Source organism: Bubalus kerabau, chromosome 15 (genome assembly GCF_029407905.1).
Source record: "Bubalus kerabau isolate K-KA32 ecotype Philippines breed swamp buffalo chromosome 15, PCC_UOA_SB_1v2, whole genome shotgun sequence".
In the NCBI taxonomy this organism is placed as follows: Eukaryota; Metazoa; Chordata; class Mammalia; order Artiodactyla; family Bovidae; genus Bubalus; species Bubalus kerabau.
In genome coordinates, this window is record NC_073638.1 from 54,933,085 (window position 1) to 54,994,032 (window position 60,948).

Consider the following 60,948-nt stretch of genomic DNA (forward strand, 5'->3'; position numbering starts at 1 on the left):
CCCTGAAACTAGAGATTATCCAAGAAAATCTACTGAGAATAAAAAAAGTACCTAGTCCTTAACTTTTCTGGTGGTCATTATTTTGTTTTAAGCAGATGTCTTCTTAATGATACCTATGCATTTGTATATAATACATATATGTTATTTATATTCTTTGTAAAAGAAGAGTTTGAGACAGCTTTATAAATCGAAGACAATGTAAAATAGAACAAAATACAAAAAGTAATCTAGAGGGAGGGAGAAAAGCAATAGATATTTTCAGGCACTTGAACAAGAGAGGGACAGAAGATGAGAAAGAGGCTCTGAGTTCCTGTCTGGCAAGGCAAAAAAGAATCTGGGTAGGTAGGATTTCATTGCCTGGTAAAAGAAAAGAAAAGAGTTGACTTTTAACGAAGCATTTTTTTCTCACACTGCATTTAAGGAGAAAGTTATAGGGCAGTGCTGAATGTTGTAATGGGCACTGTTATCAACTTGTTGGTTTTGCAAGACGGTATTTTAAAACCTCATGCTTACTGAGTGCCTTCTGTGTGCCTACTGTGTTGGAAATGCATGTTCTTGAGCCCCACTTAGAACAAACTGAATTTTAAAAATCTGAGCAGGAGGCCAAACAACCTCCTTGCTGTGAACAAGTCCTCACTGTGATTTCAACCCACACAAAAGTTTGGAACCTACTGGTACAGAGATGAGAACAATGGAAGGAGCAGCTCGGGATTCTGTGTCAGGTCCTTTGACCCTCTCAAAGAAAACTGACCTTTGCCTCTGGTTTTACACCTTGACTAGAGAATTACAGGAGAAGGCAATGACACCCCACTCCAGTACTCTTGCCTGGAAAATCCCGTGGATGGAGGAGCCTGGTAGGCTGCAGTCCATGGGGTCGTAAAGAGTCAGACTCGACTGAGCGACTTCATTTTCCCTTTTCACTTTCATGCATTGGAGAAGGAAATGGTGACCCACTCCAGTGTTCTTGCCTGGAGAACCCCAGGGACGGGGGAGCCTGATGGGCTGCCGTCTATGGGGTCGCACAGAGTTGGACATGACTGAAGCGACTTAGCAGCAGCAGCAGCAGAGAATCTGCCATCTGTTCTTCCCATGAGATTAAGACAAGGGGCATTTAATCAGCAGAGACAGCTTGAAATGAAATGGATCTCAGCCAGAAGACCTGGGCTTTGACTCCAGCTTTTTCTTTAATTTACGCTGAGTCCATGGGAAACACATCTTCTCTCTGGGTGTGAGTATATCCATCTATAAAACGCATGGTCTGATATGGTTTTGTTCAGAAAATGGGAGGAAACGAACATCGAATGACCCCATGTGCCGAGGACTGAGTTCTTTATTAAGCAACGGCTATGTGCCAGGCTCTACGAAAGATGCCGGGCATATAGAGATGGAAAAGGCAGAGGCAGTGCCTGTCCTCACATAGCTTGGCATCTAATGGAGAATAAATACAGGCAATAGGAAGGGAATTATAATTCAGTGTGATAAGAGTTGTGACTGGGGAACTCTGTATTAGCTACAAATAGGTATTTTTCTGGCATAACAACTAGAAAAAAATTTTTTAACTTTTTATTTTAGAGTATAGCCAATTAACAACATTGTGATAGTTTCAAGCAGACAGCAAAGGGACTCAGCCATATACTGTATCCATTCTATCCCAAACTCCCCTCCCATCCAGGCTGCGATAACTAGAAAAAAATTTTTTAATGCTTTTTACAATAGTAACACAAATGATGAAGTTTGTACTATCAAAAATGATAACCATGATGGTTGAAAAGTTTAAAATAAAGACAAAAAAGATTTTAATAAACGGGGAGCTGTATTAAATAAGTGGGAGTGGTAGCTTAATGAAGTCTCAAAAAATTTTCACTGTATTTTTGAGGGAGTTTACAACCTTCCAAAATTTACAGGTAAGTCAACTTCAAACAGGTAAGTCAACTTAAAAAAATATGAAAGGTGAGAAGGGGCTTCCTGAATCGGATATGTAAAAAGACATACTACAAAGCTATAATAGTATCATAACATGGTACTGACATTCCAGGAGGCAAGTAGACAATAGAACAAAATAAATAACTTAGAAGTACACAAGGTGTATGGGAACTTGATAAACATAGGGCTATAAAACAATGAGGAGAGACAAGATTTTCAAGAGCAATTGGTGGGACTTCCCTGGCAGGCCAGTGATTAAGACTTTGTGGTTCCACTGCAGGGGGCAAAAGTTTCATCTGTGGTTGGGGAAATAAGATCCCACCCCAAGGCGTGGCCAAAAAAGAGAGAGAGAGAGAAAGAGACTGATGGAAAATATGATTTCAAATATGAAGAAAAATAAAGCAGAATTCCTACCTTACAACTTAAGAATTCCACATGAATTCAAGGTAAAAGTATAAAAAAAAAAGACTAGGAAACTAATAAAAGAAAATATTAAGGAATGGCTGTGATATTGTGGTAAGGAAAGGCTAAAACCCCACATATTAAAAGGTAAAAAATGTGATGGATTTAAGTATATCAAAATGAAGAATTTCTGCTCAATGCAGGCAGGGCACATTACAAACTTGAAAAGCATACTTGTAATATTTAAAGTTGACAAGGAGCAAACATACAGAAGTCTTGAAAGCAATGAAATAATACAGGAAATCCAAAGAAAATAAGCAGTTTTTCCATAAGTAATATGGGAAAATGCTAGTTGTTACCAAGGAGATGCTTCATTAGTAATCAGAGAGATGCAAATGAAACAGAATGAGGCACCACTTTAGCCTGATAAAGAAGGAAAAAATTAGAGAGTTGGAAGAGGATGTTGGTGAGGATGTGGGGGGCATGGGAGCTATAGTCTATAGTCCATTACCGCTGGGAGTATAAAAGGCACAGCCATTCAAGGAAACAATATTGAAGTATGTTCAGTACAGTCAATTCTCATTATTTGTGGTAGCTGTGTTCTATTGAGTTTCTGTGAATACACTTAGTCATTCTTCTAGGAGGAGTACAAGATTAGTTTCCTGTGAGCCTCTGGTCACAACATTTTCGTCAACTGATGTGATCAAATATATAACCTTGTTTTATGGGCATTTCTGATTGACATATACACACTATTATATATATAATAGTAACTAGTAAGTTTCTGGAGAAGGCAATGGCACCCCACTCCAGTACTCTTGCCTGGAAAATCCCATGGATGGAGGAGCCTGGTGGGCTGCAGTCCATGGGGTCGCTAAGAGTCGGACATGACTGAGCAACTTCACTTTCACTTTTCACTTTCATGCATTGGAGAAGGAAATGGCAACCCACTCCAGTGTTCTTGCCTGGAGAATCCCAGGGACGGGGGAGCCTGGTGGGCTGCCCTCTATGGGGTTGCACAGAGTCGGACATGACTGAAGCAAATTAGCAGCAGCAGCACTAAGGTTCTACTGTATAGCACAGGGAACTCTACTCAATACTCTCTATAATGACCTATATGGGAAAATAACCTGAAAAAGAGTGGATATATGTATATGTATATATGGTCATCCGGTCCTATCACTTCCTGGCAAATAAAAGGGGGAAAAAGTGGAATCAGTGGCAGATTTTATTTTCTTTGGCTCCAAAATCACTGCGGGTGGTGTGACTGCAGCCACAGAATTAAAAGATGCTTGCTCCTTGGAAGGAAAGCTATGACAAAGCTAGACAGCATATTAAAAAGCAGAGACATCTCTTTGCCCACAAAGATCTGTATAGTCAAAGTTATGGTTTTTCCAGTAGTCACGTACAGATGTGAAAGTTGGACCATAAAGAGGGCTGAATGCTGAAGAATTGATGCACTCGAATTGTGGTGCTAGAGAAGACTCTTGAGAGTCCACTGGACTGCAACAAGATCAAACCAGTCAATCCTAAAGGAAATCAACCCTGAATATTCACTGGAAGGACTTATGCTGAAGCTGAAGCTCCAATAACTTTAGCCATCTGATACAAAGACCCTGATGCTGGGAAAGATGGAAGGCAAAAAGAGAAGGGGGTGGCAGAGGATGAGATGATTAGACAGCAACACCAACTCAGTAGACATGAGTTGGAGCAAACTTCAGGAGATAGTGAAGGACAGGGAAGCCTGGCATGCTGCAGTCCATGGGATTGCAAAGAGTTGACACAACTTACCAATTGAACAACAGCAACAACATGTATATATATAACTGATTCATTTTGCTGTACAGTGGAAGCTAACACAATATTGTAAATCAATTATACTCCAATAAAAATTAATTTAAAAATCCTCATTTAGTATATACACTATTGATTTATTAACCTTGAACTCATGGCCAATAGCACTCTAACCCATGCCTGAATGAAGCTTAATAACACATGTATTTTCTCCATAAGGCACATCACAGACTTTTCATGCTTAGGAGTCTTAGACACCACTTGAACACCATGCTTGGGTACCAATTTAAAAAGGGAAATTACCAAAAGAGCACAAAAATGCTAAAAGCATGGCAAAAAATAGACCATGGGAAGGACACTTGATCATGATATGAGTTGAAACAAGAGGGTCGAGTATTTTCTTGTTAGACCTCAACTGGGGACGTGCACATGATGGCTCAGATATTTTGCTGCTCTGGGTGTGTCCCTGAGTGACCCTGAAAGTTCCATAAGTCCTGGTTTTAGTTTCAGTAGATAAATGAATTTACAAACACAGAATCTACAAATAATGAAGAGGGACTATGTTTAGCTAAAGTTTGTGCACACCATGACTAATGTGTTTGACTCTGTTCTATCTTTCAGGGAGAATCTTCCATGGATTCATACAAGGACATACACAAGGGCATTTATCAAGACACACTGATAGCAAAGAGTTAGAGGTAATTTAGGTGGCCTCCACTAGAAAAGTAAAATGTGATGAAATTATATCATGGAAATCAATAAGAACCAATTAAACTAGATCTATAAATAGCAACAGAGACACTAAATGAAAATGTAAGAAATAAATGGAGATGTGTAACATAATTCTTTTTATGTGAATTCAACAGGTATATACATGCACATAACAACACTACATACTTTTCAAAGATATGCTTATATTTATGGACATACATAATGTGAGAAGGGGGAGTGGAGTGCGAATTGGGGGCTTGGAGGTAAAGGGGAAGATAAAACAAGCAAGGAGCCTACAAAGACTAGTAGGTATCATGAGCTCAGAGCTCTTTTCTCCTAAGGTTCAAAAATTAAAAAGTGCCATGATGAGGCTTCCCTGGTGGCTCAGGTGGTAAAGAATCTGCCTGCAATGCAGAAGACCTGGGTTTGATCCCTCTGTTGGGAAGATCCCCTGGAGAAGGAAATGGCAACCCACGCCAGTATTCTTGCCTGGAGAATTCCATGGACAGTCGAGTCTGGTGAGCTACAGTCCACGGGATTGCAAGGAGTCAGACACAACTGAGAAACTAACATGACACTATGATGGGGGAGTAATAAAGTGTGAAGGGGGCACACACAAAGGGTATCTACCTCACTTTTCAGGGCAAGGTGCCAGGGCAGGCTCCTCTGAGAATGTGATGTTTCAGGAGAAGCCTAAGATTTCAGTTGAAATAGACAAAGAGGAAGAGAGAAGGGTGACTAATTGGTGAGAATGAGAATGAATTGGCATGTTTGGCAAACTGAAAGAAATTCAGAATTGCCATGAGAGAGGCAATGGTGAGATGTGAGGTCAAAGAAGTCACTTAAGGGGAGCCAGAGCAGAGAGTGGCTCAGATGGTAAAGCATCTGTCTACAATGTGGGAGAGCTGGAAGATCCCCTGGAGAAGGAAATGGCAATTCACTCCAGTACTATTGCCTGGAAAAGCCCATGGACAGAGGAGCCTGGTAGGCTACAGTCCATGGGGTCACAAAGAGTCTGACATGACTGAGTGACTTCACTTTTTCCTTTAGAGCAGAGAGAGCCTTTAAGTTCTATTGAGGGTGGTAAGGTGACCAGATTTGTCAGCCAGAAAGCCCATTCTGGTCACGTATGAAGTGGAGGGTGGGCATAGAGGCAGAGAGATGATTGGAGAGATGATTGTGCTCCTTCAGGAGAGAGAAACACCTGTACCAGAGTGAATGAAGTGGGATGGAGAGGAGTAAAGGCAGGCTAGAGATATTTGAGAGATGAAATTTCCCAGTCTCCCCCAAATCTTCACAACAACCTCCCAACACCCGCCTGACACTGATAGGGCAATGACTCCCCTAAATGTACCAGGTTTCAAATGACTTCCCACCCCACTTTTTAAGGCAAACTGCTCCATGAATTCTTGTGTTCATGTCAAACCATGTGATGAACTCCATATATCTTCCTCTGACCACAGCTGATCAGTGGGTCTAGAGGTGGACATCTGATAAAATGGCAGCCAGCCCCTGGGCTACTCAAGGACTTGTGACCCGCGGTCTGATTTGAAACTATTTGTTAAAATATCTTTTATTGTGGTACACATATGTAACATAAAACTTACCATTTGGACCATCTTTAAATGTACGTGAAGTAGTATTGAGTCCATTCACAACCTTGTGCAACCATCACCGCTCTACATTTCCAGAACTCTTTCATCATCCCAGACAGAACTCCATATGCAGAAAACAGTAACTCTCCCTTCCCCACTCACCCCTAGCTCCCAGTAACCACTGTTTCACTTTCTGTTTCTATGATTTGACTATGACAAGTGCCTCATGTAAATGGAATCACACAATATTTATCCCTTTGTACTTAGCTTATTTCACTTACAATGTCGTTAAGGTTTGTCCATGTTGTTGCATGTATCAGAATTTCATTCATTTTAAGGCTCAATTATATTCCACTGGGTATATATGTTTATCTGTTCACCTGCTGATGGACATTTGGGTTGTTTCCATCTTTTGGCTACTGTGAATAATGTTGCTATGAACACAGGTGAACAAATGTCTCTTAGGACTCTGCTTTCAATTCTTTTGGGTATATACCCAGAAGTGGAGCTGTTGGATCATTCATTAATTCTATATTTAATTTCTTGAGGAACTATCATATTGTTTTCCACAGTGGCTGCATCATTTTTTTTTTTCAAGCTTTCCAATTGCTCCACATTCTCTCTAACACTTGCTATTTTCCATTTTTGGATAATATCCATCCTAATAGGTAGTAAGTGCTATATCATTATGGTTTTGACTTGCCAGATGGATGGTAATGTCAAGCATCTTTTCATGGGCTTATTTGACATTTGTATGTCTTCTTCAGAGAAATGTCTATTCAAATCTTTTGCCCATTTTCTAAATTAAGTGTTGCTGTTGTTGTTTTGAGTGGTAGGAGTTCTTAATATATTTTGGGTATTAATTCCTTAATTTATGAATATTTTTCCCCATTGTGGATTGTCTTTTTATTCTCCTGATAGTGTCATTTGATGCACAAAAGTTGAAAATACTTTTATTAAATGGGAGATACAGAGAGACTGTGCCAGTTAGCAGGTGAGGTGATAGGTGGAAAATATTCTTCAAGAGGAAATTTGGCATAGGGAAAAGGAATAAAGAGATAGGGCTGGCTTCTAGGGCCAGGAAGAATACCTATGGCTGTATTGTGAGCAAGAGTGCAGGTCCTGGACACCGCATGCTGCTAGTAAGAGAAAACGACTTAGCTCTCATTGTTATGGATGAAAAAGCTATTGCATGGCTTAAAATTAAAAGAATTGCAATGTTTTGCCTGTACAGGTTTGCTAAGGAATACTTCTTGCCTAACCATAAGCTCAAGGAAAGGTATGCTCTAGTTTCAGGACACTACGAAGGCCTAGACACTAGTGGTAAATTTCCTGCATGGCTGGTATTGACACATTGGTAGTGGCAATGTATTTTCAGGCAAAAGAATTGAGATGGTAGGAGTTTCAGACGTTTTTCTTGAAGAGGATTTCTAAGTTACTACTCCAGCCAAAAGGGCAAGGCTGATTCATATCTATGTGTCCGCCATCCTGGGTGCATTTAGAAATATTAGAAGCTCTACAAGGGAAAAAAACTGAATTTCTTTCTAGTCAAATATTTAAGTCTCTGAGAATCAAAATTGTTTGAATTAGTGGAAATGTGAACACAAATCTTGTGAAATTTGGGAGTCACAGCTTAAAAATTGAAAAGCCCAATCCATTTTGTCTGTGCATTAAGGAAAGAAAATCATTATTTTGTTACAATGGAAGAATACCTAGGACTGTATTTTAAGAATTATTATTCTAACTATTTGGCTATCTGAATTGTCCAATTTTACCTCTATTGTTATTGGTGTTTGTGAGAAAATAAAGTTCACTATCAATCAGGGTTTTGCAGAGTTATTTGGATTCCAGGGACATGCCATTTTGGTGATGGTTGCTTTGACATCCTTGTTCCTCAGTGTGTAGATGAGAGGGTTGAGGACAGGTGTGAGAATAGCATACACCACATTGCCCACGATGTGGAAGTCGAGGGGCAGGTCAGCCCTGTAGGCCATGTAGGCTATGGCAATGGATGAGTAGTAGGTGCCAACCACCAGGAGGTGCGAGCTGCAGGTAGAAAAGGCTTTGGAGCGTCCTTCTCGGGAGCTGATGCGAAGCACTGAGGCCAGGATGTGAGCATAGGAGAGAAGCACCAGGAGAAGGGGCAGGAAGGACACCACCATGGCGATGCAGAAACCCATGAGGGTCTGGGGGGTGGTGTCAGAGCAGGAGGCCTGGACCACAGCTAAGTGGTCACAGAAGCAGTGATAGATGTGAGCAATGTTTTCAAAAGCCATGTGGGAGGTCTGCACCACTGCTGGGATGGGCAGAAGGAGGGCGGTGAGCCAGGCACTGGCTGCCAGGGCAGCATTGGTCTGCGGGGTCATGAGCACAGGGTAATGCAGCGGGCGGCAGATAGCCACATAGCGGTCATAGGCCATGACCACCAGGATGAAGGCTTCAGAGCAGGAGAAGCTGTGGAAGAGGTACATCTGCAGGAAGCAGGCAGAGAAGCTGAGGTAGCAATCCCCACGCAAGAATAAGGACAGCATCTTGGGGACAGTGGTTGTGGTAAAGAGGATGTCCAGGGCTGAGAGGTTGATCAAGAAGAAGTACATGGGCTTGTGAAGGCTGGCCTCTATCACCACGGCCACCAGGATCAGGGCATTTCCCACCAGGATGAGTAGGTAGAGGAGGAGAAAGATGAAGAAGATAGGAAGGAAGAGGGATTTTGGCAGAGAAGGGATGCCCATAAGGTAGAAGATGGTCCATGACTCCTCTGATTCATTACAGGCTATAGTCTCCATGATGGTTTAAGCTGGATGCCCAGGAAGTGGGCGGTGGGAGCACCTAGAAACCAGAACAATCAGTGATTCTGGAATATGAATTACAGAGCAATCACTGTATAATGTAACCACATTTATTTACAACCAACACTAGAAGAGAAATGATGGGTTCTGTCTTCATCCTCTCTCAGAATTCCCTTTTTCCTTTAAAAAAAATTATGTGGCAAAATTATCTTTACAATATACCAAACCAAGTGTTACATGCTGAGTATATAACAAGTTGAACAAAACAAAGAAGGTCTCTTACTTAATGGAGCTGAACTTTCAGTGGTAGAGAAAGACATTAAGCAAAGAATCGCGTAATTATTTAATTTCAGTTGTGCTAAGTGTTGTGGAAGAACTCTGTTGGTCCCCTTGTCCATGTCCCATATGATCCTTTCAGGGATATCGGGTCTCTTAAACCATGTCCTTGCGCTCCTTTCTCATTTGGCATTGCTTTAAGTTTTTCAAAAAGTGACATCTTTGTCACCACATTGCTAGAGAGGCCTGATTTCTCTAACGTTTACAGCAACGTGCTATCTTCTCATAATTATTGACCAGGAATGGCTCCTTCTCCCTTGTTTGCTTGGTGCAGTGGTTCTGCCTGTCTCTAAGTTGAGTACTCTCTTTTCTGTCTCTGGGTGTGGGGCTCTTTGTCACATTGCAGTGACGGGAGTGATACTGAAAATGCCTTTGGCGAAAAGAGCCATTCCTGATTGGAGTCGGAACTGAGCATGGATTCTCCTGCAACTGGGCAGCAACAGAGAATCCAGGGAGTATATCTGTGTTACTCTTGAACTTGCCTCTCTGCTGGCATGCAGCTCAGGTCAAACTCCTGTTTGGCACACCCACTGTCCACCAGGCTTCTCTGTCCCTCGTCATTGCTTGAGAAGCATTTTAGATGGAGAGGAACTAGAGGTTTGCTTGCAATGGCTGCTCCAAGGCCAAAGAACTGCCCCCCTGCCCCGACCAAGAAGGAATCAGGAGGAAGTGTTTTCATAGATCTGGGGGGATTCAATTAAGAGAAATACTGATTTGCCATCTACTTAATACTCGCCCCTTGGGCTAAGCAATCCCTGTTCCCATTGCAAGCAAGTCCATGTTACTCCTGATGTTTCTGTGAGCAGGGCCTCACACTTTTCCTAGAGTCACCTCTAATTTCTCTCTCTTCTCGAAACACATCTTATACATAAAACCATCAATGTAAAAGCTGGAAAAAACTTTTAATTTTCAGATCTAACCAGTTTTCCTCCTGAAGGCAAGAGGCTGAGCACAAAAAGGGTGGGAACTTTCCCAGATCCCAATGGCACTGGATGCAGAATCATCCCCAGAACTCAGGTCTTTGATTCCTGGGACAGGACTCTCTCTTCTACTCCCCATGTCTCTTGGGGAATCCAGAAGTTCAGCTTTACAGGGGAGAACATATTAAGACCAAGGTTTTCTGTTTCCCTTTCCATTTTTTCATTGATTATATCAGACAAATTTATAACTCAAGTTTTTATCTTGAGTCGCTATAGGATAAGCATTAAGAACTAGTATCTGGCAATACAAATCTTCCTTTAAAATAATGTTCCAAAAATCAGACCCCAGGACCTAGCAAAAAAAGTGAAACTGCTTTGCACTGCCATGGACATTTTTGCTCTCAGACAGGCAGTTGTGTCTGCAGTCCCGGGTGAGGCAGAGCAGGGGATCTGAGGGGCAGAAAGGCTGAGGGGGGAGGCCAGTGGGGCCCTAAAAGGCCATCAGCTTTGCTACCCCTCTTATCCTGCCTCTGTCCCACTGCTTAGACGATGAAGGAGGGATGCTGAGACCTCAGTGGAGGGGTGGGACATGGCTTTTTATTGCCAGGTGGTACTGGACCATCCAATAGGCATATTGGGACACCAGCCAAACAGGGACACCAAAAGTACTTTATGAAAGAACTTTGCATTTTATCTTTCAAAGCACCATTCAACTAGCCCATCATAGGGAATATCCAAATTTGGTTGAACTTTCTTACATTTATTTTACAGGTTAGGGCTCTTATTTTGCTTTAGATTATACACTACATCTTAGTGATGCCATCCTGTGCTTTAGGGACTAATGGGTACTCTTTCCCAGGGCACAGAATTTGCCCCAGAAGGTCCTCCCTGGTGGGACTGTCTACGAGAGAGTTACAGTGCAGGTGGGGACAGGGAAGGACAGAAAGCCCAATCATTGAGTGTCCAACCTGATGCTGCACTTGATGGACATCATCTCCTCCTTCATCCAGCCCTTTCAGGGAGTGGTTACACCCCTCAGCAACAGGATTGGAGAAGGACAGGCCCTAGTTCAAGGTCACAACTGGCGAGGGGTGAGAGCAGAGGTAGTTAGGAGGCAGACTGCTGTTAAAGAACTCCACCTTGCAACCAAGAGTCCTGGCTCCTGGACCAGCTCTGTTACTTGCTTGCTGTGACTCTGGGTCCCTGAGACTTGGTTTTCTCATCTGTGTAGTGAGAGGTTTAGAGGAGAATATCTCTAAGGGGTTTCCAATCCAATTGGAATTCAGAACCCTTTCCTGAGTGTCCACTCTGTGTCTGGCAGAGTCATGTCACATGGTCCACACCCCAAAGCAAGAGGGTGAGGGCTCTCCCACCTCTCCTGTGCACCTGCTACCAGCCAGGGGCTCTACCTTCATTCTGTCCTGTGGGCCTTAGTGGTCAAGAGTATGCACTTATGAGTCAGAAAGGACTGGAGTCCCATCCCAGCTCGTACCTGCAGTTGTGTGACCTTGGGCAAGTCACTTTTCTCTGTCTGAACTCGTTTCCCTCATTTGTGACCTTCTGGGATTGTTGTGTCCTTGTGGAGAGAATGCGAAGAGAACGTTTAGACAACGCTACATGAGAGCCTGGAACAGGTAAGCACTCAGAGTGCCCTCGTGTTTCCAATGGTTACTGCTCCATCAGCCTTGATTTCCTGTGGGAGGAAATGATTTGATGAGGATGTGGTTTGAATCCCACATGTAAGAGTCCTCCTTTGCCTGGACCTGTCGGAACGTGTGGCCCAAGGTCTCACAACCCACGTGTGCACAGCCAACCTGGATTCTGGGCTCCTGCCTCTTGTTCGCACCCAACCAGTCTCCCTGATCCCTGGCCCAAGTTCATACATCCTGGCTTCTCCACCCCTGTCTCCTTGACCAAGTTTTCTCTGCCTGTCTCTGGATGCTCCATCCTTGGTTCTGCTTACCTATTAAGCCGGTCCATACTGGTGTATCCTGTGGTGTCTCCATGTGAAGACTTGTTAGAGGCTGAGCCATGATCTATTAAACCCTCGGTTCCCTGCTTTCAGGTAGGCCTCCTGGGGTTATTTTCTTCAAGATGGTGCTCCCTTGAGGACCCATCTTCCCTCAGGAATAAACTCCCTGGCATCACCTGGAGCATACATGAAGAGCGAGGTAGGATTTGTCTCTAGGCTTTGCTGGTAATGATGAGAACGTTATTAACAGCTCTCAGGGGCCTCACACTTTATGCCAATGGTGTAACCTTCATTCTCATTATGAGTCTGATTGATACGAATGGGTCATCTTATGTATCTGATTTTACCTATTTTTGCTGGTTTTAGAGAGTTTTTTCACCATGAGTTCCCTTTGGTAAATTGTCAAATGGGCCAAAAATATCTTCACCGTTTGGGGCCTTTCTCAGAAGTCTATTGCCTTAAATCTCTCCAGATCTTCTCTTCGCCAAACCTGTTACTTTGCTCTAAGTTACTTCATATCCCAGCAAAGATGTAGCCATTGCTCATAAACTTGTATAGATCCAAACCTCTTTCCATTTTACCTCCCAGGTGAGATGAACCTACCAGGTGAAAGATAAGAGGCCATGGCAAAGGTTCTGCCCACTGACAGGATTTATCTTCCTGTTGATCCTTCAGGGCCTTCCTGAATGGGCTGTAATGTAGCAGCAGTCCATGTTTGAGTAGTCTGAGCACATTGTGAAGAACTGTTTGTGAATCAAGCCTGATTTCTTTCTTCTTGGGAGAGTTGATCATAGGGAATTTCCCATGAGGCCCTATGTCAGAGCTGATGGGAAGGTCTCAATATTGCAAGATGGTGCATCTTGGAAGTCTGAGCCACCCACTCATACAACTGTGCCTTCAAGATCTGCTTGAGCTAATATAATATTTATTACCTGACTTCCCACTTGACAGTGGATGTTTTTGTACATATACAATTTTATATTTTGTTTGTTCAAATTAATACCCAGTTTGTAAGGGTCAGCTTGGGACCCATAGTCCTTTAGTGTTTCTCGTCGGGCTTTCAGCTGCACTAGGGCGAGGAACTGTTTCTCAAAAGGAGAATAGTTATCAGCAGAAAAAAACCCCACATAGTTGACTCTAAAGTCCTAGGGTCTGCACTGTGTTTCTCCTACCAATAGTGCAAAAACTCAAAAATCAAAGAGGACTTCTAAGTATTGCCTATGACAGAGTGCCTTCTTTGGAACTAAACCTCATGCAAAAAACAACCATAAAAGCTGGATAAAATATGTAAAACAATTGTTTGAAGGCTTCAGAGACCTTGAAGGACTGTGATCCCTGAGAATAGGAAAGCTCATGAAGTAATTTCCACATGATCCCAGATTTTTACCTGAGGGCGTTTCCCAATTTGCAGGACTGGAGAATAGAGCTCAGTTAGAAAAATAAAGTCCTAATAAACTGAGGCAAGGCAAGTTGGAATTTGGATTACCAAAAGGGCTGGAAATTAAAAGGCAAAATACTGGGGAGGATAGTACTGCAGGGAAGGAACTTCAAAATCTGTACAAATTCCCTTCAAGTCAGGGACCAACTCCTCAGGTGTGCATGTATAAGGAAAGACTTTGAGAAACCAGAAGAAGACAGCAGCTGGGAGGTTACAGAGCCGCAGAAAGATTTTAGCAGCCACATGATGCTGGTGAGGCAGAGGTTGGAATCAAGCCCTATTCAAGTGGATGGGCCTGAGGAAGTGCTCCAGAATTTAAGAAGTCTCAAGGGAAATTAAAAACACATTCTGAGTTGAAAAGAAAAAAAAGAGAAGTACAATATTTCAAAATTGTAGGGAATTATGAAAGCAGTAGCTAGAGGGAAATTTATAGAGTTTAATACTTATATTGGAAAAGAATAAAAGGCTCATATCAACAATCTAATCTTTCACTTTAAGAAACTAGAAAAAGAATATAAACTTAAACCCAAAGTACTTAAAAGAAAGAAAATTATAAATATTATAGCAAGAATCAATACAACTGAAAACAGAAAAACAGCTGAGCAAAATCAATAAAACTAAAGGCTGATTCTTTTTTTTTTATTGGAGTATAATTGCTTTACAATATTGTATTAGTTTCTGCTCTACCACAAAGTGAATCAGCTATATTTATACATATATCACCTCCCTCTTGAGCCTCCCTCCCACACCTCCATCCCACTCCTCTAGGTCATCATAGAGCACTGAGTTCCCTGAGCTTCCCTAGCTATTTTATGATGGACATTTAGGTTTAAAATTTGATTCTTTGAAAAGTTGATAAAATTGATACATCTATAGCCAGATTGACCAAGAAGAAGAACTGAAGACACAAATTAGCAACATTCAGAATGAAAGAAGAGACATCACAGACTTTAAAAGGATAATGAAAGACTACTACAAACAACTGTATGCCTATAAATTCTATAATGTGGATAAAATGGACAAATTCCTCGAGAGGTACAAACTACCAAAACCCATTCAAGAATAAATAGATAATTTTAAAACTTCTATATCTAGGACTTCCCTGGTGGTGCAGTGGATAAGAATCCGCCTGCGAAGGCGGGGAACTTGATTCTATCCCTGGTCTGGGAAGATTCCACATGCCTTGAACAATTAAGCCTGAGTGCCTAGAGCCTGTGCTCTGCAACAAGAGAAGCCACCACAGCGAGAAACCCATGCTCCACAATTAGAGAAAGCCCATGCAAAGCAACAAAGATTCAGCTAAAAATAAATAAATACAAAAACCCCACACTTCTATATCTAGTAAAGAAATTGATTTTGTAGAAAAAAAATTTCCTAAAAGGAAATTCCAGACACAGGTCATTTCATAGGAAAATACTACTAAATATTTAAGGAAAAAAATAATACCAATTCTACATAATGTTTTCCAGATTATAGAAGAGGAGAGAAAACTTTCCAACTCATTTTATAAGGCCAGCCAATATTAACCTAATATCAAACTAGGCAAAGACATTAATAGAAAACTGCAGATCAGTATCCCTCATGCAGAAATCCCAAACAAAATATTTTTAAAAAATCACTTTCATTTTTCACTTTCATGCATTGGAGAAGGAAATGGAAACCCACTCCAGTGTTCTTGCCTGGAGAATCCCAGGGACGGGGGAGCCTGGTGGGCTGCCGTCTATGGGGTTGCATAGAGTCGGACACGACTGAAGCGACTTAGCAGCAGCAGCAATATTTATAGAGGACAATATATCATAACCAAGTAGAGTTCATTCCAGGAATAAAGAATCTGTTCAACATTCAAAACCAATCAATGAAAAGCCCACCATATTAGCAGACTAACCAAAAAGTGCACTTAAATATAAACCCAACAAGACATGTGGGGCTTCCCTCGTAGCTCAGTTGGTAAAGAATGTGCCTGCAATGCAAGAGATCCTGGTTTGATTCCTGGATTGGGAAGATCTGCTGGAGAAGGGATAGGCTACCCACTCCAGTATTCTTGGACTTCCTTGGTAGCTCAGCTGGTAAAGAATCCGCCTGCAATGCGGGAGACCTGGGTTTGATCCCTGGATAGGGAAGATCCCCTGGCGAAGGGAAAGGCTACCCCTTCAGTATTCTGGCCTAGAGAATTCCATGAACTGTATAGTCCATGGGATCCCAAAGAGTGGGACACAGTTGAGCAAGCTTCACTTTCTTTCTTCCACAAAATATGTGCACAATCCATAGGCTAAAAACTACAAAACACTGATGAATAAAATCAAAGAAAATCTAGATAATGAAGAGCTATCCAAGTTGTTAAATTGGAAAACTCAATATTGGTAAAATGTCAAGTATCCCAAATTTAATACATAGATTCAGATTCAGCACAATCCCAATCAAAACCCAGCAAGATAGTTCCAAAATTTATATCAAAAAGCAAAGAAACTGAAGTAGTCAAAACAATTCTAAAAGAGAAAAACAAAGATGGGGGATTCACATTACCCAATTTCAACACTAAGTATAAAGTTATAGTAATCAAGATGATGTGGTATTGGTAAAAGGACAGATAAATGTACCAATGGAACAGAAGAGAGAGCCCAGAAATAGACACAACTATAGTTCGGTATTTGACAAAAGTTCAAAGACAATTTAATGATGAAGAATAGGCTTTAAAAAATGGTGCTGGCGATACTGGATGCTTGGGGCTGGTGCACTGGGACGACCCAGAGGGATGGAATGGGGAGGGAGGAGGGAGGAGGGTTCAGGATGGGGAACACATGTATACCCGTGGCGGATTCATTTTGATATTTGGCAAAACTAATACAATTATGTAAAGTTTAAAAATAAAATAAAATTAAATTAAAACAAACAAACAAACAAACAAAAAAAACTCAACATTAAAAAAACTAAAAAAAAAAAAAATAAATAAATAAATAAAAGTTATCAGTACTGGCCCAATTCCCAAACTACCCAGAAAAACCTTCATAGCCAATGCAGTAGTTGGGATATAATAAAAATTAGCTTGTTGCCAACTCAAAAAAAAAAAAAAAAGAGTATGTATATGTATGTATGACTGCACAATATATGTCTCTGTGCATATCATAATAAAACACGATAATTGATTATAACATTAAAAAAAATGGTGCTGGAACAACTGGATGTCTATACAAAAAATAAAATAATATATAATACTAAGAGTGGGCTCTATGGACTTTGAGTGATAATGTGTTATATAGATTCATGTTAGTTTCTTAGTTTTGATAAATGCAGAATGGTTACATAAGATGTTAAAATTAGAGGAAGCTGGATGAAAGGTTAACTAGAAGCTCTATATTATCTTTGTAACTTTTTGTAAGTATAAAATAATTTCAAAATGAAATATTTTAAATGATTATAGAATGATTTAATTTCAATCTAATCTCTTAAGTAAAACTGTAACATATTTTTTAAAAGACTTCTCAATGTAATTTAAACTGTTATGATTTTTCTTATTTTTAAATTATATCCCTCTTAAGATGTATAGTCAAAGCACTGTTTCGATGACTCTTAGACAGTAATTTTCCTAATGATCATTCCATTAATTTGATAGACATCTAAGGTCAAGTGTTTCTGTTTATTTTAAAAAGGAGGGAATCGTGTTTTTTCTTTTTTATTTCTTTTAATTATATAAAAATTATATATACATCTAAAGTCAGATTGTACATTTGTCTTGTTTCTGTTCCTGTCCCCTCCACTCTGTTCCCTCTCTCTCCTTGTAGGTAACCGTCTTTATTAATTCAGAGGTTTCATCCTTCTGTGTGCATGTGTGCAAAGTCACTCCAGTTGTGTCCAACTCTGTGTGACCCTATGGACCATAGCCCTCCAGGCTCCTCTGTCCATGGGATTCGCTAGGTAAGAATACTGCAGTGGGTTATCATGCCCTTCTCTAGGGGATCTTCCCAACCCAGGGTCTCCTGCATTCCAGGCAGATTCTTTACCATTTGAGCCACCAGGGAAGTCCATTAGCATATCCTAGATCAGTATACAGCTTTATCACTTCCTTTTTATAGATGCATTATACTTAAAAAAATTTTTTTCAACCTGTTCCCTAATGATGAATGAGTAGCCTAGTGAATTATTGCCAATGTATCTTTGAGATTGATTCCTAGAAATGAGATTTCTGGGTCAAAGGGTAAATGCATATTTACTTTTGGTGGGTATCACAATAATGCTCTATCAATTTGCATTCTCACAAGTAATTTACAAGAGTTCTGATTTTCTACATGCATATTGCCAAAATATTGTTTTGCTAATCTGATTATGTGGAAAATGGCATTTCAGGGTACTTTAAAATTTTTTTATTTACTATTTATATTTATTTTTGGCCGTGCCAGGCTTTCTCTAGTTGTGGTGAGCAGTGAGGAGATACTCTCTAGTTGCAGTGCAGAAATTTCTTATTGCAGTGGCTTTCTTGTTGCGGAGCATGGACTCTAGAACTCAGGGGTTCAGTGGTTGCAGCACATGGACTCCATAGTTGCAGCGCATGGGTTTAGTTGCCCTGCAGTATGTGAAATCTTCCCAGACCAGTGTTCAAACCCATGTCCCGTGCACTGGCAGGCAGATTCCTAACCAGTGGACCACTAGGGGAATTCACACTGTAGTTTTAATTTGTATTCTTTTTACACAGTATTTTAACACAGTAGACTAAATACTTTTTCATTGTTTAAGATCAGATCAGATCAGTCGCTCAGTCGTGTCCGACTCTTTGCGACCCCATGAATCGCAGCACACCAGGCCTCCCTGTCCATCACCAACTCCTGCAGTTCACTCAGACTCACGTCCATCGAGTCAGTGATGCCATCCAGCCATCTCATCCTCTGTCGTCCCCTTCTCCTCTTGCCCCCAGTCCCTCCCAGCATCAGAGTCTTTTCCAATGAGTCAACTCTTCACATGAGGTGGCCAAAGTACTGGAGTTTCAGCTTTAGCATCATTCCTTCCAGAGAAATCCCAGGGCTGATCTCCTTCAGAATGGACTGGTTGGATCTCCTTGCAGTCCAAGGGACTCTCAAGAGTCTTCTCCAACACCACACTTCAAAAGCATCAATTCTTTGGCGCTCAGCCTTCTTCATAGTCCAACTCTCACATCCATACATGACCACAGGAAAAACCATAGCCTTGACTAGACAAACCTTTGTTGGCAAAGTAATGTCTCTGCTTTTGAATATTCTATCTAGATTGGCCACAACTTTCCTTCCAAGGAGTAAGCGTCTTTTAATTTCATGGCTGCAGTCACCATCTGCAGTGATTTTGGAGCCCCCAAAAATAAAGTCTGACACTGTTTCCACTGTTTCCCCATCTATTTCCAATGAAGTGATGGGACTGGATGCCATGATCTTCGTTTTCTGAATGTTGAGCTTTAAGCCAACTTTTTCACTCTCCACTTTCACTTTCATCAAGAGGCTTTTGAGTTCCTCTTCACTTTCTGCCATAAGGGTGGTGTCATCTGCATCTCTGAGGTTATTGATATTTCTCCCGGCAATCTTGATTCCAGCTTGTGTTTTTTCCAGTCGAGCGTTTCTCATGATGTACTCTGCATATAAGTTAAATAAACAGGGTGACAATATATAGCCTTGATGTACTCCTTTTCCTATTTGGAACCAGTCTGTTGTTCCATGTCCAGTTCTAACTGTTGCTTCCTGACCTGCATACAAATTTCTTAAGAGGCAGATCAGGTGGTCTGGTATTCCCATCTCTTTCAGAATTTTCCACAGTTTATTGTGATCCACACAGGCTTTGGCATAGTCAATAAAGCAGAAATAGATGTTTTTCTGGAACTCTCTTGCTTTTTCCATGATCCAGTGGATGTTGGCAATTTGATCTCTGGTTCCTCTGCCTTTTCTAAAACCAGCTTGAACATCAGGAAGTTCACGGTTCACATATTGCTGAAGCCTGGCTTGGAGACTTTTGAGTATTACTTTACTAGCATGTGAGATGAGTGCAATTGTGCGGTGGTTTGAGCATTCTTTGGCATTGCTTTTCTTTGGGATTAGAATGAAAACTGACCTTTTCCAGTCCTGTGGCCACTGCTGAGTTTTCCAAATTTGCTGGCATATTGAGTGCAGCACTTTCACAGCATCATCTTTCAGGATTTGGGATAGCTCAACTGGAATTCCATCACCTCCACTAGCTTTGTTCGTAGTGATGCTTTCTAAGGCCCACTTGACTTCACATTCCAGGATGTCTGGCTCTAGGTCAGTGATCACACCATCGTGATTATCTGGGTCGTGAAGATCTTTTTTGTACAGTTCTTTTGTGTATTCTTGTCACCTCTTCTTAATATCTTCTGCTTCTGTTAGGTCCATACCATTTCTGTCTTTTATCGAGCCCATCTTTGCATGAAATTTTCCTTTGGTATCTCTGATTTTCTTGAAGAGATCTCTAGTCTTTCCCATTCTGTTGTTTTCCTCTATTTCTTTGCATTGATTGCTGAGGAAAGCTTTCTTATCTCTTCTTGCTATTCTTTGGAACTCTGCATTCAGATGTTTATATCTTTCCTTTTCTCCTTTGCTTTTTGCTTCTCTTCTTTTCACAGCTATTTGTAAGGCCTCCCCAGACAGCCATTTTGCTTTTTTGCATTTCTTTTCTATGGGGATGGTCTTGATCCCTGTCTCCTGTACAGTGTCACTAACCTCATTCCATAATTCATTAGGCACTCTATCTATCAGATCTAGGCCCTTAAATCTATTTCTCACTTCCACTGTATAATCATAAGGGATTTGATTTAGGTCATACCTGAATGGTCTAGTGATTTTCCCTACTTCCTTCAATTTAAGTCTGAATTTGGCAATAAGGAGTTCATGGTCTGAGCCACAGTCAGCTCCTGGTCTTGTTTTTGCTGACTGTATAGAGCTTCTCCATCTTTGGCTGCAAAGAATATAATCAATCTGATTTCGGTGTTGACCATCTAGTGATGTCTATGCATAGTCTTCTCTTGTGTTGTTGGAAGAGGGTGTTTGTTATGACCAGTGCATTTTCTTGGCAAAATTCTATTAGTCTTTGCCCTGCTTCATTCCGTATTCCCAGGCCAGATTTGCCTGTTACTCCAGGTGTTTCTTGACTTCCTACTTGTGCATTCCAGTCCCCTATAATGAAAAGGACATCTTTTTTGGGTGTTAGTTCTAAAAGGTCTTGTAGGTCTTCATAGAACTGTTCAACTTCAGCTTCTTCAGCGTTACTGGTTGGGGCATAGACTTGGATTACTGTGATATTGAATGGTTTGCCTTGGAAACAAACAGAGATCATTCTGTCATTTTTGAGATTGCATCCAAGTACTGCATTTCAGACTCTTTTGTTGACCATGATGGCTACTCCATTTCTTCTGAGGGATTCCTGCCCGCAGTAGTAGATATAATGGCCATCTGAGTTAAATTCACCCATTCCAGTCCATTTCAGTTTGCTGATTCCTAGAATGTCAACATTCACTCTTGCCATCTCTTGTTTGATCACTTCCAATTTGCCTTGATTCATGGACCTGACATTCCAGGTTCCTATGCAATATTGCTCTTTACAGCATCGGACCTTGCTTCTATCACCAGTCACATCCACAGCTGGGTATTGTTTTTGCTTTGGCTCCATCCCTTCATTCTTTCTGGAGTTATTTCTCCACTGATCTCCAGTAGCATATTGGGCACTTACTGACCTGGGGAGTTTCTCTTTCAGTATCCTATCATTTTGCCTTTTCATACTGTTCATGGGGTTCTCAAGGCAAGAATACTGAAGTGGTTTGCCATTCCTTTCTCCAGTGGACCACATTCTGTCATTGTTTAAAGACCACTGCATTTTTCTGGTAACTTATCTTTTCATATATTTTGCCCATTTTTATATTTGTATGTTAGATTTTTCTTCTAAAAATTCAGGAAGTATGTAAATATGTTATCACTCAGTCATGTCCAACTCTTTGTGACCCCGCCATGGACTGTAGCTCACCAGGCTCCTCTGTCCATGGGATTCTCCAGGCAAGAATACTGGAGTGGATTGCCAGTTCCTTCTCCAGAACTCTTAATCTATTTTGGATATTTGCCCTTTCCCTGTGATGTAAGTCTTTTGTTTTTTGCCTTTGCTTTTAAAGATTTTTTTGTCATGCAGGTTTTTTTTTTTTTTTTTAAAGAAAAAGCTTCTTAGGAAGAAGTGAAATTCTTATACAGTGCAAGATATCATATAAAGATGAACATTATTCCATTGCACTAGGTGGAAAGCCCTGGACCAAAATATGGCAACCACTGTTGAAGCTGACTGCTCAACAGAATTTTCTTTTACCATTCTATATTTACTGATTTATTTACTCAAAAATATTTATAGAGTTCCTAATCTGTGCTGGGGTCTTCCCTGGTGGCTCAGAAGTAAAGAATTCGCCTGCCAATGCAGGAGACGCAGATTTGATCCCTGTGTTGGGAAGATCCCTCGGAGAAGGAAATGGCAACCCACTCCACTATTCTTGTCTGGGAAACCCCATGGACAGAGGAGCCTGGCAGGCTACAGTCCATAGTGTTGCAGAGTCGGACACGACTTAGCAATTAAACAACAACAACAACAGTCTGTGCTAGGCACTATTATTTGGTATCCTGAGAGCAGAATTGAAAGAGTCGCTCAGTCGTGTCCGACTCTTTGCGACCCCATGGACTGTAGCCTACCAGGGTCCTCCGTCCGTGGGATTCTCCGGGCAAAAGCACTGGAGTGGGTTGCCGTTTCCTTCCCCAGAGATCAGAATTAGCTGCATCTAAAGGTCAAGGGCCCCTATTCCAGCCGGAGTCTTAAGATGTGTGATTTTGGTAATGGCTGCTTTGACATCCTTGTTTCTTAGAGTGTAAATGAGGGGATTGAGGATTGGTGTGAGAATAGCGTATGCTACATTGCCCATAATGTGGAAGTCGAGGGGCAGGTCAGCCCTGTAGGCCACATAGGCTATGGCAATGGATGAGTAGTAGGTGCCAACCACCAGGAGGTGGGAGCTGCAGGTGGAGAAGGCTTTGGAGCGTCCTTCTTGGGAGCCGATGCGAAGCACTGAGGCCAGGATGTGGGCATAGGAGAGAAGCACCAGGAGAAGGGGCAGGAAGGACACCACCATGGCGATGCAGAAGCCCATGAGGGTCTGGGGGGTGGTGTCAGAGCAGGAGGCTTGAACTAGAGCCAGATGATCACAGAAGCAGTGGTAGATTCTAGCAATGTTGTCATATGCCATGTGGGAGGTCTGCACCACTGCTGGGACGGGCAGAAGGAGGGCGATGAGCCAGGCACTGGCTGCCAGGGCAGCATTGGTCTGCGGGGTCATGAGCGCAGTGTAGTGCAGCGGGCGGCAGATAGCCACATAGCGGTCATAGGCCATGACCACCAGGATGAAGGCTTCAGAGCATGTAAAGCTTTGGAAGAGGTACATCTGCAATAAGCAGGAAGTAAAGCTGAGAAAATTGTCCCCAAACAGGAATAGGGACAGCATCTTGGGGACAGTGGTTGTGGTGAAGAGGATGTCCAGGGCTGAGAGGTTGATCAGGAAGAAGTACATGGGCTTGTGGAGGCTGGGCTCTGCCACCACAGCCACCAGGATCAGGGCATTACCCGTGAGGATGAGAAGGTAGAAAAGGAGAAAAATTAAAAACACAGGGAGGAAGAGGGACTCTGGCAGAGAGGGGATGCCCACCAGGTAGAAGACTGGTGAGCCACCCACTGATCCGTTACAGGTTGTGGCCTCCATAGTGAGCCAGAGCTGGATTTCTGGGAGATGGGTAGCTGGAACATCTGGACACTGGAATATCTGGAAACAATAGAATCAAAGGATCCTGGAATGAGAAATCTACAATATTTACACTCTAGTCAAAATATAAAGGTAATATTACAACCAGCTCTTGAAGACTTATTAGTAGGTTGCAGTATTAACTCCTACAGTATGAACCCAAAACTTCTACCTCCTTTCTTTTGTCAAGCTAATTATTAATTAACTAATAACCTACCAAATGAAAGACTTGCTATGTTCAGCTGACACAGTGATGAAAATGGAGAAGGCAGGCAAAGTCCCTATTTTCTTAGACTTTACATTTAACTAGGATAATCAGATGTAAACAGTTGATTGTTGAATTATGATTGTGAAAAACTCTCTGGAAAGATTTCTGCTAGTCTTCATCTTAGATTTTATGTATCTAGTTTGGGATGTCAGGTCTCTTAAATCAAGTCCTTGAACTCATGCCTCTTCTTTTGCACTCAAAGTTCCACCATGTTGCTTTGGAAGGACTGCTTTCTCCAAAGTTCTTTGCAACATGCTATTGCTCACATAGTTATCAAGCTTATTCTTCTCTTGTAAGCCTTGAATAGTAGTTCTTCCTGACTCCTTCTAATCTAGATGTCAGTACTTCCATTTCTGTGTAGACTATAATAGATCACGCTAGCCCAACACTTTCACTGCAGCAATTAGGCAAACCTGAGTGAATTACACAAATCATATTTTTCTGTAATTTGGAGAAACATGGGTGTAAGAAGGATTCAATGAGTTGGATTTCCAGGTAGGAGGGGTCTTCCAAAGTGAACCTACAATCACCAGCTCTTTTCTTCTCTGGGAATATGACTCTGAGATTACTCCATCCCTGATGTTGTTTCTAATAAAATATCTCTCATGCCATTGAATTATAAAAATGCCAAATCTAGACATGTCCAGCCAGGTTTTTTTTTCTTTGTAGACAGAAGGGGCAAGAGCTTGCCCAAGATTACACAGCAGAGCTAGGGCCAGAACCCAGACCTCTGACTGCCAGACTAAGTCTATTTATTCTATGTTATGTCTTCTGGAGAATCTAGAACTTAAGTTTTCATGTGGAGAGAGATTGGGCAACAATTGTCTCTTTCCATCTCCTTTTCTAAGATGATATTGTCAACAACAACCCTAAATTCCAAATTGTCCTTAAGTTTCTTAAGTGTGGAGGGCGGCATGATTCCCTGTAAGTGGGTGAAGGCTGGTAAAATGTCTTTGTAAAAGACACCTGAAATAAGCCACTCCATTGCAAAGTCTTCCTTGAAAGAAAAAAAAAAAATGTTCTAGAGGTTGGCCCCCATTATCCAAGCAGAAAAGCAAAACTCCTGCACCTTGCCTTAAAAGAGTGAACCCTCAGCTGACCAGCCCCAGTCTCCCAAAGCTAATCACCAGGTTTCTCTCACACCCAAGTTGATGCAAATCACCTTTATTTTCTTGCATGTTGTAAGAGCTCAGAGAAGTCAATTTTGGATTGAATGTCCCTGAGTTAAACTGATTTGGGGTTTTAGGGGCAAAAATTCAGAGCCATCAAGTCCAACTCCTTCTCCCTCCTCTGGCTCATTTCTATTAAGTGGGGGAGACAGATACTGAGTCTGAAGTCTGGAAACTGTTTTCTTAAGGTCAACTGACAATTCATAGTAGAGATGGGTCTTAAACCCAGTGTCCAAGCTCCCATCCAGTATTCATTAAGGATTTTTCATGAGAGATGATCCCTTAGCCTCCATTTAAAGCTTATCTTCTTATAGCCTTATTTCTCCTGACTATCATCAAATGGCAACTCCTTGCTCTTGCTTCATTCTTTTTTCACACTAAGTTTCAGCGTTCCCTCCTCCAAGAGGTCTTTGTTGATCTCAGCTGGCTTGGAGGTCTCTTTCCTGGTTTTCACTGTTCACGTGCTTTTTTCAGTCATCGCTATGATCACGCTGGATTGTCTCTTCTCTGTTTATGTGTTTGTGGCTCCATCAGACTGGAAGCCCAGGGTTGTAACTAGGCCTGATTTTCTATTTAATGAAGCACCAGCACCTTTCTTAGGAACTTGGGGTTCCAGAGGCAGGGGCCAGAATGCAGTTTCCCACCTGGCTTTGTTTTGCTACTCACTCATAAAATTAGAACGAAAGGATCATTAGCAATATATAGTCTTAGTCTAACCCTTTTCTTATATAGCAGGGAACACAAAAGGTGGGGGGTGGGGCTCAGAAGCAGGCTGTCATTTGCCCATGGTCACACAGTAAGTGAATGACAGAACCAGAATTAGACCATCAACAGGGCTGGGTTATCACTTTGAGTCCAGGATAACTAAGCAATGAGCCCAGGCTGCCTCATCTACTTGGGGCCACAAGACAGATCAATAAGTTGATGTTTATTTGCTCATCCTAAAGGCACTGACACACTTTCCTTCCCTAAACTTCTGCTTGGCAGAGTGGGCCTATGCAACAAACCAACAAAACATGTGTTTAGGGTGCTAGCTAGATAATAACATGAAAAAATGTTAGTGTTCGATATTTTAAAAAAGCATCATTTGATGTAAAAACACAGCAAAAATTGGAAAATTTTTGGACTCCTTTACATTTATTTTGTGGTTTAGATTAAATAATTTTATTTTGAATACATATTTCAGGCGGTGTTTTCAGGACTTAAGAACACTAAACATTGTTAGAAGACCATTTCTTTGGTCAAGATTATCTATGAGCCAGTTACAGTGCTGGAGGGGACAGAGAACAGAAAAACCAGTCACTGAATGTCCAACCTCACACCATGCATTTCTCCTCCCATCATGAAATCTTGCCAGGGAGTGGTTATGCCCCTTCAACAAAGGAGAAACTGAGGGTTGAAGAAGAACAGATATTTGTTCAAGGCTGGTGAGGGGTGAGAGCAGAGGATGTTCTGGAGCCAACCTGCTGGCAAAAGACTGAGCCCTGCCTGGCAGCCCAGAGTCCTGGCCCCTTGCTTGCTGTGACTTTGGGCCTCGAGGCCTCAGTCTTCCCATCTGCAAAATGAACACCTTGGGAGAGATAATCTCCTTCAACTCAATACACACTTTTTAGTGTCCCCTCTGGATTTGGCTCCACAAAGGGTCTGAGCTGAATGCCTCCTGGTCTAAGACTCTAGAAGAGAGAGTAACGTTCTCCCATTTATTAAGGTCCTGGTGCATGCTTCATTCTTTATAGTCATTGTGTCATTGTACAGCTCTACAACTCCCAAATCCATGCCCTTCTCTCATATTTCCCCTACCCTGTGGTATTCCCACAGAAAAGGAGAATAGATGTGAATTATAGAGTTTGGGTTTATTACCTGGAATTAGAAAGACCTGGGCTTCCATTCTCACTCTGCCTCTTTCACTTTCCCTCTCAAACTGCAGTTCTCTCCTCTGTGACTCACAGTGTTGATGGACACCTTGTTGAATATTCCCATTTCTTTTACCATCCTCAGCCTTGCTTCCTTGTGAGAATCTCTTACAAGATCATTGGCCTCTTGATTGTGACTGCACATCCCTGTCTGTCCTGCCAAGGTGGCTGACCTGGGGTCACATAGCCAGACTGTGTGTGCACACGGGGATCTGGATGCTAGCACAGCACGTGTGTATGCCTGGGCTCCTGGCCTCCTGGCCTCCCTGAACTTGCCTGCCCATCCACCCCAGACTTTTCTCCCTTCTGAACACTCCCTCCCCAGCCCAGCTCACCTGCTGTGCCTGATCCACCTTGGTGTCTTCTGTGGAATCATCACACTTGGCCCTGGGGAAAGGGCCAGGTTGGAGCCGAGCCACAGCCCATTAAAGCCCAAAGCCAGGCCCTGTGGGGGTGCTCTCCTTCAAGTTGGCTCCCCTATGGCACCCCACATCTGCCCACTGGGAACACTTCCTAGGGTGGAGTGGGGGACTTGGCCCTTGGCTTTGCAGAAAATGAAAACAGTGTCATTAACCATCCTCATGGGTCCCAGAACTTTATCACTAACAAAGCAGTTTGATTCCTGTTTTCCTAGCTGGTCTCACAATAGCCAGTAGGATGATTCCTACTATATGGCATTTGAGGAAACTGAGATCTGGAGAAGTAGAGTGACTTGACCTAGGTCACATGGGTTGCTGGTGGCAGAGCTGGGATTTGGACCCCAAATCTGGTTCAGCAGTGCATCATCTCGTGGCTGAGACCTGAGTTCTTTCCAATGATGTCACCATAACCTCACTGAGCCTTCCTTCCCTTATCTTGTAAGAGTGTAAGTGGCTACTGGGAAGATTTCATGCTTAGCCCAGTGTCTATCACATGATAAACATTCAGTTAAGTGAGAGCTATTATTTTTTTTTCTGATTAAACAAATAGACTGCAACATTGACTTTAAACACTTTGCTTGATGAACGGAAGGTGAATATTTTGCTAATAGTCAAGCTTTATTTATTTGGCTGTGTTGGGCCTTAGTTGCCTCATGCAGGACCTTCTGTTGTGGCTTGTAGGCTTAATTGCACCATGGCATGTGGGATTTTATTTTCCGGGCCAGAGATTGAACTTGAGTGCCCTGCACTGCAAAGTAGATTCTTAACCACTGGACCACTAGGGAAGTCTCCAGAACTATTATTTTAATGAACTTAACTAGGCAACGCTGTCCCATGATTAGAATATAATCAGTGCTGCTGTATGTGAGGTGGGGGTCTGTGCTCCACCCCCAGGCATGCCACAGCCCATTCCTGCCTCAGGCTTCCTGATTCTCTCCTTTGGCTCCACAGCTCTCTTTCCATTATTCTTTCACTCATGTGTATAAAATGTTAAAAAAAAAACAAACAGTTTTTTAAAAATTTTGCAAGTAACAAATAGATCCCATTGTTAAGTATTTTCATCAATTCAGAGCTTTTTTGAATAAAAAAATGGAAATTTTCTTCACATCAGCCCTTCCGCACAGTTCCCCTTCCCTCCTCACAAGTCATCACTATGACCGATCTGGCGTGTTCCTTTCAGACCTTTTCTAAACATTTGTGTGTGCATAGCTGTGTTTTGCTTTTAGCATAAATGGAATCATTTTGTACTTATTGTGTCACTTTTATTCTAACTTAATAAGTCTTGGAATCTTTCTATGTCTGATCTACTTCATTTTTTTATCTGATATTTGGTATTTGATGGTATGGGTATTATATACTTTATCTAATAATTATCCTGCTAGTGGATATTTGAGCTATATCCAATTATTGATATTATGAACAATGTTATAATTAACATACTTTTTAAAAAAATTTACTTTTAATTGGAGGCTAATTGCTTTACAATGGTGTATTGGTTTCTGTCATACGACAATGGTAATCAGCCATAAGTATACATGTGTCCTCTCCCTCTTGAACCTTCCTCCCACCCCCCACCCCATCCCACTCCTCTGGGTTGTCACAGAGCACCAGACTGAGCTGTCTGTGTTATAGAGCAACTTCCCACGAACTATTTCACATATGGTAATGTATATGTTTCACTGTTACTCTCTCACTTTGGCCCACCCTCTCCTTCCCCTTGTTCACAAATCTGTTCTCTATGACTGCATCTCTATTCCTGCCCTGAAAATAGGTTCATCAGTACAATTTTTCTAGATTTCATATATATGCATAGGATATTTGTATTTCTCTTTCTGGCTTACTTCACTCTGTATAACAGGGTCTAAGTTCATCCACCTCACTACAACTGGCTCAGATTTGTTCCTTTTTATGGCTGAGTAATATTTCATTGTAAAAACATACCACATATTCTTTATCCATTCATCTGTTGATGAACGTCTAGGTTGCTTCCATGTCTTGACTATTGTAAATAATACTGCAATGAACATTGGGGTACAGGTGTCTTTTTGAATTATGATTTTCTCAGGGTATATGCCCAATAGTGGAATTGCTGGTTCATCTGATAGATTGATTCATAATTTTTAAAATAATCTCCATACTGTTCTCTGTAGTAGCTGTATCACTTTACATTCCCACGTGCAGTGAAAGAAGGTACCCTTCTCTCCACATCCTCTCCAGATTTATTGTTTGTAGATTTTTTTGTTGATGATCATTCTAACTGGTGTGAGGTGATCGGTTCAGTTCAGTTCAGTCACTCAGTAGTGTCCGACTCTTTGTGACCCCATGGACCACAGCACGCCAGGCCTCCCTGTCTATCACCAACTCCTGGAGTTTACCCAAACTCATATCCATCATGTCTGTGATGCCATCCAACCATTTCATCCTCTGTTGTCCCCCTCTCTTCGTGCCCTCAATCTTTCCCAGCATCAGGGTCTTTTCAAATGAGTCAGCTCTTCGCATCAGGTGGCCGAAGTTTTGGAGTTTCAGCTTCAATATCAATCCTTCCAATGAACACCCAGGACTGATCTCCTTTAGGATGGACTGGTTGGATCTCCTTGCAGTCCAAGGGACTCTCAAGAGTCTTCTCCAACACCACAGTTCAAAAGCATCAATTCTTTGGTGCTCAGCTTTCTTTATAGTCCAACTCTCACATCAATACATGACCACTGGAAAAACCATAGCCTTGACTAGACGGACCTTTGTTGGCAAAGTAATGTCTCTGCTTTTAAATATGCTGTCTAGTTTGGTCATAACTTTCCTTCCAAGGAGTATGTGTCTTTTAATTTCATGGCTGCAGTCACCATCTGCAGTGATTTTGGAGACCCAAAAATAAAGTCAGCCACTGTTTCAACTGTTTCCCCATCTATTTGCCATGAAGTGATGGAAATGGATGCCATGATCTTAGTTTTACCTCATTGTAATTTTGTATTTCTCTATTAATGAGCAATGTTGAGCACTTTCTCATGTGTTTATTGGCTATCTGTATGTCCTCTTTAGAGAAATGTCTGTTCAGGTCTTCCACCCATTTTTTGATTGGGTTGTTTGTTTTTCTTGTGTTGAGCTCCATTAGCTGCTTGTATACTTTGGAGATTAATCTTTTGCTGGTGGTTTCATTTGCAGTTCTTTTCTCCCATTCTGTAACATACATTTGAGGGGCACATATGCCCAAATATATCTCTGAGATAGACTCTTAGAAGTAGGAATTCTGGGGCGAGCAGTAAGTAGATTTTGTTTTATTTTATTTATTTCTTAAAATTCATTTTTATTGGAGTACAGATGTTTTGCACTGTTGTATTAGTTTCTACTGTATGAATAGATTTTATTTTATTTTATTTTATTTTTTTATTTTATGGATTTTAAAATCTGCATGTGTTCATGGACAGGGATGGTCCCAGCTTCAAACCCACAAAGTCTGAGAACACTTAGAAGAGACTTCCATAGTTAATATCTACTCACTATAGATTTATAACTGCAGGATGCAAGGTTACTAAGCCTTGGCAGCTGAGTACAAATCTTCATGGAAACCAAAACCTGGTACCGCATCCCCTCCTGATCTAATGAACTTCACGATGGAGCTGAAGATGGCTTTGGAAGTTTCTTTGAATAACAAATGAGAACTATATATGTCATCTCTTCCTCTCCAGATCTACTCTTTTTGATCCAAGAGAGAAATTTGAGTTGGGGATAAATTTATACATGTGGATCACTGCTTCTGGATGGTAAAGGTAAATGCTGAAAGTGTTTCTGGGGGAGATAATCTAACCATTCTTAGGTAAAAGGCAAAGAATTTTATAGAATAACCAGATTGTTAGGTGGACTCTTTTGTTCAGTTTTCTGTTTCTCAGACACTACAGAACTCCTTAATAAACAACCAGAGCCAGCTTTTGACAGCATGAAGATGACTAAAGGCTTTCTGGGATGTTATTGATGAAACTAATTGAAAGACTTGAAAACTTGGGCCAGAGGAACCTACATGGATCACAACAGTTAAGTCAGAGAAAACAAGCACAAACCAAGATTTAGATTCCTTTTAGGTTTCTAACTTTATTTTGTTTTACTAAAGAAAATGAACCTAAATAGAAGAGCTAAACAGTTGGCTGAGATTTCCATGTAAAAAGCCATTATTCTAAGACTTACTGTTATCACATTATAGAATAAAATATGATTTATTTCTTTACCTCTGAGAATAAAAATGTTCTCAAACTTCTAGGAAATTACTGGTTCTTCTATAACTATGGTGACAAATAGTCATCAGAACTTTTTTAAACCTGTTTTCGTCACTCAATGACAGTTCTGCATCAGTACACATATTGCTGAAAGCCAGCCAATCAATCAGTCACCCAGCAACTACTTCACTCCCGTAACCACACTTCCACCGCTAAAGGCAAACCAGTCCCTAGATACTCCTACTCCTGAAAGTCCACCAACCCCTAATCTCCACATTTTCCACAACTCTATTTAAGATCAGCTCCCTGTGTTGCTCAAAAACAAACCATGCCAGAAACTATAGCTTTCCTGTGCTTAAGCTAGTGATGAACTCAGCTTTTCGTTTCAGATGTTGTATGGTGGTCTCTTTTAACATTTCTTATTTATGTCTCTGTAGATGGTATTAATGTCTTTCTTTTCATTTTTATTTTAGTAATTAGCTCTTCTTTCTTTTTTCATGGTCAGTCCAGATAAAGTTCTGTCAAGTTTGTTGATACATTTAAAGAATCAGTGTTGGTTTTGTTTATCTTCTCTGCAGCTTTTCTATTCTCTTTTCATTTATTTTCAGTCTAATCTTTATCATTATTTCATGCCTACTGCTTGCTTTGAATTTAGTTTGCTTTCCTTTTCTAATATCTTAAAGTTATAAATTAGGTTATGAATTTTGAGGTTCCCCCTTTTTAATATAAATATTAATATAAGTATTTACAGCTATAAATTTTCCTCTAAGCACTGTTTTGGGCTTCCCTGGTAGCTCAGCTGGTAAAGAATCCACCTGCAATGCAGGAGAACCCAGTTCTATTCCTGAGTTGGGACAATACCCTGCAGAAGGGTTAGGCTACCCACTTCAGTATTCTTGAGATTCCCTGGTGGCTCAGACAGTGAAGAATCTGCCTGCAACATGGGAGACCTGGGTTTGATCCCTGGGTTGGGAAGATCCCCTGGAGGAGGGCATGGCAACCCACTCCGGTATTCTTGCCTAGAGAATCCCCATGGACAGAGGAGCCAGGCGGGCTACAGTCCATGGGGTTGCAAAGAGTCTGGCACTACTGAGCGACTAAGCACAGCACAGCACAAGCACTGTTTTAGCTGCATCTCATAAGTTTTATATATTATGTTTTCATTTTCATTCATTTCAAAATATTTTCTGATTCCCATTGTGATATCTTTTTTTGACCCATTGGTTATTTAGGAGTGTGCTGTTTAATTTCTAAATATTGTGAAACTAGTATTCAGTAACGGGCTTCTCTGGTGTCTCAGACAGTAAAGCATCTCCCTGCAATGTGGGAGACCTGGGTTCGATTCCCCAGTTGGGAAGATCCCCTGGAGGAGAGTATGGCAACCCACTCCAGTATTCTTGCCTGGAGAATCCCCAGGACCAGAGGGGCATGGTGGACTACAGTCCACAGGGTTGCAAAGAGTCAGACACGATGGAGTGACTAAGCACAGCACAGCACAGCATTCAGTGACAGCCTTTATTATTTTAAAGAAAGCATAGAAAAAGTGTGCATATTATTTTTTAAATGTATTGCTTAGAACCAAAAAAAGTTAGTGTAGAAATAATGAAGTCAAAGGTGAAACTAGACAAGGTTAGTGTGAACAATTCTGGCAATATACTTGAAAAAACATAAGAAGATAAAAGAAATTAAAGTGAACCATGTTATTAGGAATACAAACAGAAAGAACAAAATAAGAATTTGGTATACTATAACAACTTCATTTACCATAAAGAATATAAACAATCAATGCATAAAAATAGTATTACAGAGACCTCCCTGTCAGTCCAGTGGTTAAGAATCCGCACTTTCACTGTGTGGGAGCGTGAGTCTCATCGCTGGTCAGGGAACTAAGATCCCGCATACCATGAAGTGTGGCCAAAAAAGAGTGTTACATAAATATGCTTCCCTGGTAGCTCAGCTGGTAAAGAATCCACCCCAATTTGATTCCTGGGTCGGGAAGATCCCGTGGAGAAGGGATGGGCTACCCACTCCAGTATTCTTGGGCGTTCCTGGTGGCTCAGATGGTAAAGAATCTGCCAGTAATTCAGGAGACCTGGATTCTATTTCTGGGTTGGGAAAATCCCCTGGATAAGGGAACAGCTACCCACTCCAGTTTTCTGGCCTGGAGAATTCCACAGACAAAGGAGCCTGGCAGGCTACAGTCCATAGAGTCGCAAAGAGTCAGACATGACTGAGCAACTTTAACTTTCAAGAAAGAATTTTCACTTTGCATAAGTGATAAGTAAAGTCAGCTTTAGCATTCAACATTCTAATTAAATTTAAACGTATTTTAAACTAGTTTTTGAAATCTTAGAATCATTTTTTAAATTATTTTTTAATATTTCTTCTTCCCTCATCTCCAAGTAACATTGAGTAGCATTGAGATATGAAATATAATACATCATAGGCTCATGATATACATACTTAATACATGACAGCTTGTGTCATTTAGCTGACAGATTTGATTTTTCTGACAAGAAGCTTAGGTAACCATTTGTGAGGACAGATTACTTTTAAAAAATCCGATCATCTCTGCCTGTAATACAGCTTGGCTTATGTGATTACTCCAATGCTTAGTTTTTTTTTTGAAAGTCTCCACTGGGAAAAATCATTAGGACTATTAGTTGTGCACCCTATGACTCAGGATGAGCACTACACTTTTAAATTAAAGTGAAATTGATTTTCAGGAAATATTTTCCTAATGTAAGTACACCTTATCTGAGTTTAATGTAAGAAGGTTCTGTAGGCTATAAACCTAACTCAGATAGGACCTTAACACTGGCAGGCAGTCATCCTATATGTCCCTGCTTTGTTCCCTTGTCTTCTCTTCTACATGTCTTTTTCATTCCTTCTCTTTTCAGTCCACAGATACCTATTCCCATTGTCACTACAGCGAGTGAGGAGAGAAGTCCCTCAGAGTTCCATCCCATCTTCACTCACCTACCAGCATCTGTGCTCACACCCTGCCTAGGAAGTTGGTCTGTTCCCATGAACTTTTCATGCTCCTATCTGAAGCCAGTCCTTTCAATAATGTTCCCTTCTGCCTCGTATCACCAATTTTTTTACTCTCTCCTGGATTATTTCCATCAGTGTACAAATATGCTGTTTTTACTCCCATCTTAAACTACTGATTAAATTTTTATTTTTTAGGATTCAAAAAGTTTAAAATACAGATAGACTGTGATTTTAGGGGGTAAGAAAAGGACAGTATATGACAAAATATGTTCATTAAGAAGAAAAAAATGTTCAGTATTTATAAGACGTAACAGTGGAAACAGTGGCTGACTTTATTTTTCTGGGCTCAAAAATCACTTCAGATGATGATTGCAGCCATAAAATTAAAAGACACTTACTCCTTGGAAGGAAAGTTATGACCAACCTAGATAGCATATTCAAAAGCAGAGACATTACTTTGCCAACAAAGATCTGTCTAGTCAAGGCTATGGTTTTTCCACTAGTCATGTATGGATGTGAGAGTTGGATTATAAAGAAAGCTGAGCACCAAAGATTTGACGCTTTTGAACTGTGGTGTTGGAGAAGACTCTTGAGAGTCCCTTGGACTGCAAGGAGATCCAACCAGTCCATCCTAAAGGAGATCAGTCCTGGGTGTTCATTGGAAGGACTGATGTTGAAGCTGAAACTCCAATACTTCGGCCACCTGATGAGAAGAGCTGACTCATTGGAAAAGACCCTGATGCTGGGAAAGTTTGAGGGCAGGAGGAGAAAGGGATGACAGAGGATGAGACGGTTGGATGGCATCACCGACTCGATGGACATGGATCTGTGTGGACTCCGGGAGTTGGTGATGGACAGGGAGGCCTCGTGTGCTGCGGTTCATGGCATTGCAAAGAGTCGGACACAACTGAGCGACTGAATTGAACTGAATATTTCTTTAAAGAGTGAAAGCAAATTCAGTAGATAATAGTAAATACAAAATACAAAATAATTCAGTGTATTAGATCAAGGTATTTTTAATTTACATTAGTATGTTACTCTCTAAATATTTAATCTGTAATAACAGTGTTCTTTGAATGAATACTATGCATAAAATCATTTATAACAAAACTTGCAGCAATATACAAATAATTTTATACATACTTTTTAAAAAATATTCTTTTCCCTTCAATATCTCAAGATATTGAATACAGTTCCCTGTGCTATACTTTAGGACCTTGTTTATCTATTCCAAACATAATAGTTTGCATCCACCAACCCCAAACTCCCAGTGTATCCCTCTCCTCCCCTCTCCCTTGGCAACCACAAGTTTGATTAAATTTTTAAAATCAGGGTCCTGAATAGTACTATAATATGCTACCATTCCTCTAAGACAGAGTGGAAACATGGCCAAAATTGCCATATTTTAAAATAATATAGTCATGTTATTTATTATGCATATATTTGTAAATATATGGTTTTGCTTATGTTAAAAATGGAAAAGAAAAAAACAAAAAATGAATAAAAATTGTTTCTTTAAGGGGATGCAACAGGTGAAGGGAGCAGAAATGGAGGCTAGAATTCACTAAAAAATGACTTGTTTCATCATTTTGACTTAGAATTGTTGTATTTGTGACTTTAGAATCAGGTATGGGGACTTCCCTGGCAATCTAGAGACTAGGACTCCTTGCTTCCACTGTGAGGGGGCATGGGTTCAATCCCAGGTTAGGGAACAAAGATTCCACATCTCATGCGGTATGGCCAAAAACTGATATAATTTTTTTTAATCAGGTATAAAGACACTCATTATTATTTACTGGAATTCTCACTCTCTGCTAATGCCCTTGCTTTAAGTTCCACTTAAGTGCGCATCTTTATCACATTTTGTTAAGGAAAATGTTCTTCCCTTTAACCCATGCCATGAAGATGTCATTGCCTGCTCCATTCACTATTCTGAGAATGGTTTTCCCTTCCTGCCTGTTTGGGTGGGGGTTGGGGGGAGCCTAACAGTGTAGAGAGCTACATCCTGATCCCTTTTTGACTTGTGTTATTCCTGAAAGGGATTGGGTGTTAAAATCCTTTGGGTTTAATTGAGTGTTAAATTATTAACACTCTCTTATTTGGCTGTGCTGGGTCTTTGTTGTTTTGTACTCCTGGCTTTCTCTAGGTGCAGAGAGCAGGAGCTACTCTTGGTTATGGTGCCCAGGCTTCTCCTTGTCGTGGCTTCTCTTGTTGCGGAGCACTGGGTCCAGGCTCATGGGCTTCAGTAGTTGCATGTTTGCTCCGGGGCATGTGGGATCTTCCTGGACCAGGGATGGAAGCCATGTTCCCTGGTCAGCACTAGAGTGAAATTTCTCCTTCTCCAACTGGAGCAGTAGGGCTTCTATTCAATCAGTTCACATCCATCATGGTGTTAACTCCATAAGGACTCCCAGACAAACAGAAACAAGTGCATAGGTTAACAGTATTTATGGAAGACATTTTTATTGATATCTTGGATTAGATATTACCCTGGGTTCCTGCTGCCCCTTGTGCTTCCCTCTGAAACATCATCTTCCTCACTACACTTTTCCCACCCATGTCTGTCTTCCTCACCAGACTGCGAGTGAACTGAAGGCGGTGATGGTCCCGAATTACCTCTGTCTCTTAGCCTTGACAGTATAGATTATGTGGGTGTGCATGCATGCTAAGTCGCTTCAGTTGTGTCTAACTGTTTGTGACCTTATGGACTGTAGCCCGCCAGGTTCCTCTGTCCATGGGATTCTTCAGGCAAGAATACTTGAGTGGGTTGCCATGCCCTGCTTCAAGGGATCCTGTTGGCCCAAGGATTGAACCCGTGTCTCTTATGTCTCCTGCATTGGCAGGCAGATTCTTTACCACTAGCACCACCTGGGAAGCCCACTATATAGATTAATACTTCCCGGATGCTCAGTAAAGACTTCTTAAATGAATGGACAAATGAAAAAAATGATATTCAGCAGCTTGATGCTTACCATGGATGTGGAAACCACCACCATCCATTGCACCCCTGGGAAGACTTGGACCAAACCTTGAGAACTACTATCAGAAACTCTGCCCAATGGAATGATGCCTTGTCAGAGGTTATAATGAGATACAATATTCATACAGAGCAGAACTGTATAAAGCCTAAATATATAGTTTAATTGTAAAGAAAATACTCATGTCACCATCACTCAGGAGAGAATGAAACATTGACAACACCTCATAAGCCCCCCGGCAGCCCTCTCTGAGAACAACCCTCTCCCTCTCTTGCAGAAATAACCATGATTTTGATGTTTGCAATAAATATACCTTCTCTTTTCTTCATAGTTAATGACATCTGTGTGCATTGGTAAAAAATGTATTTAGCTTTGCCTGTCTTTAAGCTTTATACAACTGAAATCATATCCCATGTGTCCTTTTGAGTTGTGATTCTTTCAATACTGTGAGATTCTTCTAGGTTGTTGCATGTATACATAATTCCTTCATGTTTTATTGGCATATAGTATTACATTTTAGGAACATTTCACAAACTGGGGAAATGCTGCTGTTGCTAGATCATAGAATATGTGTGTCTTCAACATCATAAGAGAATGATAAAGTGTTTTCCAAAATGGCTGTACCAGTTAGCATTCCCACTCTCCATGTATGAGAGCTCCATCCATCCACATCCTAGCCAACCCGGGTATCATCAGACTTTGGCATTTTAGCCAGTCTGATTGGTTTCTAGTGGCAACTATTTGCTATTGTAATTTACACTTCTATTACTAAAGAGCTTGAGCACATTTTCTTATTTTTATTGGACATTTGTTTATTCCCTTTAGTGCAGTTTTTTGCTCTAGCAGTATTTTTTTTTATGGCTTGACTACCTGTTTTAAAAATTGATTTGATTTTCTGTATATCCTGGCTATGAATCTTGAGTCTTTTTGTTGGTAATATACATAAGAAATAACTTCTTTTGTTCTGTAGCCTGGCTTTCCAGTCTGTTTGTGGTGCCTTTGGATGAATAGAAATTTTACATTTTAAAGTCAAATTTATGTTTTTTTTTTCTACATTTAGAGTTTTAAAAATCTTACTTAAGAAATACTTTCCTTCTCCAAGATCAGGACTATAGTCTCCTACACAGTTGTATAGTTCTGCCTTTCTTATTTAGGTTGAGATTGATTTTTGTGTGTGTTTGAGGTAAGAGACAAATTTCATCTTTTGACATGTGGATATCTGATAGTTCTAATACTATCATACACTGATCTACAGTGTTATTTATGTATCAATTGCCCATATATTCAAGGGTCTGTTTCTGGGCTCTCTGCTGTTTTTCATTGATCTACGTGTCTATCTATGTCTTAATAACTACTTTGTGTGCATTGCTGTCTTTATTCTTACTTTAGACCTATTATGCTAAAAAAATCTAATTGATACTTTTCAGAAGATGCTTTACATACTGTATCTGACATTCTTATTTCTTTCCACAAAAGGATTGATTTCATTACTTAGCTTTTCATTAATTTTGGAAAGGGAAGCTCCAATACTGCATTTTTGGTCCTGCTATAAGTCATTCTTTCCTTCAAAAAAGATTTTTTATGGCATTCTCTCTTCTTAACACACAGGTATCTTGGATGCAGGATTAACTATATCTACGGATCAAAGGTCCTCAGAATACCCTAGGTCTTGAGGACATGATATTTTGGTGATGGTTGCTTTGACATCCTTGTTCCTTAGCGTGTAGATGAGAGGGTTGAGGACAGGTGTGAGAATAGCAAACACCACGTTGCCCACGATGTGGAAGTCGAGGGGCAGGTCAGCCCTGTAGGCCACGTAGGCTATGGCAATGGATGAGTAGTAGGTGCCAACCACCAGGAGGTGGGAGCTGCAGGTGGAGAAGGCTTTGGAGCATCCTTCTCGGGAGCCGATGCGAAGCACTGAGGCCAGGATGTGAGCTTAGGAGAGAAGCACCAGGAGAAGGGGCAGGAAGGACACCACCATGGCGATGCAGAAGCCCATGAGGGTCTGGGGGGTGGTGTCAGAGCAGGAGGCCTGGACCACAGCTAAATGGTCACAGAAGCAGCTGTATATGTAAACAGTGCTGTCAAAAGCCATGTGGGAGGTCTGCACCACTGCTGGGATGGGCAGAAGGAGGGCGGTGAGCCAGGCACTGGCTGCCAGGGCAGCATTTGTCTGCGGGGTCATGAGCACAGGGTAATGCAGTGGGGCAGCAGATAGCCACATAGCGGTCATAGGCCATGACCACCAGGATGAAGGCTTCAGAGCAGGAGAAGCTGTGGAAGAGGTACATCTGCAGGAAGCAGGCAGAGAAGCTGAGGTAGTGGTCTCCAAGTAAGAGGAGGGATAGCATCTTGGGGACAGTGGTTGTGGTGAAGAGGATGTCCAGGGCTGAGAGGTTGATCAGGAAGAAGCACATGGGCTTATGGAGTCTGGGCTCTATCACCACGGCCACCAAGATCAGGGCATTACCCACCAGGATAAGCAGGTAGAAGGACAAGAAGATGAAGAAGACAGGGAGGAAGAAGACATCCTGTAGAGAGGGGATGCCCACCAGGTAGAAGATGGGTGAAGAGTCTTTTGATCCATTACAGGCTGTGGATACATGGTGGGAGAGAGCTATATGCCAGGGAGACAGGCAGTCAGAGCATCTGGAAACTAGATAAAACAGAAGTTTGGAAGGAGAATTCTGTATAGTTCACTCTACGATTGCAATCCAAATCATTTATGACTGAGTTTAGAGGACTGGGGCTATCATTCTTCCATCTTAACTCACAATTTTCTCCTTCCTTCTTCCATAATGTATTTAGTAAGTACCTACAGTGCACAAGGCTGTGAGAAGGTAAATAAGGTGCATAAGGGCCCTGCCTTTACAAGGCTTAAATTCTAGTAGAAGGATGGTAGGTTTAAAAGCAAACCACATAGGCGTTCCCTGCTGGTCCAGTGGTTAAGACTCTGTACTCCCAATGCAGAGAGCCTGAATTTAATCCCTGGTCAGGGGACTAGATCCCACATACTGCAACGAAGATTCCCTATGTGGCAACTGAGACCCAGAAGAGACAAATTAATAAATAAATAGTTTTTAAAAGCCAATCACATGGTTAATTACTAGTTACAGCTATGATAAGTGCCTTGAAAGAGCTTCTGTTCCTTCTCTGCTCCACGTCCCACAGTATCTTTTGAGCATCAGGTCTTAGATGATCGCATAAGATTTCCTACGTCATTGCTTCTTCTTTTGCTCTTGTTTCAAGTTCTACTAAGTGACATCACTCTACCACATCACTAGAAAGAGCTGATTTTTCCAATATTTTTTGCAGCATGCTGCTTGCCTAGGCTACTCATTACCCAGGGAAGGGCTCCCCTTTCATTTTCCGGGTTCAGAAACTCTGCCAGTTTCTCGCCCTGCCAAGTTCTCTGGGTGCTCTCTCTCTCATGTTTCAGTGATGGGAAGGACCCATGCCTTCAGAGGGACTGCCCTCTTCCTGATGGAGCCCAAGCTGACGGTGTGTCTTCTCCTCCTTCAGGGTCTGTCAGCATCCTTCCTCCTGGCTGCCGCTGCCCAGCCAGTGTTGTATTTAGCTCTTTGATGCCAACTGTGGCGTGGGCTCCTCCAAATATCAGCTGAGAAGACACAAGGAGCTGTCATGAGAGCTAGAAAGGACCCAGAGAACTGAAAACTGTAGCTGCCCAAATAGAAAAACCTCATACTGTAGGTTGTTCATTAAATGTGCGCTGAGGTCAATTCAGGGACTGCTGAGGCAATTTTGGCTCATCCCTACTTCAGGATGAGCCTCTAATGAGCAGTCCAGGTAGTTTTATGTTTACAACTCCATCACTGCTGTTTGAACTCTATTGATGTCATCAAGCAACTGTCCTTGAAATTCTTAGGAACAACAGCTACTTTCTTTCTTTTCTAAAACAAATGCAAATCAGACTAGCTACAAACACCCTTCATGTCCTATAATCATAGAGTGTCAGACTGGAACAAAAAGTTTTTTAAATCTTCATTTCCAACCCATTTCCCCTACCCCACACTTCTTGCCCACCTTTAAAAAATTCACTAGTTTGCTCTGTGATGGATTTGGATTGTACAGTCTGGCTTCTAGATTTGGAAGTGGGGACTGGCAACTACTTTGTCTAAAATGAGCATGGGAAGGACAACTGTCCTGTGTGTGTGCTCCTGGAAAGAGAATCTCAGAGGTCACACCAAGGACCTGGCAAGAGACTGACCCGATTGTCTCCATGTTAAAGGGTTCACTCTCAGTTAACCAGAACCCTGGTCCAACAAGAAGGGTCACCAGGTTTTTTTCACAACTGAAGAACTGCAGACTGCACTGCCCTGGACATTTCTGCCCTCGGGGAAGCATCTGTGGCTGCTGGTCCTGGGTGAGGCAGAGCAGGGGATTGGAGGGGCAGAAAGGCAGGGAGCCGAAGCCAGAGGGGCCCTAAGGGAGCCATAAAGTCAAGTTCCCTTCCCCCTTGCAGATGGAGAGAGGGATGCTGAGACCCCAAAGGAGAGGTGGCATGCGGTTTTTCACACCAACTGGTGCTGGACTGTCCAACAGGCAGACTAGGCATATGCTGCGCCACCAGCCAAGCAGGGGCATCAAGAATACTTTTGAAAAGAATTTAACATTTAATCTTTCAAAGCACAATTCAGCTGGCGATCTTAGGAAATATCTAATTAGCTGGACTTTCTTACACTATTTTGCAAGTTAGGGTTCTCATTTTGTTTTGGATTTCGCACTACATCTGAGTGATGCAGTCCTGTGCTTAGGATCTTTTGTTGCTGTTCTTAATCACTCAGTCCTGTCCGACTCTGCAACTCCGTGGTCTGTAGCCCGCCAGGTTCCTCTGTTCATGGGATTTCCAAGGCAAGAATACTGGAGTGGCTTGCCATTTCCTTCTCTAGGAGATCTTCCTGATCTAGGAATCGAACCTGCATCTTCTGCATTGCAGGCGAATTCTTTACTGCGGAGCCACTAGGACCTAATAGGTACTATTTCCCAGGGCACAGAACTTGCCCTAGCAGGTCCTCCCTGTTGGGATTGTCTAGGAGAATGTTACAGTGCAGGTGGGGACAGGGAAGGATAGAGAATCACCAAGGATCCAACCTTATGCTTTGCTTCATGTGCCTCATCTTCTCCCATCATCCAACCCTGCCGGGGAGTAGTTGTTCCCTTCAGCATATGAGAAACTGAGGGTTGGAACAAGACCCTTGTTTAAGGCAATGGTTGGTGAGGGGTAAGAGCACAGGTAATTCTGGAGCCAGCCTGCTGTAGAAGAACCCTGCCTTTAGCAACCAGAAGTCCTGGCTCCTGGACCAGCTCTGCCACTCACTTCTTGTGACTCTGGTGTATGGCTGTTAGCATAACCGATGCCATCTTGGCCCCTTTCAGTGTCTCCTGTCCTTCCACTGACCCTAACCAGGATTGTACTATGCAGTAAACCACTTCTCTGTCATCAAGGGCTTTGTAGTTAACAGATATTGTTTAATAATGAGGATCATGTGGCCTCTATGCTGTTAGTCCCCAAACAATGCTGAAAATCTTCTGTGATGTACTCCCGGCACTCACAAGACCAGTCATCCATTCATTAATCTTGATTTAGGAATGCATATCCTGTCTCCAAGCACTTACCCCCATGCCCTAGATTAACTATAAAATTGTCCCAGTGGCCCCTCCATGGTGCATAGTGCAGCTATGAATGCTTCCAGATTGTTGTCTGCTTGATCCTGATAAGTTACCCTATAATAAAACCATCTTGTAAGTTACCCTATAATAAAAAGATCCATTGATCATATGGAGCTGCCTGCCTCATTTTACAGTCTCAGAATGCCTTCTCAATTTGGCAGGTACTTTTCATTCCCTCCATCCTCCAACACTTGGTTTTCTCATCTGTGTAGTGATGGGTTTGGAGGAAAAGAACTCTGAGGGGTTTCTAATCTGATGAACCCTTTTCCAAGTGTCCGCTCTGTGTCTGGCAGACCGCATGTCACATGGTCCATGACCCAAAGGGAGAGGGCGAGGGAGAGGGCTCTCCCAGCTAGTGAGCACCTGCTGCCAGACAGAGGCTTTATCTGCAGCATGTCCTGAGGGCCTTAGTGGTCAAGTGTGTGCACTGTGAGTCAGAAAGGACCGGATTCCCATCCCAGCTCCTAACTGCAACTCATTTCCTTCATCTGTGACCCCTGGGGTTGCTGAGTCCTGCAGAGAGAATGCTTAAGCAATGCTACACAAGAACCTGGAACCACTATAAACTCCAAGTGGGCTAGTGTCTCTAATGTTACTGCTGCCATCAGCCTTGCTTTCCCATGGAAGGCCTTGACCAGGACGATTTGAATCCCACCTCTGAGCACACAGACCAGACAGGGTATGTGGTCCAAGGCCCCACAGCCCACATACACCCAGCGAACCTGGCTCCTGGGTGACTGCCTGTTGTGCACGTCCAGCTAGTCTTCCGGATCCCTGGTCCCAGTTCTATCCCTCCCTCCCACATCCTTGCCCTGTCTCCACACTCTGGTCTTTGCTGAGCTCTGGCACGTCACCCCCAGCTCACTCACCTGCCAAATCCTGTCTACCTTGATGCCTCTCGTGGTATCCCCTATGTGTCTTCCAACCTGGCTGGCAGAGAAGAGCCTGGTAGCAGATGGGCTGTGGCTAATTAAACCCCTAACTCTCCCTTTCAGCCAGGCCTGCGGGAGTACTCTCCCTCGAGGCAGGGCTCCTTTGGGGCACTGAGCCTCCTACTCACCCAGGATTGGCTTCTTTATGTTGGGATGGGATTTACCTCTGAGATTTGCTGATAACGAGAACAACATTGTTAATAGCCCTCATGGGTTCCAGAACTTTACAACCAATGGGACAGCTTTTACTGACATTATTCCATTTGGTCCCCAGAACAGCCAAGGGAGACAGGCAGGTCAAGAGGAGGAAACTGAGGTCCAGAGAAGTGAAATGACTTACTGATGCTTATGCTAATGTTTAGTATTAAAGCTACATGGCAGACCCCGGACTTCATCCCCAGAACTGTACTCTGCATATGGGTCAGGGCAGAGGGTCTAAATAGGGTCCTGGGTTTGAATACCAGTTCTAATATATTTTGGCTATGGTTGGGAAGATATCCTAGAGAAGGGATAGGCTACCCACTGCAGTATTCTTGGGCTTCCCTGGTGGCTCAGACAGTAAAAATCTGCCTGCAATGCGGGAGACCTGGGTTCAATCTCTGGGTTGGGAAGATCCCCTGGAGGAGGGCATGGCAACCCACCCCAGGATTCCTGCCTGGAGAATCCCCATGGATGGAAGAGCCCAAAGGGCTAATCCACAGGGTCACAAAGAGTCAGACACAACTGAGTGACTAAGCACAGCATGTCACTTTAGGCAAGTTACTTGAACTCTGAGTCTGAGTTTCTCCGTCTATAAAATGGAACATAACAATATTACCCATCTCATCGGGTTTTTGAGAGGATTTAAAGAAATAATTTAAATTGAAGAAAGTAGGGGAAACCACTAGACCATTCAGGTATGACCTAAATCAAATCCCTTATGATTATACAGTGGAAGTAAGAAATAGATCTGATAGACAGAGTGCCTGATAAACTATGGGCAAAGGTTCATGACATTGTACAGAACACAGGAATCAAGACCATCCCAAAGGAAAAGAAATGCAAAAAAGCAAAATGGCTGTCTAAGGAGACCTTACAAATAGCTGTGAAAAGAAGAGCAGTGAAAAGCAAAAGAGAAAAGGAAAGATAAACCCATTTGAATGCAGAGTTCCAAACAATAGCAAGGAGAGATATTAAAGCCTTCCTCAGTGATCAGTGCAAAGAAATAGAGGAAAACAATAGAATGGGAAAGACTACAGATCTCTTCAAGAAAATTAGAGATATCAAGGGAACATTTCATGCAAAGATGAGCAGAATAAAGGACAGAAATGGTATGGATCTAACAGAAGCAGAAGATATTAAGAAGAGGTGACAAGAATACACAGAAGAACTGTACAAAAAAGATCTTCACGACCCAGATAATCACGATGGTGTGATCACTGACCTAGAGCCAGACATCCTGGAATGTGAAGTCAAGTGGACCTTAGAAAGCATCACTACGAATAAAGCTGGTGGAGGTGATGGAATTCCTGTTGAGCTATTTCAAATCCTAAAAGATGATGCTGTGAAAATGCTGCACTCAATATGCCAGCAAATTTGGAAAACTCAGCAGTGGCCACAGGACTGGAAAGGTCAGTTTTCATTCTAATCCCAAAGAAAGGCAATGCCAAAGAATGCTCAAACTACCACACAATTGCACTCATCTCTCACGCTAGTAAAGTAATACTGAAAATTCTCCAAGCCAGGCTTCAGCAATACGTGAACTGTGAACTTCCAGATGTTCAAGCTGGTCTTAGAAAAGGCAGAGGAAGGGGCAGTCCTAAGATGGTGGAGGAATAGGATGGGAGACCACTTTTTCACCCACAAATTCATCAAAAGAACATTTAAACGCTGAGTAAATTCCACAAAACAACTTCTGAATGCCAGCAGAGGACATTAGACACCCAGAAAAGCAGCCCAATGTCTTCGAAAAGAGGTAGGAAAAAATATAAAAGACAAAAAAAGAGACAAAAGAGGGAGGGACGGAGCTCCATCCTGGGAAGGGAGTCTTAAAAAGAGAGAAGTTTCCAAACATTAGGAAACACTCTCACTGCTGAGTCTGTGGCGAGCCTTGGAAGCACAGAGGGCAAAATAACAGGGAGGAAAAATAAATAATTAAAATCCACAGATTATGAGCCCAACGGTAACTCCCTCAGAGGAGAAGCAGCGCAGACGCATGCACGCACCACTAGCAAGCAGGGGCTGGGCAGGGAGGTGCAAATGCCCCGAGGGCAATCTGAGGGAACTAACTTGGGCTAGCAAACCAGACTGTGGGATAGCTACCACGTGCAAAGCCAGCCCTAACCTAAGACACTGCCAGGGCCACGCACTGAACAAAGGACTGGACAGAGATAGCTGCCTGCATATCATCCCCCTCCGGTGACAGGCAGCCAGAGCCAGAAGGGGGCAATCGCAGCCCCAGAGAGACATTATCTACCAAACTGCAAGCAGGCTTCTTTGCTAACTAAGACTTCTTGGGGTTCTGAACAGTCAATATCCGCCTGAGGAGGTGCGCCAGTTGTACACCCAGAAAACCATGCAGCAGGGACAGGGAAGGCGATAAGTCGCAGTGACCATGCTCGCCAAACACCTCATCACCTGAGCTGCTCGGACCTGGGAAGGGCACAAAACGCAGGCCCAACCAAGTCTGCACCTCTGAGGACTACCCAGGTGCCTGAACCTGAGCAGCTTAGACCTGGGAGGTGCATGCAGCCCAGGGCCGGCCTCTGACGGTTCCTGGTGGAGCAACCTAGAGCCTAAGCAGTGTGGGCAGGGAGGGTACATGCGCAGTGAGCAGGGGCAGGCCCAGTGTGGCTGAGGCACTGAGAGCACATGCCAGAGTTATTTGTTTGCAGTGTCCTCCCTCCCCACAGCACGACTGAACAAGTGAGCCTAAAAGAAAGTGTCCACCCCCACCCCATTTGTGTCAGGGAAGAAATCAGACACTGAAGAGACCAGCAAACAGAAGAAGCTAAAACAGAGGGAACCGCCTTGGAAGTGACAGATGCAATAGATTAAAACCCTGTCGTTAGTACTGACTACATGGGAAGGGTCCTATAGATCTTGAGAAATATAAGCTGAACCAAGGAACTATCTGAAAATGAACCGACCCCACAATACCCACAACAACACCAGAGAAAGTCCTGCTACTGCTACTGCTACTGCTAAGTCACTTCAGTCGTGTCCGACTCTGTGCGATCCCATAGATGGCAGCCCACCAGGCTCCCCTGTCCCTGGGATTCTCCAGGCAAGAACACTGGAGTGGGTTGCCATTTCCTTCTCCAATGCATGAAAGTGAAAAGTGAAAGTGAAGTAGCTCAGTCGTGTCTGACCCTCAGCGACCCCATGGACTGCAGCCTTCCAGGCTCCTCTATCCATGGGATTTTCCAGGCAGGAGTACTGGAGTGGGTGCCATTGCCTTCTCTGTCACAAAACCTAGCCAGGCCTAATACCACGGCCCTAGCCCTTGCCCTCGGCAATGGTTCACACCCTGAAGAGTGGCTTCTCTCTGAATCCTAACAAACAGAAAGTCCTAGATATATTTTTGCTACTTTTTACTATCATTCTTTTTTTTTTTTACAGTTTTTTAAATTTTTAAGTCCTCTATTACTCCTTGAATTTTCACTTTTATAACCTACTATTACTTTGCAAAAAAAAAGACCCTATCTTTTAAAAGCAAACTTCATATATATATATATTTTTGTTTAATAATTTTTGTGACTTTTTTTCTCTTTCTTTTTTTTCCCTTCTTTTCTTTAATATTGTATTTTAGAAATTCCAAACTCTACTCTAGATTTTTAATTTGTGCTTTTTGGTATTTGTTATCAATTTTATACCTTTAAGAACCCAATCTTCAGTACCCATTTTTACTTGGGAGCGAGATTACTGGGTTGACTGTTCTCTCCCCCTTTGGACTCTCCTTTTTCTCCACCAGGTCGCCTCTGTCCCCTCCCTACCCCCTCTCTTCTCTACCCAACTCTGTGAATCTCTGTGTGTTCCAGACAGAGAACACTTAGGGAACTGATTACTGGCTGGATCTGTCTCTCTCCTTTTGATCCCCCCCCTGTTATCCTCCTGATCACCTCTGTCTCCTTCCTCCCTCTTCTCTTCTCTGTATAACTCCATGAACATCTCTGAGCGGTCCAGTTGTGGAGTGCACATAAGGAAGTGATTACTGGCTAGCTTGCTCTCTCCTCTATTGATTCCACCTCATCTCATTCAGGTCACCTCTAACTCCCTCTTCCCTCTTCTCTTCTCCATGTAACTCTGTGAACCTCTCTGGGTGTCCCTCACTGTGAAGAAACTTTTCATCTTTAACCTAGATGTTTTATCAACAGTGCTGTATAGGAGAAGTCTTGAGACTACTGTAAAAATAAGACTGAAAACTAGAAGTAGGAGGCTTAAGTCCAAACCCTGAGAACACCAGAGAACTCCTGACTCCAGGGAAAATTAATTGACAGGAGCTCATCAAACGCCTCCATACCTACACGGAACCAAGCACCACCCAAGGACCAACAAGTTCCAGAGCAAGACATACTATGCAAATTCTCCAGCAACACAAGAACACAGCCCTGAGCTCCAATATACAGGTTGCCCAAAGTTACTCCAAAACCATTGACATCTCATAACTCATTACTGGACACTTCATTGCACTCTAGAGAGAAGAAATCCAGCTCCACCCACCAAAACACCGACACAAGCTTCCCTAACCAAGAAACCTTGACAAGCCACCTGTACAACCCCACCCACAGCAAGGAAACTCCACAATAAAGAGAACTCCACAAACCGCCAGAAAACAGAAAGGCCACCCCAAACTCAGCAATATAAACAAGATGAAGAGACAGAGGAATACCCAGCAGGTAAAGGAACAGGATAAATGCTCACCAAACCAAACAAAAGAGGAAGAGATAGGGAATCTACATGATAAAGAATTCCGAATAATGATAGTGAAAATGATCCAAAATCTTGAAATCAAAATGGAATCACAGATAAATAGCCTGGAGACAAGGATTGAGAAGATGCAAGAAAGGTTTAACAAGGACCTAGAAGAAATAAAAAAGAGTCAATATATAATGAATAATGGAATAAATGAGATCAAAAACACTCTGGAGGCAACAAATAGTAGAATAACAGAGGCAGAAGATAGGATTAGTGAATTAGAAGATACAATGGTAGAAATAAATGAATCAGAGAGGAAAAAAGAAAAATGAATTAAAAGAAATGAGGACAATCTCAGAGACCTTCAGGACAGTGTTAAATGCCCCAAAATTCGAATCACAGGAGTCCCAGAAGAAGAAGACAAAAAGACCATGAGAAAATACTTGAGGAGATAATCGTTGAAACTTCCCTAAAATGGGGAAGGAAATAATCACCAAAGTCCAAGAAACCCAGAGAGTCCCAAACAGGACAAACCCAATGTGAAACACCCCAAGACACATATTGATCAAATTAACAAAGATCAAACACAAAGAACAAATATTAAAAGCAGTAAGGGAAAAACAACAAATAACACACAAGGGGATTCCCATAAGGATAACAGCTGATATTTCAATAGAAACTCTTCAGGCCAGGAGGGAATGGCAAGACATGCTTAAAGTGATGAAATAAAATAACCTACAGCCCAGATTACTGTACCCAGCAAGGACCTCATTCAAATATGAAGGAGAAATCAAAAGCTTTACAGACAGCAAAAGCTGAGAGAATTCAGCACCACCAAACCAGCTCTCCAACAAATGCTAAAGGAGGTTCTCTAGACAGGAAACACAAAAAGGGTGTATAAACTCAAACCCAAAACAATAAATTAAATGGCAACAGGATCATACTTATCAATAATTGCCTTAAAAGTAAATGGGTTGAATGCCTCAACCAAAAGACAAAGACTGGCTGAATGGATACAAAAACAAGATCCCTATACATGTTGTCTACAAGAGACCCACCTCAAAACAGGGGACACATACGACTGAAAGTGAAGGACTGGAAAAAGATATTCCATCCAAATATAGACCAAAAGAAAGCAGGAGTAGCAATACTCATATCAGATAAAATAGACTTTAAAACAAAGGCTGTGAAAAGAGACAAAGGACACTACATAATGATCAAAGGATCAATCCAGGAAGAAGATTTAATAATTATAAATATATATGCACCCAACATAGGAGCACAGCAATATGTAAGACAAATGCTAACAAGTATGAAAGGGGAAATTAACAATAACACAATAATAGTGGGAGACTTTAATACCCCACTCACACCTATGGATAGATCAACTAAACAGAAAATTAACAAGGAAACACAAACTTTAAATGGTACAATAGACCAATTAGACTTAATTGATATCTATAGGACATTTCACCCCAAAACAATGAATTTTACCTTTTTCTCAAGCACACATGGAACCTTCTCCAGGATAGATCACATCCTGGGCCATAAATCTAGCATTGGTAAATTTAAAAAAATTGAAATCATTCCAAGCATCTTTTCTGACAACAATGCAGTAAGATTAGATCTCAATTACAGGAGAAAAACTATTAAAAATTCCAACATATGGAGGCTGAACAACACGCTGCTGAATAACCAACAAATCACAGAAGAAATCAAAAAAGAAATCAACATATGCATAGAAATGAATGAAGATGAAAACACAACAACCCAAAACCTGTGGGACACTGTAAAAGCAGTGCTAAGGGAAAAGTTCATAGCAATACAGGCATACCTCAAGAAACAAGAAAAAAGTCAAATGAATAATCTGACTCTACACCTAAAGCAACTAGAAAAGGAAGAATTGAAGAACCCCAGGGTTGGTAGAAGGAAAGAAATCTTAAAAATTGGGGCAGAAATAAATTCAAAAGAAACAAAAGAGACCATAGCAAAAATCAACAAAGCCAAAAGCTGGTTCTTTGAAAGGATAAATAAAATTGACAAACCATTAGCCAGACTCATCAAGAAACAAAGGGAGAAAAATCAAATCAATAAAATTAGAAATGAAAATGGAGAGATCACAACAGATAACACAGAAATACAAAGGATTATCAGACTACTGTCAGCAATTATATGCCAATAAAATGGACAACGTGGAAGAAATGGACAAATTCTTAGAAAAGTACAACTTTCCAAAACTGAACCAGGAAGAAATAGAAAATCTTAACAGACCCATCACAAGCACAGAAATTGAAACTGTAATCAGAAATCTTCCAGCAAACAAAAGCCCAGGTCCAGACAGCTTCACAGCTGAATTCTACCAAAAATTTAGAGAAAAGCTAACACCTATCCTACTCAAACTCTTCCAGAAATTTCAGAGGAAGATAAACTCCCAAACTCATTCTATGAGACCACCATCACCCTAATACCAAAACCTGACAAAGATGCCACAAAAAAAGAAAACTACAGGCCAATATCACTGATGAACATAGATGCAAAAATCCTTAACAAAATTCTAGCAATCAGAATCCAACAACACATTAAAAAGATCATACACCAGGACCAAGTGGGCTTTATCCCAGGGATGCAAGGATTCTTCAATATCTACAAATCAATCAATGTAATACACCACATTAACAAATTGAAAAATAATATCCATATGATTATCTCAATAGATGCAGAGAAAGCCTTTGACAAAAATTCAACATCCATTTATGATAAAAACTCTCCAGAAAGCAGGAATAGAAGGAACATACTTCAACATAATAAAAGCTATATATGACAAACCCACAGCAAACATTATCCTCAATGGTGAAAAATTGAAAGCATTTCCTCTAAAGTCAGGAACAAGACAAAGGTGCCCACTTTCACCACTACTATTCAACATAGTTTTGGAAGTTTTGGCCACAGCAATCAGAGCAGAAAAAGAAATAAAAGGAATCCAAATTGGAAAAGAAGAAGTAAAACTCTCACTGTTTGCAGATGACATGATCCTCTACATAGAAAACCCTAAAGACTCCACCAGAAAATTACTAGAGCTAATCAATGAATATATAAAGTTGCAGGATATAAAATCAACACAAAGAAATCCTTTGCATTCCTATACACTAATAATGAGAAAATAGAAAGAGTAATTAAAGAAACAATTCCATTCACTATTGCAACGAAAAGAATAAAATACTTAGGAATATATCTACCTAAAGAAACTAAAGACCTATATATAGAAAACTACAAAACACTGGTGAAAGAAATCAAAGAGGACACTAATAGATGGAGAAATATACCATGTTCATGGATCAGAGGAATCAATACAGTGAAAATGAGTATACTACCCAAAGCAATCTATAGATTCAATGCAATCCCTATCAAGCTACCAACGGTATTTTTCAGAGAGCTAGAACAAATAATTTCACAATTTGTATGGAAATACAAAAAACCTCAAATAGCCAAAGCAATCTTGAGAAAGAAGAATGGAACCGGAGGAATCAACCTGCCTGACTTCAGGCTCTACTACAAAGCCACAGTCATCAAGACAGTATGGTACTGGCACAAAGATAGAAATATAGATCAGTGGAACAAAATAGAAAGCCCAGAGATAAATCCACACACCTATGGACACCTTATCTTTGACAAAGGAGGCAAGAATATACAATGGATTAAAGACAATCTCTTTAACAAGTGGTGCTGGGAAAACTGGTCACCCAATTGTAAAAGAATGAAACTAGAACACTTTCTAACACCATACACCAAAATGAACTCAAAATGGATTAAAGATCTAAATGTAAGGCCAGAAACTATAAAACTACTAGAGGAGAACATAGGCAAAACACTCTCCGACATACATCACAGCAGGATCCTCTATGACCCACCTCCCAGAATATTGGAAATAAAAGCAAAAATAAACAAATGGGACCTAATTAAAATTAAAAGCTTCTGCACATCAAAGGAAACTATTAGCAAGGTGAAAAGGCAGCCTTCAGAATGGGAGAAAATAATAGCAAATGAAGCCACTGACAAACAACTAATCTCAAAAATATACAAGCAACTCCTACAGCTCAATTCCAGAAAAATAAACGACCCAATCAAAATGGGCCAAAGAACTAAATAGACATTTCTCCAAAGAAGACATACAGATGGCTAACAAACACATGAAAAGATGCTCAACATCACTCATTATCAGAGAAATGCAAATCAAAACCACAATGAGGTACCATTTCATGCCAGTCAGAATGGCTGCGATCCAAAAGTCTACAAACAATAGATGCTGGAGAGGGTGTGGGGAAAAGGGAACACTCTTACACTGTTGGTGGGAATGCAAACTAGTACAGCCACTATGGAGAACAGTGTGGAGATTCCTTAAAAAACCGGAAATAGACCTGCCTTATGACCCAGCAATCCCACTGCTGGGCATACACAGCGAGGAAACCAGAATTGAAAGAGACACATGTACCCAAATGTTCATCGCAACACTGTTTATAATAGCCAGGACATGGAAGCAACCTAGATGTCCATCAGCAGATGAATGGATAAGAAAGCAGTGGTACATATACATAATGGATTATTACTCAGCTATTAAAAAGAAAACATTTGAATCATTCTAATGAGGTGGGTGAGACTGGAGCCTATGATACAGAGTGAAGTAAGCTAGAAAGAAAAACACCAATACAGTATATTAACACATATATATGGAATTTAGAAAGATGGTAACGAAAACCCTGTATGCGAGACAGCGAAAGAGACACTGATGTATAGAACAGTCTTTTGGACTCTGTGGGAGAGGGAGAGGGTGGGATGATTTGGGAGAATGGCATTGAAACATGTATAGTATCATATATGAAACGAATTGCCAGTCCAAGTTTGAAGCATAATACTGGTTGCTTAGGGCTGGTGCACTGGGACGACCCAAAGGGATGGTACGGGGATGGAGGAAGGAGGGGGGTTCAGGATGGGGAACACATGTATACCTGTGGTGGATTCATGTTGATGTATGGCAAAACCAATACAATATTGTAAAAAAAACAACAACCCAATATTGTAAAGTAATTAACCTCCAATTAATTTAAATAAATTTATATTTTTTAAAAAAAGGCAGAGGAAGCAGAGATTAAATTACCAACGTTCGTTGGATCATGGAAAAAGCAAGAGAGTTCCAGAGAAACATCTATTTCTTCTTTATTGACTATGCCAAAGCCTTTGGCTGTGTGGATCATCACAAACTATGGAAAATTCTGAAAGAGTTGGGAATACCAGACCACCTGACCTGCCTGTTGAGAAACCTGTATGCAGGTCAGGAAGCAACAGTTAGAACTGGACATGGAACAACAGGCTGGTTCCAAATAGGAAAGGAATACGTCAAGGCTGTATATTGTCACCCTGCTTATTTAACTTATATGCAGAATACATCATGAGAAACGCTGGGCTGGATGAAGCACAAGCTGGAATCAAGATTGCCAGGAGAAATATCAATAACCTCAGATATGCAGATGACACCACCCTTATGGCAGAAAGCTAAGAAGAACTAAAGAGCCTCTTGATGAAAGTGAAAGAGGAGAGTGAAAAAGTTGGCTTAAAGCTCAACATTCAGAAAACTAAGATCATGGCATCTAGTTCCATCACTTCATGACAAATAGACGGGGAAACAGTAGAAACAGTGGCTGACTTTATTTTCTTGGGCTCCAAAATCACTGCAGATGGTGACTGCAGCCATGAAATTAAAAGATGCTTACTCCTTGGAAGAAAAGTTATGACCAACCTAGACAGCATATTCAAAAGCAGAGACATTACTTTGCCAACAAAGGTCCATCTAGTTAAGGCTATGGTTTTTCCTGTGGTCATGTATGGATGTGAGAGTTGGACTATAAAGAAAGCTGAGTGCTGAAAAATTGATGCTTTTGAACTGTGGTGTTGGAGAAGACTCTTGAGAGTTCGTTGGACTGCAAGGAGATCCAACCAGTCCATCCTAAAAGAAAACAGTCCTGAATATTCACTGGAAGGACTGATGTTGAAGCTGAAACTCCAATACTTTGGCCACCTGATGTGAAGAATTGACTCATTTGAAATGACCCTGATGCTGGGAAAGATTGAAGGCAGGATAAAAAGAGGATGAGGTGGTTGGATGGCATCACTGAGTCAATGGACATGAGTTTGGGTAAACTCCAGGAGTTGGTGATGGACAGGGAGGCCTGGTGTGCTGTGGTCCATGGGGTCGCAGAGTCAGACATGACTGAGTGACTGAACTGAACTGAATGAGATAATAGACATAGGGTATTTGGGGAGAAACACAATTATGTGAAAATTACTCCAGTTTTGTTTGCATTTTCTAGCAATACCCAGGGAGAGGCTGCCTGCATACATTCAGTTTCCCAGGGGACTAGTGATGTTCATCTCCTGCAGGGGAAGATGCACTTTTCATGGGCTCTTAGGGTCTCTAGATGCCTAACAGCTGGCTTTATAGATACTGTACTTCTATAGGATGTCAACAGCTGGCACCGAAGCTTAGACTGCTTAGTACCCAGTAGTTGGTTTGTTCTACTTATAAAGTTACTCTTATTCCCTTTCCCCCAAAAAGGAAAGCAATGAGGGTCAGGGTTAGCACAGCTATCTTAGGGTACATGTGTGTGAGTTGTTAGCAGCCAGCACTCAGCTCCTAGAGGACAGACCACTGTCTACTCCAGTCTATCCCTTGAACCTCTCAGATTCATTCACTTTTTAAAAAGTTTTTCTAACGTGGACCATTTTAAAAGTCTTTATTGAGTTTGTTATAATATTATTTCTTTTTTTTATGTTTTGGTTTTTTGCCTGTGAGGCATGTGGGATTTTAGGCTCCCCCACCAGGGATTGGAGAAGGAAATGGCAACCCACTCCAGTACTCTTGCCTGGAAAATGCCATGGACAGAGGAGCCTGGCGAGCTACAGTCCATGCGGCCGCAAAGAGTTGGACACGACTGAGCGACTTCACATCACCAGGGATTGAACCCACATCCCCTGCACTGGAAGGCAAAGTCTTGGCAACTGGACCACCAGGAAAGTCCTAGATTCATTGACTTTTCACAAAGTCACTCCATTTGGACATAGGGTTTCCAGAATTCTGACTGGTCACATTTTCGAGGGAAATTTCCAAGAAAAAGATTAGTTGAATTAACGACTGCCCCTGCTGCTGCAGTCAGTCCCAAGGCTGCAGGCAATCCTCTCCTTCTCCCTCCTCTTTCACCCACTCTAGCTCCCCTTCCCCTTTTCCTTCACATTCAATCATTTCGGTGGATCTAGATGGAGTCCCTTCTAGCATGATCCAGATCCTCGTCCATGTCAGTTCTGAACCCCTGGTTGCTATGCCTCTTCATGCTATGGTTGTTTTCATGGCCCACTAAGAGTTAGAGTTGGCAGAAATAAGAAATGCTTACTTGCCTGAGTGCCAACCTCCCAGTCCCCATTATGGAAGAGCAGTTTTCCTTCCTCCTGAAGATCTCGGTAAACTGCCCTTGTAAACAAGGTAACTCCTTTTTATGACTGCTGATCTACTCTCACAGTGAGCTTAAAATGACCAGGCAGAAGTTGTAGCTTTAAATTTAGTGAGATTTATCCAAGGAGCAGTGGCTGTGTGGGCGCAGGAGGGCTGAGAGGAGCCACTCCACGTTCAAGGTCAGGAGGGGTGGCGGTGAGGAGACACCCCTTGTTCAAGGTAAGGAGCAGGGGCTGCGCTTTGCTGGAGCAGCCATGAAGAGATACCCCACGTCCAAGGTAAGAGAAACCCAAGTAAGACGGTAGGTGTTGCAAGAGGGCATCAGAGGGCAGATACACTGAAACCATACTCACAGAAAACTAGTCAATCTAATCACACTAGGACCACAGCCTTGTCTAACTCAATGAAACTAAGCCATGCCCGTGGGGCAACCCAAGATGGGCGGGTCATGGTGGAGAGGTCTGACAGAATGTGGTCCACTGGAGAAGGGAATGGCAAACCACTTCAGTATTCTTGCCTTGAGAACCCCATGAACAGTATGAATAGGCACAATGATAGGATACTGAAAGAGGAACTCCACAGGTCAGTAGGTGCCCAGTATGCTACTGGAGATCAGTGGAGAAATAACTCCAGAAAGAATGAAGGAACGGAGCCAAAGCAAAAAAAAAATACCCAGCTGTGGATGTGACTGGTTATAGAAGCAAGGTCTGATGCTGTAAAGAGCAATATTATATAGGAACTTGGAATTTTACATCCATGAATCAAGGCAAATTGGAAGTGGTCAAAAAGGAGATGGCAAGAGTGAATGTGGACATTCTAGGAATCAGAGAACTAAAATGGACTGGAATGGGAGAATTTAACTCAGATGACAATTATATCTACTACTGTGGGCAGGAATCCCTTAGAAGATACGGAGTAGCCATCATGGTCAACAAAAGAGTTCGAAATGCGTACTTGGATGCAATCTCAAAAACGACAGAATGATCTCTGTTCGTTTCCAAGGCAAACCATTCAATATCACAGTAATCCAAGTCTATGCCCCAACCAGTAAAGCTGAAGAAGCTGAAGTTGAATGGTTCTATGAAGACCTACAAGAACTTTTAGAACTAACACCCAAAAAAGATGTCCTTTTCATTATAGGGGACTGGAATGCAAAAGTAGGAAGTCAAGAAACACCTGGAGTAACAGGCAAATCTGGCCTTGGAGTATGGAATGAAGCAGGGCAAAGGCTAATAGAATTTTGCCAAGATAACACACTGGTCATAGCAAATACCCTCTTCCAAGAACACAAGAGAAGACTCTACACGTGGACATCACCAGATGGTCAACACCAAAATCAGATTGATTTTATTCTTTGCAGCCAAAGATGGAGAAGCTCTATATAGTCAGCAAAAACAAGACTGACTGTGGCTCAGACCATGAACTCCTTATTGCCAAATTCAGACTTAAATTGAAGAAAGTAGGGAAAACCACTAGACCATTCAGGTATGACTTAAATCAAATCCCTTATGATTATACAGTGGAAGTGAGAAATAGATTTAAGGGACTAGATCTGATAGATAGAGTGCCTGATGAACTACGGACGGAGGTTCGTGACATTGTACAGGAGACAGGGATCAAGATCATCCCCATAGAAAAGAAATGCAAAAAAGCAAAATGGCTGTCTGGGGAGGCCTTACAAATAGCTGTGAAAAGAAGAGAAGTGAAAAGCAAAGGAGACATACAGGTGGCTAACAAACACATGAAAAGATGCTCAACATCACTCATTATCAGAGAAATGCAAATCAAAACCACTATGAGGTACCATTTCACACCAGTCAGAATGGCTGCGATCCAAAAGTCTACAAGTAATAAATGCTGGAGAGGGTGTGGAGAAAAGGGAACCCTCTTACACTGTTGGTGGGAATGCAAACTAGTACAGCCACTATGGAGAACAGTGTGGAGATTCCTTAAAAAACTGGAAATAGACATGCCTTATGATCCAGCAATCCCACTGCTGGGCATACACACTGAGAAAACCAGAAGGGAAAGAGACACGAGTACCCCAATGTTCATCGCAGCACTGTTTATAATAGCCAGGACATGGAAGCAACCTAGATGTCCATCAGCAGATGAATGGATAAGAAAGCTGTGGTACATATACACAATGGAGTATTACTCAGCCATTAAAAAGAATACATTTGAATCAGTTCTAATGAGGTGGATGAAACTGGAGCCTATTATACAGAGTGAAGTAAGCCAGAAAGAAAAACACCAATACAGTATACTAACGCATATATATGGAATTTAGAAAGATGGTAACAATAACCCTGTGTACGAGACAGCAAAAGAGACACTGATGTATAGAACAGTCTTATGGACTCTGTGGGAGAGGGAGAGGGTGGGAAGATTTGGGAGAATGGCATTGAAACATGTAAAATATCATGTGTGAAATGAGTTGCCAGTCCAGGTTCGATGCACGATACTGGATGCTTGGGGCTGGTGCACTGGGACGACCCAGAGGGATGGAATACGGAGGGAGGAGGGAGGAGGGTTCAGGATGGGGAACACATGTATACCTGTGGCAGATTCATTTTGATATTTGGCAAATCTAATACAGTTATGTAAAGTTTAAAAATAAAATAAAATTAAAAAAAAAAAAAAGAAAAGCAAAGGAGAAAAGGAAAGATATAAACATCTGAATGCAGAGTTCCAAAGAATAGCAAGAAGAGATAAGAAAGCCTTCCTCAGCGATCAATGCAAAGAAATAGAGGAAAACAACAGAATGGGAAAGACTAGAGATCTCTTCAAGAAAATTAGAGATACCAAGGGAACATTTCATGCAAAGATGGGCTCCATAAAGGACAGAAATGGTATGGACCTAACAGAAGCAGAAGATATTAAGAAGAGGTGACAAGAATACACAGAAGAACTGTACAAAAAAGATCTTCACGACCCAGATAATCACGATGGTGTGATCACTGGCCTAGAGCCAGACATCCTGAAATGTGAAGTCAAGTGGGCCTTAGAAAGCATCACTACGAACAAAGCTAGTGGAGGTGATGGAATTCCAGCTGAGCTATTTCAAATCCTGAAAGGTGATGCTGTGAAAGTGCTGCACTCAATATGCCAGCAAATTTGGAAAACTCAGCAGTGGCCACAGGACTGGAAAAGGTCAATTTTCATTCCAATCCCAAAGAAAGGCAACGCCAAAGAATGCTCAAACTACTGCACAATTGCACTCATCTCACACGCTAGTAAAGTAATGCTCAAAATTCTCCAAGCCAAGCTTCAGCAATACGTGGACTGTGAACTTCCAGATGATCAAGCTGGTTTTAGAAAAGGCAGAGGAACCAGAGATCAAATTGCCAACATCTGCTGGATCATCGAAAAAGCAAGAGAGTTCCAGAAAAACATCTAGTTCTGCTTTATCGACTATGCCAAAGCCTTTGACTGTGTGGATCACAATAAACTGTGGAAAATTCTGAAAGAGATGGGAATACCAGACCTCCTGACCTGCCTCTTGAGAGACCTGTATGCAGGTCAGGAAGCAACAGTTAGAACTGGACATGGAACAACAGACTGGTTCCAAATAGGAAAAGGAGTACGTCAAGGCTGTATATTGTCACCCTGCTTATTTAACTTCTATGCAGAGTACATCATGAGAAACGCTGGGCTGGAAGAAGCACAAGCTGGAATCAAGATTGCCGGGAGAAATATCAATAACCTCAGAGATGCAGATGACACCACCCTTATGGCAGAAAGTGAAGAGGAACTCAAAAGCCTCTTGATGAAAGTGAAAGAGGAGAGTGAAAAAGTTGGCTTAAAGCTCAACATTCAGAAAATGAAGATCATGGCAACTGGTCCCATCACTTCATGGCAGATAGATGGGGAAACAGTGGAAACAGTATCAGACGTTATTTCTGGGGGCTCCAAAATCCCTGCAGATGGTGATTGCAGCCATGAAAGTAAAAGACACTTACTCCTTGGAAGGAAAGTTATGACCAACCTAGATAGCATATTCAAAAGCATTGACCACAAAGGTCTGTCTAATCAAGGCTATGGTTTTTCCAGTGGTCATGTATGGATGTGAGAGTTGGACTGTGAAGAAAGCTGAGCGCCGAAGAATTAATGCTTTTGAACTGTGGTGTTGGAGAAGACTCTTGAGAGTCCCTTGGACTGCAAGGAGATCCAACCAGTCCATTCTAAAGGAGATCAGCCCTGGGTGTTCTCTGGAAGGAATGATGCTAAAGCTGAAACTCCAATACTTTGGCCACCTCATGCAAAGAGTTGACTCATTGGAAAAGACTCTGATGCTAGGAGGGATTGGGGGCAG

General features: G+C 41.8%; 2 protein-coding genes and 1 pseudogene across 2 annotated transcripts; all 3 read right to left on the bottom strand.

The window, feature by feature from the left end:
* Positions 1 to 8,245: 8,245 nt before the first annotated feature.
* LOC129628639 (olfactory receptor 2AT4-like) lies at positions 8,246 to 9,211 on the bottom strand. The gene has a single exon (XM_055548107.1). The coding sequence runs from the start codon at positions 9,209 to 9,211 to the stop codon at positions 8,246 to 8,248; it is 966 nt and encodes a 321-aa protein (XP_055404082.1).
* Positions 9,212 to 22,656: 13,445 nt separating this feature from the next.
* Positions 22,657 to 23,628, bottom strand: LOC129627853 (olfactory receptor 2AT4). The gene has a single exon (XM_055547324.1). It carries the CDS (start codon positions 23,626 to 23,628, stop codon positions 22,657 to 22,659), a length of 972 nt encoding a protein of 323 aa, XP_055403299.1.
* Positions 23,629 to 39,255: 15,627 nt separating this feature from the next.
* LOC129627854 (olfactory receptor 2AT4-like) lies at positions 39,256 to 43,259 on the bottom strand (annotated as a pseudogene).
* Between the last annotated feature and the right edge of the window lie 17,689 nt (positions 43,260 to 60,948).

What these genes read in the sequence shown, in the direction of transcription:
- LOC129627853 (XM_055547324.1), bottom strand. Translation starts at nt 23,628, where the DNA reads ATGGAGGCCACAACCTGTAACGGATCAGTGGGTGGCTCACCAGTCTTC.
- LOC129628639 (XM_055548107.1), bottom strand. Translation starts at nt 9,211, where the DNA reads ATGGAGACTATAGCCTGTAATGAATCAGAGGAGTCATGGACCATCTTC.